Source organism: Marmota flaviventris, chromosome 3 (assembly GCF_047511675.1).
Source record: "Marmota flaviventris isolate mMarFla1 chromosome 3, mMarFla1.hap1, whole genome shotgun sequence".
In the NCBI taxonomy this organism is placed as follows: domain Eukaryota; kingdom Metazoa; phylum Chordata; class Mammalia; order Rodentia; family Sciuridae; genus Marmota; species Marmota flaviventris.
Window position 1 is genome coordinate 166,424,454 of NC_092500.1, and position 71,547 is coordinate 166,496,000.

General features: G+C 44.7%; 2 protein-coding genes and 1 non-coding gene across 4 annotated transcripts; 1 reads left to right on the plus strand and 2 right to left on the minus strand.

Moving 5' to 3' along the window:
• Window positions 1-11,911: 11,911 nt before the first annotated feature.
• Nkx3-1 (NK3 homeobox 1) lies at window positions 11,912-13,496 on the minus strand. Of its 2 annotated transcripts, XM_027927217.2 has the most exons (3): window positions 13,464-13,496; window positions 13,184-13,211; window positions 11,912-12,331 (listed from the first exon to the last, which is right to left on the minus strand). In XM_027927217.2, the coding sequence occupies exons 1-3, from the start codon at window positions 13,494-13,496 to the stop codon at window positions 11,913-11,915; spliced, it is 480 nt and encodes a 159-aa protein (XP_027783018.2). In that variant the 3' UTR covers window position 11,912. The 2 variants fall into 2 exon arrangements, with proteins under 2 accessions (XP_027783018.2, XP_027783017.2); XM_027927216.2 differs by having other exon boundaries at window positions 13,184-13,496.
• A 21,220-nt stretch (window positions 13,497-34,716) lies between these two features.
• LOC114085928 (small nucleolar RNA U13) lies at window positions 34,717-34,820 on the plus strand. Its single transcript, XR_003581574.1, has one exon. It is a non-coding gene; the product is annotated as a small nucleolar RNA U13 (small nucleolar RNA).
• A 2,807-nt stretch (window positions 34,821-37,627) lies between these two features.
• On the minus strand, window positions 37,628-40,871 carry Nkx2-6 (NK2 homeobox 6). The gene is made up of 2 exons (XM_027926846.2): window positions 40,604-40,871; window positions 37,628-38,235 (listed from the first exon to the last, which is right to left on the minus strand). Exons 1-2 carry the CDS (start codon window positions 40,869-40,871, stop codon window positions 37,628-37,630), a joined length of 876 nt encoding a protein of 291 aa, XP_027782647.2.
• Between the last annotated feature and the right edge of the window lie 30,676 nt (window positions 40,872-71,547).

Consider the following 71,547-nt stretch of genomic DNA (forward strand, 5'->3'; position numbering starts at 1 on the left):
TTCATTCTTTCCTCCCCCAAATCACTGGCAACCACTGATTTATTTTTATTTTATTTTTTTTATTTGTTTGTTTTTAACTGCTACTTTAGTTATGACTTTTCCAGAATATTGTGTAGCTGAAATCACACAGTATGTGCCCTTTGCATTCTGGTTTCTTCACTTAGCGATATGCATTTAGGTTGTATCTATGTCTTTTCAAGGATTGCTAGCTCATTTCTTTTACTTTTAAATAATACTGAAGACCCTGGCCAAGCCAGCATCTGCAACACCCTAGTAAGGACACCCCTATAGTCACCTAGTTATTCTGACAGCATTGTTTCCTTTGATTCTAACAGTCACGTGAAACAAACCCTTTGTTTAGATTATACAAATTAACTCAACCTACACTGGGCTGGACGTTGTCACAAATTACTGGGCATCTGCTTGAACGATGACTTCCATGCAAATGTTGTTCTTAAATTTTAATGGTTTTGAATTTGGACAGCTACGGAAAGGGTCTGACAGCTCCAAAAACAGACATTGTTAAATATAGACTGGTAGGAGCCGGAAGAGACCCTAGAGATGACTTTATAGACGAGGAAACAAAGACATAGAAAAATGGATCATTTCCCAAGGTTATCAGACCTTTGGACAATAGTCTCATTGAATCAACTATTAGGGGAGGTCTTCTCCTCTGACTTCTCCCTCCGTCCCTCCTAACTCAAGGATCTAACCTGGCCATGAAAAGTCTCTAGTCTTTGGATCCTTTCCTTTCTTTTATAAAGAATGTTGGAATTTGGGTATAGGGGCACACCCCTTAATCCCAGCTATGCTGGAGACTGAGGCAGGAGGATCACAAGGTTGAAGCCTACCTCAGCAACTTAATGAGACCTTGTCTCAAGATAGATTTTAAAAATAGCTGAAGGTGTAACTTAATGGTATAGCATTTGTCTAACATGTTCAAGGCCCTGGGTTCAAATCCTAGTACTGAAAAAATAAAGTTGGGGAAAAAGATATGGTCCATGTGGTCATAAGACACTGAACTTCAGCTTCTGAATTCCTCCCTCTAGTCCAACTTAAGTGGATGAGGCAGTGGCCAAGTGTAAACTGCTTAGGCAGGCTTTTTCCTGCTCCATACCTCTCCCAGGGCTGGGAGAGTCAATGAAAAACCAATCAATATATGTTTCATTTTTGTTTTCTGTGTAAATAGTTGTCTTATCTGAAATGACCTTTCTCCAAGAACTAATGGTCATAAATATTTGCGGCTGGGCATGTTTAGAAATGCCTCTTAGCTATTTTTGTTGATTTATTTTCTTTGTATTTGTGCAATCCAGTTTTGGGCAGGGAAGCAAGCAGCCCTGTTCTGTGGTCTAGCTCTAAAGATTTAATTCAGAGGACATAGTCCTTCCCCTATAGGAAGCATCTCATATGTATTCTGTGGGGTTATAGCTCAGCCCAGGAGAAATTACCGTATCTTGAAGACATAAGTCTTTAATTCTCTTTGTAGTAAGTTTTTCTGCACTTCTCTGTGAGTCTGTTTTCAATCTATTTACCTACTTTAAACTTTTGTGTCCAGTAATATGGTGGTTTATATTATGGAATATTAACCTACTGGCATATTAAGTGGTCACAAAAATGCTAATGCAAATACCGCTTGTGATGTTGCTTCATGGAAAAGCATGTATATATTGAGTGAGTGTTCTGAATATGTATATATTTAATTATAGTTTGCAATTTTATGCATACGTTTGGATAAAGTTTAGACAGTTTCTCAAAAAGAGTAAAGTGAACTGGAAATTCTTGATGACCTATTATGGGCTAGATTTATCTCATTTGATTCTTAGAACAACTCTGTAAATAAGGCCTTAATTCAAAGATTATGAATTTGAGTCTCAGTTTTGTCAAATAACTTGTCTAAGATCTCACAGAACCAACCTGAAGGGACATTCAGGATAACACGTTGCACCTGAAGCTAGAATCCATCCTCTTCATCATTGATATCATGCTGCGTTTAGAGAATCCTGTGTGATTATTGACTTAGGAGGCAAAGGGCTTAGAACTATGGCATTTTTCAGTTAACAATAAAAATAAGCATGAAGACCTTTTTGTCACCTTCCATATTCCCTAATTTCTGAGTTGAAGGAAAAGAGGCATAAATAATGCACTAGAGAGAAGTCATCAGATATTTATTTCAGGCAATGATGTGCATGTTCTGAGATCTAAAGTTGAAAGGGCTCCAAGAGAAGAATGTAATAGCTTAGAATATACAACTAAGCAATAAGACAATCAAAATTATTTGGCTTATAGGCAGGACTAAACTCAAATGATATTTAGCAATAGAAATGTATTTATTTTTCTTCTCAAGCTCCAGCCTTCTTTTGTGTATGTGTGTGTTGGGGGGAGGTGGGGGTGTTCATGCACGCTTCACCCTGATCCATTTTCTGTCTCTATTGAAATCAATAAACTTACTCATATCAGGGATAAATTATTCATTATACTTAGTTCATTACTTCTCCCAGGAATATTCAACTGGAGAGGAATTCTTAAGATTCAAGAATGAATCTCTAAGGATGGAATTTCAGATATCAGTCATCAAATATCAATCAATCAATCAAAAGGTCTCCTTTTTTTCCCTTTACACAATGGTTTCCCTTAGGAGTCAGAGACAGGACCTATAGGAATGATTTGATTCCATTTACCACCTAAAGGATTAATTTCCTCATTTAACAAAGAAGTAGCTGAAACTCAGGTGAGCTGGGGTGATTTGCTCCCATCTCACAATTAGCAGGTGTTAGCCCGGTCAGAGCCCGATACTTCTCTTTTGAATGGTAGGACCGGAGGGCTGGCAAGGATCTTGGAGTTGAACCATGCACCTCCACCTTCTTCTGACCTCTTTACCAAAGAGTTGTCTGTTTCAAGGAACCTTCCCCATGGCAGAGAACCCGCATCAGAACCCTCCCAATTATGATGCTTAGAACTGAGCCTAGTACTTCTGGTGCAGCCTGGATTCGTTCATTTGTTTGTTTATTCATCATTCACCAGACACAGAGCTGCTCAGTGCCCAACTTCTGTCTGCTCAGTGCAGAGGAAGGAGGGGCTGCTTAGCTCTGCTGCTCAGGACATCATACCCTTCTGGTTGCTGCCCAAGGTCAAATCATATCTGGGTATTAGGATTCATGATTAACTGTGTCTTCTGAGTCCTTTCTCTCGGCCTCCTGGAGTAAACGGCACCTTGTTCTCCAACACGGCTGCTTCTCTGTGTGTGAAGTGTCCTATCTGTGCAAACCCATCCTGCTCCTCTGGGATGTGTGCCTGAACAGGATCTTATAAAAACTATTTGGGTTGTAATGTGAACACCTTTCCTCAGATCCTGGTCCAGCTTTTGTTCCTTCCTGAAGCCAAAGTTGACATGCCCCCAGTCTGTCTCTCTAATAAAACTTAATTTCCAGGATATTGAGCCATCTCTCCACTCAGGCGTCAATCGGAAGCCATTGAGGGGAGTCGTGAGCTCACGTGCACACAAGGATGCCTCCACAGCCCCTGGGAAACCATCTATCCAGAGTTCTTCCCCTTGAAACTCGTCGTTCCTCCTCTCCCTCTCTCTCTCTCTCCTTTGTTCTTCCTTTGCAGGTGAACTATCTCCCAGGAAACATCATGACCCTGTGACCGAGAACTCAACTGAGATCCAGGCCTGAAAAGCATTTCTGGAGTCAGAATTCTGGAGCTACAAGGGTGCAGAACTCTGAACTCTACACTATTGCTGTCTTTAATGCGTCTTCCTTGCCAGTGCCACTGGCTCTCACTCCATTCCCCCCCCCCCCACTCTCTCTTTTTTCCTGTTTAAAAACTCTTGGGACTGGGCTTGTGGCTCAGTGGTGGAATTCTTGCTTAGCATGCACGAGGCACTGGGTTGGATCCTCAGCACCACATAAAAATAACTAAACAAAACAAAAAAACTCCTTCCAATCCTGGCATGGTGGTGCATGTTCGTAATCCCAGTGACTCGGGAGGCTGAGGCAGGGGGATGGCAGTCCAAGGCCAGCCTCAGTAATGTAGTGAGGCTCTAAGCAATTTAGCAAGACACTGTCTCAAAATAAAAAATTAAAAAAGGCTGGGGATGTGGCTTAGTGGTGAAGCACCCCTGGGTTCCATCCCCAGTATCATAAATAAACAACTCCTTCCACCAGAATTTCTTGATGCAATTTGCACATTTATGTAGGATCTTGTCTATTCATTTAGCAGATAAGGAAAATGAAAAACCCAGAGTGGTTTTAATTTGCAGGAATCACACTGAGGACTCTGGAACCTTGTCCAATCTTCCATCCTTAATTCACCCTGCCAGTTTGTGCATTTCACTAAAGGGCAACCGGAGAGAATTCTGCAGGCTCTGGAAGTGTCTCACTTCTCTAGTGCAATTCAAAAGTCTGTCCTACTGATGTCTCCATTATTTGTTATGTTATCGCAGGAAGGAGATGTAGGCAGTCTAGCCAGAGCTCTGCTAAAGCTAAATAAGTACCTTGCCTGCATCTTTACCCATGGCAATCCTTGGAATACATGCCACACTCACCACTGTCCATCTTGGCAAGACATGAGAACCTGCAGGAATGGCCTTTGGTGCTTTGGATCTTCCTCAGAGGGGGAAATACCATGAAAGACCTAAGTAGTAGCAAGTTCCCAGCATGGAGTGGGGGAGAGATTCCAAACTTTTCCATGAGAGAATCCCATCCCTTCCTGCCCCCAGGTTCCTGCTGTGACATTCCTCTCCATGGAAGAACTGGGCAGAGGGAACTCCCTTCCATCACCCCATTTCCAAATATTGATTGGGTCACATGGAAGCTTTTCGGTCATTGGAGTTCTAATGCCAACTCTGAATTTACTGCATGCAAATTTTAGTCAAAAACCTTGTTGCCACAAGGCATATTCTTTCCCCTCCTTGAATGACTTCCACTCTTATCCATCACTCCACCCAAGTTTAAAAAAAAAAAAAGTTTAATATAGCGATTTGGCAGAAGGAAGTGTAAATGTTATGTCAGCGGTAAGACACCATTTAATCCTGACGGATGGTTTGTCAGGGAAGCGTGACGCTAGCCGACAGACGTTAAATAGCACCAGCTGTTCCTAGCGATGCGCAAACAGGACTCTGTGGTTCCAGGCAGGTGAATATCTTCGGCAACTCTAGGATGCCATTTTATTTCCTTTCTTCGTGGGACAGAATATATTGCCAGCCCTGGGGGGTATGGGTTGGAGATGGGTAGTGATTGCTTCTGGATTACCAGGTAAGCAGAACACCTATGCAGGTTGGGTTCCGTAAGCATTGAGTGAGGGATTTGCTGGGATAGGCTGGGTTTTCCCCGATTACAGAGGGCCTTTTGGTGGTGTCAGAAATTCCAAAAGGGGGATGCTTGGGAAGAAAGTAAGAAACGATCGGAAGAGCAAACCAAAGGAGGGGGATGATGGGAAATTCCCAATGCCTCGCTTCCTGGCTGGCACCTCCAGGTGACTTTCTCCTGTCCTGACACCATTGAGGCTGAGATACTAAGGAGGACAACCCCTTGTAAAGAGGCTTAGTGAGTGAATTGCAACCTTGGACATTAGCATTAAAAAATACTGATGTCGGGCTGGGGTTGTGGCTCAGCGGTAGAGCGCTCACCTACCACATGCTAGGCCCTGGGTTCGATCCTCAGCACCACATAAACATATATAAGTAAAATAAAGGTATTGTATCCAACTACAACTAAAAAAATTAAATATTAAAAAAATATATATGCTGATGTCTGAGATTCCCAAGATCTTCATCCAAGGAAATGTTAATGTGTTAAAGTAGACTCAGGGTCATCTTGCAGGTGCTCCTGAGAATGTGGGCACTACTGGTATTTGAGACTAAATGCTGCTGGAATTTCACCTTTAAGAAAGCAAAATCAACATTTTTTTTTGTTATTGTTGTTTTTTTCTCCCATGCATCACCACACATTCTAGGCTTTTAAAAAATATATCATGGTTTTAGTCTATATATATATAGACTAAATATATATATATATATATATATATATATATATATATAGACTAAATATATATATAGAGAGACTAAATATATATATATATACTAATATATATACTAATATATATATATATATATATATATATATATATATATATATATGTATATATATAAAACAAAGTACCTGTGGCTGGGTATTTTTATTTTGTCTTATGGTTTTGAAGGCCTAAGAGTATGGCACCAATCTTGGCTGCTGGTGAGGGACTCATGGTAGATGGTATCGCATCGCATGGGAGGAGCACATGTAAGATGTCACATGGCAAAACAGAAAGGAAGAGACTACGGAGGGACGGGGCTTGCTCTTCAATAACAACCCGTGAGACACATTAATTGAGTCATGAGAGGGAAGCCCCCGAGACTTAATGACTTCCACCAGGTCCCACTTTTTAATGGCTCCACCACCGTGACACTGCAACACAAAGAAACAGATTTCTAGCACGCTAGCCTTTGGGGGACAAACCTCTTCCAAATGACAGCAGTCATTCCAGTGAGAAAATGGGACTAGTCCCTGTCACTCCTTTCTCTGTCCCCCATCGCCTCCGGTATGGGCTCTCCTGTGACTGAACAGGCTGGCAACTGGAGACTGCCCCGTTAAAGGAGGCTACGTCTCTGTCCTAAACCCAAATCTGACCCAGTGACGCTCAGGAAATAAGTCCAGGCCACATCTGGAGGCCCTGCAGAGGTGAGGGAAGGACACTCATGCAAGCTGGGATTCTTTCGCTCTCCCTGCAGACTTAGAGCTGCCTTTTCACAGGCTGCTCTGCCTGGGAAAGTCTGCAGGGGAGGCCAAGTCCACGGTTAAACTAGGAGCCCTTCGTGTTCCAGGCCTCTCGTTCCTGCCCTTTCTCTTGAGCAGTAAATAACTCAGCTTTGAAAAACATGCCTTGGTGACACGTTCATGATGGCCAAGGGAACGGCAGAGCCTGGATGCCTGAGAGTAGAGCTCAGAGCTCCAGCCCTGGTCTCACTGGCTCACACAGATTTCCTCAGTGCAGAAAATGGTGGTGACCATGGCCCCGAGGGCCACCAAGGAAGGGGTCCTATGTCTTATAGTGGTGTCCACCAAGTCCCCCTGAACAGAGTGGACATAATCCCACCAGCTGGTGGCAATACTGGTGCAAAGACTTGTCACTGTATTCCTTGATGGCCACAGCCCTACACCCAAAGAAACTGCAATTCCCAAGTTTCCTTCCACTTTCAAGAGGCAGTTAATGCTGGAATTAAATGCCCATCTCACTTCTCTCAGTGTGGGATATCTTGGTTTTGCAGCTTCAAGTACTGGGTGAGGCCTCAGTCACAGCTGTGTTATTGGTCGATTATGCCCTCTCCTCAAACCTGCCTTCCTCACGGCCTTCCAGGTGTGTTTCTCTCAAAAAGGTTTTGCATGCCGCTCTTCATCACATGGTCTATTTCCAGGACACCTAAGTTATGTGACTTTCTCTTCATGGTCACTGTTCCCTCTGAGGGCAGTTTCAAGATGCATGATATTAACATCATCCTAGAAAAATGATTTGCTAAAATTACACTAAGATTTAATCTCACTCTGGTTAGAATGGCAGTCATGAAGAACACAAATAATAATAAATTCTGGTAAGAATGTAGGGGGGGGAAGTATACTTACACACCATTGGTGAGAATGTGAATTAGTACAAACGCTATGGAAATCAGACTGGAGGTTTCTCAAAAGACTAGAAACGGATCCACCATAAGACCCAGCTATACTGTTCCTCAGTATTTCTCCCAAAAAAATTAAAGTCAGAATACTGTTGTGCTACCTGCATACCTATTTATAGACTTAATAGTCAGGTTATGAAACCAGACTAAGTGTCCACCAACAGATAACTGGATAAAGAAAATGTGGTATATATACACACCGGAGTTTGTTATAAAGCACAAAAAAATTATGTCATTGCAGGAAAAGTGGATGGAACTGGAGAACATCGTGCCAAATGAAATAAGCCAGACTCCGAAGTCAGGGGTCATGTGTTTTCTTTCATATGTAGAAATTAGAGAGAAAAGGTTGGGCCCTTCATGAAAATAGAAGGGAGACCAGAGGGGATAAAGGAGGGGAGGGAAGGGGACAGTACGAAGCGGGTGGGGGACAAATTAGACCAAATTATGCTGTGTGCAGATACAAATACATCACATTGGAGCCTGCTGTTGTGTATAATTATAATTTACCAATAAAAATATTTTTTTAAAGGAAAATGATTTGCTTCGTGGTTAGAAGAAAAACATTTTTGTTAGGTGTAAATCCCTGACATTTACTTCCCCTCTGATGGCTATCGGCTTGCTAAGGAGGCCTGGGGAAAACCGGCAGGACCAGAAGTGACAAAACTCTGGCTCTAGAGACTTACAGGGGAAGTCACTGAAAGGCAGACTGAAAAGCAGTTCCAAAGTGCAGGGACATGGGACATGCCAAGGGGAGCTGCTGAAAGGAGCCGGGTCTGAGATTAGAAGAGATAGCAGGGAAAGTTGGAAAGGGGACAGAAAAGAAGAGGCAGAGAGGACTACTTGAAAGATAAGATACTTTTGTTTAATTTCCTGGATTAGTTGCTTTTAAATGGTTTACCAGAAAGGAAAAAAAACTGCTCTGTTAATTTACTGCAGGAGCTTTGTAATTGGAGAGCTAATGGCCTTCCAGGGGAAGGGAGGAAGGCAGGATGGCTGTAGATTTGTGCAGAGTTAACGCTCAGAGGTGAGCATGCTACAAGAAGCCCCACCTGTGTGTACAATGTACTTAAGGGATTAGAGCATACTTTGAAATTATGATATGTTTTACCTAAAGTAAGCACCTCACTTTTTAAGCTTCTATTTCCTTGAAGGAGGAGGGAAGAAAACCATCCATTCTCCCAGGTAATCAGGTGCATAAGACTTTCTGCTTGTGGGATTTAATAAAGTTTAGTGCAGGGGGATGAAGGGTGTGTTATTAATCTTTTAGCATGATAAAACTTATTGTCAACACTTGTGATTCCGATTCAAAGGTCTGGCTTGCAAGAGGTCCATCAGCTCTGGTTACAGGTGAAATTTTTAGGAAGACTCAGGAGTGAGAGGGCCAGGGAAGCTGTAGTATGAGGGGTGAGGGGAGATGAAAAAAGACTTTTTAAAGCAGAATTGCTGTGGTCTCCATGTTTCCTTCAGGGTCTTCCGGAAATGCAAGTAAATACTTGATGGTCTTTATTTAAATATAAAGTGTCCTGGGGCTGAAGTGGGGTGATTATTAAAGACAGAAACTTCATCTCCCTTTCCTCTGTTTACCAGGAAGGGAGGCAGGGCCCGTTTATAAATGAATAATGCTCGTCCACTACCAACTAAGCTGCTGTTTTGGATGATTTTGTAGCAAAAGGTTTGTCAGCAAGGCAGAGGGCCAGAGGATATGGTAACCAGAAATACCTACATTAAACAGCATGCAGTTTTTAGGGGACTGAGAATCACACACAGATATGTCTAATAAAGACATAGAGACTTTATTTTTAAAACACTCATGTTGCAAAAAAAAATACATAGAAAAATAAAGTTCAACTGGGGTACTTTACTAAACTTCAAGTCACAGACCTTTATGTTACATATTGAAGCAGTGTTCGTGAACTAATTTATTAAACAGGATAGAAACAGACTGTCCTGGTCACCTGTCAGGCTCAGAAACTATTTCTTCAAATATTTTTCTACCAGTTCAGGTGTGGGTGAATGACTAGTTCCAATGGGGATTGATAAACAAAATAATTTGAAACAAACTTTCTTTTTGCAACACAATACACATCACAGGTAAATGTTTAATCCTCATAGAACTGCAGGTTGAAAGAATTCAGAGAGGGAAGAAAGAGTACGGAGTGGAGAAGCAGCACTAAATGCTTAAGAGACTGTCCAAAGCAGACAGCAATTGGGGCTCCTCTGCATTTGGAGCCATCTAGTAGTACTGTGGAGGAGGGGGGCGGCAGCACGTGGCACTGGACATTTCAACTTGGAGCACAAGCCTTGGAAAAATGGGATGAAACTGGCTAACTTTCTATCAACTCACTTTAGGAGTTTGGCCACCAACAGTAAACTGGCCCTTTTAATAGGAGGAAATTGAAACGTTTCTCACTGCACAGAATTAAGTAGTGGGAGCAAGAGACTTCCCAGCCTCAGGGTACCTCATGGGCAATGTTTTTGGGTTATTCCCCCCGAATGGCTCCTCTAGTACAACAGAAACAGGAAGGCAGCCAACCTTCTTTTTTTGCTTGTTGCTAGTTTTCGCTGAAGTCATTCTGGGGATCTGATATAGTACTGAGCACAGGTCCTAAGCATGTGGATAGTTTATTTGGTGATGGAAGCCACGACCATGTTGTTTTGAACATGGTTTCCTTTTTCTTAGCCTCTTCCTGCAAAGGATATCACCTCCTTCTCCTGCTCAATGGATGGGGCTACCTACAGCCCAGGTACGTTTCTTCCCTGCTCTCTCTGGGAGCCCTTCATTTCTACTGGATGGACCCTTCAATGATATTGGACCCTGGGCACTACATTCTTGTTTCCATACAAAAATGCATTAGCCCTCACCTTCTCTGCCTACAGGGATTTCCAAAGAGGGTCAGACTCTGAAGTGTAACAACGGAGCCACAGTGTCCTATAAATGTAGCAGTGACCTTCTCAAGCTGTCAGGTCTTTAAATAGGATTTGGGATTTAATGCTGTATATTTTTAAAGGAAAGAAATAAGCATTGCTACTTTAGAAAATGTATGTCTTTTGGCCGGCTCAGAATCTGTCCCCCTCCCCCTTTTTTTCCAAGGCTGGGTGTGATAAGAGAAAAAGAAAGACCAGATCTCGGGCTAAATAAGAAAGGCCTATTAGGTGTAGCCAAACTAAAAGCCTGGACTAAAAAGAAGGCCCTTCAGTGGGTAATTGCTGCAGAAAAGAAAAGAAAAAATAAAATAAAATAAAAGGAGGGAAGAAAGGACCTTACCCTAAAAAAAAAAAAAAAAAAAAAAAAAAAAAAAAAAGGTGTCACCTCTGTTACAATGGAGAAAAAATTCTACCCTGAAAACCCCAGGAACCTCTCATTCTAAATTTTCCAGCTAGGGCAGATGGGGTTGGCAGACGCCTGTCCACTTTTTGCCAATAAAACAGGCAACAGGACCCTCCTCAGGCCCCTGCTTGGACACGCGGAGGTTCTTCTGGCACAGTCCCACTCCTTCTGGTCCAGTTCTGTTTATACAGCTTGTCTTAAAAACCACAGCGAGTGCATCTTGTTCCACTCAGGCCACCCTGTAAATACTTAAATTGGCATACTACTGAAAAAAGGAATAAGAAGCTCAGATTTTCACCTCCCCACCCCTGTCCCATGCCAACCTGCCCAGAGCATGAGGGCTTTTCATTGAGGCCTTCCTCACTTTTACAGGAATAGAGAGAAACCTTGGCCATATTCCAAGGCCAATAGGAGTTTTTTGAACCTAAGTTTACTTCGGTAGGTGACATCCTCATCTTGGCTATCTTTCTCTCCTTAGGTTGGCTCTTTCAGAGTTGATATCAATTACCCCAGGAGGATGGAGCCACAGCAACAGAATCCTCAGGAGCAAGGCACACAGCTCATCCAAAGTCAAGCAAAGTGCTGGAAACAGCACTTGGTTTTTCTCTTCCTCTCCTCAAACAGTAAGCTAAAAGCAACAGTGATCTATGGCAGGCAATGGGGGAACTATTTAGATAGTGAAATAGTTGCTGCCCTGGGTCTTTCATTGGCCCACCAGTGAAGAATCTGGGATTTCCACAGAAACCTCCAACAGTTTTGGTCTGCACACCTCCTGGGCCCCAGCCCTTCCTGACCTCAGCCCCTTCAGTTTTCCACAGAGACTCTCCGGGGAAAGCAGTTTCTGATGGCACATAGTTGTCCTCTGAGCTGGCGTTACCAGAGAGCAGGGCTCCAGCTGCCCAGGCAATAAAGGTAGGGGTAGTAAGGGTAGCTGTTATACATGGAGATCAGGGAGGCCCTGGAGAAGCCCCCCTCCTTCAGGACTGGTAAGGAGGAGGGCTTCTCTAAGTCGCCCATATCTGAAGACAGCTGCTTTCGTTTAGTCTTATAGCGTCTGTTCTGGAACCATATTTTCACTTGGGTCTCAGTGAGTTTGAGGTTCTTGGCCAGGTGAGCCCTTTCGGGGGCAGACAGGTACTTCTGATGGCTGAACTTCCTCTCTAACTCAATGACCTGAGTGTGGGAGAAGGCAGCTCGGGAGCGCTTCTGAGGCTGCTTGGGGGTCTGGGAAAGGCTTGGTAAGGCGCCTGAAGTGTGCTCACAGTCCAAAAGATAAGTCTCAAAGTGACTATCTGGAAAAGAGAGGAGGAGGAGGATTAGAAGAAAAAAGTTACATGTTAGCACAGAATTCAATCCACCCTTATCTCGTCCCTGAGTGAACAAAACAGCCCACTGTTATCTTGGAAACATTTCACTTTTTTCGCATGATTAAGGAACTCTCTGGAAAGGAGAATGAGTAAATTTGTATATTATGTATTAGTTTTCTAATAATCAGCAAGAATCCGAAGTTACAGGCGCTTAGTGGTTGCACTTTCTGCCATATTGTTGAGTACAATTAAATGGGGGATTCTGGATATGTTTGTTAAAGATATGTGGGAGCAGGCAGGCAGGAAAACACCCCAGAAGTAAGACACCCGGTAAAGGGAGACCAAACGGTATCCGGAGTTAGCATCCGGGTGGGCAAGAGAGGGCTTGTGTGATGGGAGAGGCGGCAAGGGCTAATGGCAAGTTCATTCTCGGGCTTTAATCCTCTTTACCCTAAATGAGGCGTTAGGTTGGTGCAGAAGAAGTGATGGGAAAGAAAATGAGTCTACTCTATAAATATTCCAACGGTGTTATTTCTCCTTAAGACCAAAAGGAACAGTCCAAAGTACTGTGTTACGGCCCACGAGACTGAGAAGCAAAGGGACTTCTGCTGATCAAACAATAATTAATATTAATACATTCTTATTAGTTCTAATCGCCAGAGCAGGTGCCACTGACTTTTGCGGGTCAATAGGGCACCACCCTGCACAGGGGCTCAGGTTTTAACCTCGAGGCTCGTCCGTGGCCAGGGGATAGCGAGGACAGTGATGCCGCACCCCAGCATCCCGAGCTCCGGGAGGTCCTCCTGGGACCAGGCCTCCCCGGTCTCGCCGTCTTACCTGGCTCGGACTCCGCCAGCGTCTCGGCCTCCCCCGGAGCGGCGCAGGGCCCGGCGCACAGCGGCTCCGCAGGCGCCCGGGCGCGGCCTCCTTCTCCTCCAGCCTCGGGCTCAGGCTCAGGGTCGCGCCTTGGGTCCGGCCCGGACGGTGGCTGCGGGTGACCGGTTTGGCCGCGGCGCCGCTCGGGGCAGTCCCGCAGGATGTCCTGGATGAGGAAGGAGGTTAGCGGCTTGGACTGCGTGGGCGGCGCGGCCCGCGGACTGCAGCCGGCCGCCTCCGCCTCGCCCGGCCGCGGCTCGGGAGCCCGGAGCATCCCCGCGGCTGGCTGGGGCCCGGCCCACTGCGCTCCACCACTTTCGCTTTCCGCCGCCCCGCGCGCACTTATAGCCCCGGGGGAGCGCGCCGCGCCGCCTTCCCATTGGCCGCGGGGGCACGGGCCGCGCCGCGGATTGGCTGCCCGGCGCGCCAGGTGACCCGGAGGTGGTGGGGGTCCTTCGCACGGTCGCGCTCCGCTCTTCCCAGATCTCTTCCCCGACTCGCCTCCCTCCGCTCCAACCCGTTTCCCAGGCTGGGCGCGAAAACCAAAGCGGTCTCCCTTGCCGCCAGCCACTCGCAGACGTCTTCCCGGGATAACGATGCCCAAGAGTCACTCCGTTTAGCTCTTACAGACCGTCGCCTTTGCTCACAGGGATAAGGCGGTCAGTCGCGACGACTCTGCTTTACCAATGAGAATCCTGGGTACCCCGTGACGGGGAGGGGTGGGGTGGGGGGATTGGTGGTAAAGCCAGATCTTCTGAATCTCAGGTTCTCCAAGTGGTGTTGTATGACCACTGTGCAGTGCCTGACCTCGGGCTGGATTCCGTACCAGGCGTTATTTCACAACAGTGAAACAGGAAAGATGAAAGTATTATCAGCATTAAATTTACTGAAGTTGAGCGCTGTGCTTTAATTGTATAAGAGAGTATTCTTAGGAAATAAAGCGTGAAGTTGTAGGGACAGAGGCACTCAATGTAACTTACGCTGGAATGGTTCAGAAACAATGATGTATATTGATCAATAAATCCAACGTCAGAAAACAAATGGCTTAGAATATCCACAATTGATGAATCTGGATAACTGCATGCTGGTATTCTTTTTAACCATAACCACTTTTATGTGGTTAAACACACTCTTTTTGTGTGTGTTTGTCTTGGTTTAAGTCGCCCTCCATTCAACTGGAATCTTTTCAAAAGGGTACCTTGTGTGTCTGGGAGAAGGGAAGGGGAATAGGTTATTGAGGATCCAACATCCGCCAAACAGAACTATCCTGTGAAACGGGAAGGCCTTAGAAAAACTGAATTTCTTCTTTCATAAATTTTAGGCCTCCTGTCCTTTAAATTTTTGTAAATGTTTCCTTTTGAAATAGTTATAGATTCACAGGAAATTGCAAAGTAATACCTGCAGTGTTGGCCATAATGGCATCTTAAAAAACAGAAAGTGGACTTTAGTACATTGCTTTTGACTGGATTACAGATTTCATTTTATTTTTGCCATTTAAAAATCTGCATTAATTTGAGTGTGTGTGTATGTGTGTGTGTATGTGTGTGTATTTTTCTGTACAATTGTGTTACAGTTTTAGGTTCATGTAATCATCAATCACAATCAAGATAGAGAATTCTTTGCTCACTGCAAAAGAACTCTGCAGTACTGCCTGTTTGTGTCCCTGGCCCCTTATCTCCTGCCCAACCCCTGACAACCACTACCCTGTGCTGCATATCAACAATTTTACCATTCAGAGAATGATGTATAAACCCTACCCTGTAGGGTTTGTAGCCTTTAGAGATTGGCTTTTTTCACAAGACTACAGTACTCCTGAAGTCCACTTTGATTATTGCATGTATTAATGGTTCATTCTTTTTCATTGATGAATGATACTGTGTTGTATGGATCTATTTAACTGTTCTTATCAAAAGACACTAGAGTTGTTTACAGTTTTTTGCTATGATGAACAAAAGTGCTGTGAGCACTCATGCAAAGCATTTTTTTGTGGTTTGGGTGGGTGTTCCCCCAAAGGCCCACAGAATGGCACTTCTGGGAGATGCATGGATCTTTAAGAGGTGGGACCTAATTGGGAGGTCCTTATGCCATTGAGGATGTACACTATTTTTATTTTAGCCATTAATAGGTATAGACTGCTATCTTGTTTATTCTAGCTTTAGTTTTGATTTGCACTTGACAAATGGCTAATGATGTTGAACATGTTTTCATATGGTTGGCCTATTTGCCAACCCTCTCTCTTCTATGGCAAAATATCTGTTCAAGTCTTTTGCCCATGTTATCATTGTATTTTCTGAGTTTTAAAAATTTACTATTGAGTTTTTTAAGATTCTTTTTTATACCTTTATTTTATTTATTTAATTTTATGTGGTGCTGAGGATCTACCACTGAACTACAACTCCAGCCCCTACTATTGAGTTTTGATAGTTTTCTATACATTATATAAACAAGCCATTGTTGGATGCGTGGGTTTGACGATATTTGCTCCAATTTGTAGCTGTGTTTTCATCCCCTTAATAGAATTGTTTACAGAGCAAATGTGTTTGGTGAGGTCCAGTTGATTAATTTTTTTTTATCTTACAGATTGTGATTTTTGTGTCATGCTCAAGACCTTTGCCTAGCCCTAGTACTAAAGAAGGCCTCCTATAATCTCCTCTAAGTTTCATACTTTACTCTTAAATCTATGCTCCATTCTGAATTAATTTTGTGTATGGTGTGAGGTTTAGATTGAAGTGGACTCTTTTCATTTTTAAAATTTAGAACTGGTGGTATTTCAAATCGGTGGGGAAATGTGAATAATTTAATAAGCCAGTGCCACTCTATGGAACTTATAACACTATTTGTTATAAGTCCTATTCTTATAACAAAATAAATCCCAGATGACTTAAAGGTGTAAAACAAAATGGCACATTGGGGAAACACCACACTCATCATTTGAGAAACACAAATCAAAACCACATTGACACACCCCTTTCCACCTCTCAAAATGGCAAAGGTTTTATAAAAAATGAATGCTGTCTGGCAGTGGTGGGCCTATGGAAGAATAGCTGCTCATAGCAAGTTTGGTGGAGAGTAAACCAGTTTTGCATCTTGGATGCCAACTTGACAATGTCTATCAACATTAAAACTAGGCATATCCTTTGACCAGCTATTCCATGCTTAAGAGATTTGCCCCTGAAACTCATGAATGGACCTACTTAGGAGTATCTTCAACTTGGCCTGAGACTAGTTCAAGTTGCAAAATGTATAGAAAATGAAATTATTGTACTAAAAGGTGGCAACAAATTATCTATATGCTATTCTGAATATTTGGAAGAATATATAAATATACATTTCTTTTTTCAATAGAGACGTTGTCTCAGTTCAGTAAGATGAAGATAGGTTGGGAGAAGGAAGGAGAGTGGAACAGGATGCTTATCCTGTACTCATTTCTAATTGCCATAAATTACAAATCCAGAGCTAGAATTGAGCTGGGCCACCTCCTTCCCCATGACCTCCTCAGGTCTCAGATCTCCCTTTAGAATGGGGACACTGTTCATGACACTTGACCTCACTTGCTTTACGTCTCCTCCCCTTCGTGCTTTGCACTTGGTTTATATGACCAGGTCATTTCCTTTATCAGACTACAAGCTTCATGGGAAGGGACTCGGTACACGGCAGACACTTAATAAATGTTTGCTAGCTGAATGTCTTACTAAGAGGCATCTCACTGACTAGCAGAATTATCCATATGTTACCACAGGGTCCCAAGGCAAGTCACAGAGGAAGACAGGTGGCCCTGTCTCCTTGCTGTGTTTATGCAGCTTAAGCTGGATGCAAATGACCAAGGGTCATCAGGAGGATACACAGTGCTGTGGAGGCAGAATAACAATCCCTCAAAGATGCCCACTCCCTAACCCCCAGAATCAGCGAGTATGTTCTGCAGATGGCAAGGGATAGTTCAGGTTTCAGTTGTAATTAAAGTTGCTCACGAGCTGACCTTGAGGTGGGAAGATTGTTCTGGATTATTTAGGTGGCCAGAGATCCAGAGTGAGAGGAACTGGTATCTGAGGAAATCTTGGGAATGGCATGTGAGAAAGACTCAGCTGGCCACGGCTAGCTTTGAGGCTCAACGGAAGCCATGAGCCAAGGACTGCAGGTGGCCCCTAGGAGCAGGAAAAGGAACGATTGATTCCCTGTGGGTCTCCAGGAGGAATTCCGCTCTGCCTGCACTCCACATTATCCCAAAGGGGCACAATTTGAACTTCTGACCTCCAAAACTGTAGGGTAATGGATTTGTGTTATTTAAAACCACCATTTTTGTGATAATTTGTCACAGTAGCTTTAAGAAGCTAATATAGTGGCCTAATAAAAGTAGCAGAGTGATGAGGGAGAACCAACCAGCTCTGCATTGATTGCACAAATGGGAACCTTGGGTCCTTTTTTTTTAAGTTATTTTTTATTAAATTTTATTTTATTTTTTACACAATGGAGCACAACTTTTCATTTCTCTGGTTGTACATGATGTAGAATCACACCATTCATGCAATCATACCCGTACATAGGGTCATAATTTCATCTCATTGCACCATCTCCCCCCACACTTCCTTCTCTCCCCTTCCCCCATACAAAATTTCTCCATTTTTCCTTGCCGCCCCACCCCCCATTATGGATCAGCATCCACTTATCAGATAAAACATTTGGCTCTTGGTTTTTTGGGATTGGCTTACTTTGCTTAGCATGATAGTCTGCAACTCCATCCATTTACCTGTAAATGTTGGGTCCTTTTTTTTTAAAGTTGAATTTTACATTTAGACACATGATCCCATCTCTTCTCTAAAACTGTCTCCTTTGTATATTTCCTTCCAGACTTTCACCATATTAATTGTTGGAGAAGTGCAATATGGTATGCTTATCTTTTTCTGAACTTCACATTATAAATAAGCATTTATACTACATTCCATCATTCCAGAAAACATCTAAGTCCAAAGACATTTAGAGCTACGAGGGACCCAGGATCACCTAATAAAATATCTTGCTTTTCTGAGACAGAACCTCAGGTTCTCAGAGACTGCTGAAGTAGAGTGGGAAGCCGAGTCTCCTAGCCCTAGCCCAATGCACTTCTCCCCTTCCACCCCTTCTCTCACCCTCCCCTGTGGACCCCAGTGCTGCCCTCCACTGGAAGAAGCAGGAGCAGAGCTGACAGAATTGTCCAGTGGACATTTGTTATAAATGTACCCTGTGCTGGTTTTTATCAGGTATGGCAAGACACGAAGACACAGGAAAGAATTTATGTGCTCACAGACGTAGAACCTGGAGGCAGCACACACACCGTCCAGGGCCACATGGGGAAGCACCAGGCTGGGGAGCAGGCATCGGGGTGAGGGGCAGCATGAGTCACAGACCTTAATGTGGAAAGGAAGGGGCAGGACATATAAGAAGCTGGGCACACACTTAGGGCTGAAGAGTTGGGATCATTTTGGTGTGGCCTGGGCTAAAGGCTCTGGGTGACTTGAGGTAGGGGGAATGTTGGCGTAGTGGGTCAGAGTTAAAGAAAGGATGTGTCTGGGAGCATGGACCCCAGGTTGGTTGGCTTGCTCTCTCTGGGGTTTGACTAACCCTAGGAGAGCCCGTTCCTTCTCAACTCCATAGGCCCCCAGATGTCGAACCATCATAAAATGCAGAAAATGTCAAAGTTGCTTCATCAGCATACATCTCTTTCCTTCTTTTAAAGTATGTTTTCCAAGGCCTTCTGGGGTAGCCACCCCAAATTGTACCTGACCTGCTCACACCACGATTCTCTCTTCCGCGGAGGCCCGTTGCGTTGCCTTCACTAATGCAGATAGGCAAAAAGAAAAAGAAAGGAGAGGAATTGATGAGCACCCCCACCCCAACAAGAGGCCACATGCAATATGCAACACGGGTTGCTAGGACTTCCCAGAGGTGGGGGGTCCCAGTTAAGAGTGTCCGGATGGAAGCAGGAGAGGAGGGGGAGCAACCCCAAGGTCCCCCCTCACTCAAGGCAGAGCTGCAGGATAAATATCCAGGTGCCGTCTGAGTGCCCTGGAGGCTCCTGTGAAACACTTCTCCTTGGCGCTGTGCCAGGCCTCCGGGACTCTGAGCTTTGGCGTTGGGGTGGGAGGACATTGTCCTAGTGTTCTTGGAAGTTCAGTGATATTGGAGTTCAGACTTGTCCCTTCCTTATCTTTTGGAGCTGGACTGGAACATTCAAGTTCATGGTTTGCACCTTGTAGAAAAGGTCCCGTTTGTTTTCCCATCCTCCCTCCCTCCAGTGAAGCTGAAGACATTGTAGTCATGTGGAGACAAGAATCACTTGGAAGGAGCTTCTGGGAGTTCACCGTGTCTCGGAATCCCCAGGGACCTTGTGAAGAGACAAGACAAAGAGAGCCCTGAACCCAGGAGTCCCTGATACAGCCAGAGTACAGAGTGCGCTGCGGCCACCAGCCTGCCTGGGCCCCACGTGGGGGTGCTGCACCACACTCTCCACTCCGTGGAAACTCAGCCTCTCAGGGTGCTCCAGGCCCTCCCACCTGAAGGCCGCAGTTTCTCGCCTCCCCTTCCTTCCCTGCTGATGTTCCCCTGCCTCTACGGCCTGGTCATCGTTTCCTGCTCCATCCTAACCTCGAGCCCTTGGGCGGGCTGTGTGTGCATCTGCAGTCTCTTGTGTGTCTTCATGGGTTCAATTTCCACCCAAGAGACTTTGTGGGCCTCTCCAGTCTTCTCTTCTCATTGGCCCTTGGTCTCAGTTGCCAGAAGGCCTTGGAAAAACACACTTTAAAAGAAGGAAACATGGTTCATCATCTCAGCTCACTAGTTGTCATAGTACATTTTGTGCTGCTATAAGAAGATATTATAGACTGGCTATTTGTAAAGAACAGAAATTTCTTTTCCTCACAGTTCTGAAGACTGTAAAGTCCAAGATCAAGGTGCTGGCAGGATTGGTGTCTGGAGAGGGGTGCTCTCCCCTTCCGAGATGGTGCCTCGTGGCTGTGTCCTCCAGAGAGAAGGAGTGCTGTGTTCTCTCACATGGCAGAAGGCGGACAGCCAAGCCTGTAAGCCAAGCCTGCGTAAGACTTCAGGGCTGTGACTCAGCTTCTCCTTTTCTGCACAACACCAGGAAAGGGGAGAGGAGACTGACACAGATCAAAAGTCCCATGCTAGGCTCACTACCATGAGTCTATAGCTCACTATAGACATTTGATCCACTCTACAACCCATTGGGGATCATTCTATACAGACAAAGAGACTGAGTCTTGGAGATTGAAGGCAACATGCTCAAGTTTGCACAGCTAAGAGGTGGTTCTGCCTCCAAAGCCCATGCTGGCCCCACTGAGTCATGCACTAGGCACGTCAGGTGTTCAATGAGCACCTACCTATTTGGCTTTTCAGAGATGGCTTTGGAAGCAAATCAGGCTCATTAAGCCCTGGGTTCAGTTGATTCGGTTGACACAGGGGAGAAAGAAAATAGAGTTGCCTGGTTGTGGAGGGCAGGCAGGACTATGGACCTCCCTTAGGATCACAGCTGTTTCCCACTGCTTTCCAGAATTCCTTGCTTAGCCAACCTATTTTCCCTCCTCCCATTTCCTCTCCCAAGGGAGCATGACAGCAGAACCATCAAAAGCAGGGACAAGGGCTGAATAAAACCACCTTCTACAAGATTAGCCCAGATCATAGGCAACTGCCCACCTGGAGTGGTTCAAGGGCATTGTTTCCCCACCGATCTCACTCTGTGTCCTGTATTTTTTCCATGTGGCATTTGGGTTATTGTCATGTGTTAATATGAAATGCTGTATAGGCCTGGGGAATGTCACATTTCCCTCAGTCATTTATCCAGTGGCATGAATTAGTGTGACCTTTATTTTCCATCTGGAGGCTGACAGAGTTCAGGGCCACAGGACACAGAGATGTGGTACAAGGGGGGAGAGGGGACATAGAGCAACCCAGAGCACAGGAAAACTAGCCTGGTGTCTGTGTGCATTTTCAGTTGCTGTACCAGAATACCACCGACCAGCTAAACTACAACCAGTAGAAGTTTATTTGGCTCATGGTATAGAGGTCAGGAAGCGCAAGATTGGGGGAATGTATCTGCTGGAACTTCTTGGTTACTCATAACAAGGCAAGGGGCATCAGGTGGCGAGGGGGGTGGAATATGAATGAATCAGCCCAAGCTCATTCTTTTCTCAGGAACCTGCTCCTGCAATACCAGCATTAATCCATTCCTCTGAAGAGTTTCACTACCGAGCATGTTTCAATGGTAATTAAATTTGAACTTGAGTTTTGGAGGGACATTCAGACCAGAGCACCTGGGGAGAGGAGGTGGGGGCAAGGGGACAGGACTCTGGCAGGCTGCAGCAGCTCTTCTCAGACCTTGAGGACCTTGCTAGAATGCAGATTCTGCTTCTGTGGGTCTGGGTGAGCCCTAAGATTCTGCACGGCTTGCAAACTCCCAAGGGATCCCAATACTACTGGTTTGGGGACACCTACCTTTGAGAGCGGGGAGCTGAGTGAGGGCACTGTGTGGCTCAGTGAGTGACAGGAGGACATGACATGGAGGGGATGGAGGCCTCAGTGTGCTCGTGACAGGTTCCTTTCTTAGGAGGTCCAGACCTTCTGTGTTCCTGAGCCCTGAATCTCACTCTGAAACCGTTCATGCTTCATATCCCAAACCTGTCCAAAGGCCTCTCTCCCTGCGTCCTAAGACCCTTGAAGACAACAAGGTCTGATTCTCCAGCTCTGGGGCTGGGTATAGCCCAGCTTTCCCTTCCCTGAAGGCCACTCTGTAGGTCCCAGGGGATTGGCAAACTTTGGCAGCAGAAAATACCTTGGGCTCATGATGTCCCTCATCTGTGCTTATTGCCTGAGAAAAGCCATCAGGAAGATTTATGGGGCAATAGGAGCCCCAAACTATTTTGCTAACGGTGCCCCTGGTCACTTCACTCACTCCCCTCCACAGCTGCAGGGCCACGTCTGCAGAAGAGTCCCTGCCCTCTAACTGGGTGGCCGCAGTCCTTCCTTGCCTGGTCTGCTCAACAGCTTAGCAGAGGCCCTCACCTGGGAGACACATTGGGGATGTTTGTCTAGAGGAGGGGGCTCTGACCTTCCCCCTGCACTGGCCGCCACTGGCAATTTGAGACCTTTCTCTCCCCAATCCCTCTGGCTCTCAATGCCCCCATGAAACTGAGAAGGTTGTCATAGTCTTGTGGTGCCCCCCAAATGATGGTGTCCAGGGTGGATGAGCATCTGAGAGGATGCAGAGCTGGTTTCTGGCATGGGATGGGTGCAGATCCCTTCCAGGGGCCAGGGCAGGGACTGGGACGCTGTTTGGCTCCCCAGGGAGATCTGCTGACTGTTCAGCTAGCCAGGGTCGGGGACCCAAAGAGGTTGTTCCAAAAGAAAACTGCTTTCTTCCAGGGCTGCTGGCTCAGGCCTCTCTGGCAGACATATTTCTGAAAACCATTTCAGCAGCACAGCCTGGGTAGGTCTGAGTTGCTGGGCCAGGGGTTTGTTTGGCCAGAGGCAGGTCCTGCCCCTGAAGTTCCCAGGGATGAGGGTGAGGCGGGCCAGGTCCTGCTGGTGTTTTCACAGTTCACAGGGAACCTGGTCACCCCAGGTGCAGGGGGAAGGAAGGAAGGGCCAGTCCTCCAGACCACCCAGCAGCACGCCTGATGCCTGAATGCTGGAGGCATGGGAAAGGCCTCTGTCCCCTGCAGGTATCTACCCAGGCCTCTGTCCCCTCTGATGGGAGAGGAAAGAAAGGAGATGGGATAGTCCAGCAGGAATGAAAATGGTGTGCAGGAGAGAAGGACGTCAGAAACAGGCAGGGCAGGGTGTCTACTTAAAAACACAGGATTACACAGGGCCTGTGGCTCCATCCCTAGCACCACAGCAGACAAGGAACCCCCAGAATAAGATACTGAGGAACCTTAGGCGTCAAAAGGTCAGGGCCTCGAAATGACTCACCAAGACTTACGCATCAGGGGCCAAGTGGGAACTTCGATCTACGTCTCACAATGTGGAGGCCAGGTTCATTCTTATCTCCTGAAACGTGATTTATTTTTTTTGTTTTGTTTTACTATGAAATGTTTTAAACAGAAAAAGCAAAGTAAAATGCAGAGATAATTGCTATCACCTGATTTGTTTCATGTATTTTGTGAGAAGAAGTGAAATGTCATGGTCACAGCCAAAGCTCCCTGCCAGGGCTGTAGTTCCACGGCAAGCAGCCATCATTAGGATCTGGTCCAGGGTTGTCCCCTGAGGTTTCATAAGTTGGAAGCTTGTGGGAGGTGGTGGACCTTTAAGAGGTGGGCCATTTAGTAGTGGTTAGGTCACTGGGCTGGGCCTTCAGAAGGAGCTGGAGAGGAGCTTGCTATGGAAGAGCACTCAGCCCCTCTCTGGCTTCCTGTCCTGCTATGTGAGCTCTCCCTCTTGCACAGACTCCCACCACAATGCCATCAGCCATTGTGACCACTGTCAATATTGTCAACGTTGTTGTCAACTTTGTGAACATTGTCAGCCATGGTCAATGTAACCAATGGGACTCTCACCAGAGTCTGCACAAATGGGGCATCCCTGATTTTGGACTTTTCCTCTTCAAAACTGTGAACTTTTCTTTATACAGTTTATAGCCTCAGGCATCTTGTTAACAGCAATGGAAAATAGACGAATACACATGTCAACAGAAAGAAAAGGCCTTTCAATAAGAACCCATTGCTGGTTCTCATGTCAAAGCTAGCAAGTAGCTGATCGATAAACAGGAACACTGACAGACCAGATCATGCAGACACCTCCCTCAGAGGCCTCTGGAGAGAGTCAAGGCCAACTAAAGGAAGCATGGGGGAAGCAGAGGGCAAGATAAGGTGGCTGGGAGGGTCCAATTACTGAGAAAATCTTGGACACCCTGATTAGTGAGCTCTGCTGAAGAACTCAAGAAACATGGCTCATGGGCATGGAGGGCCAGCCCTTCCCGATGGCCATCTCCCTCAAGAAGAGGTAAAAACTGTTTGGTGCCATCTGAGGTCTGAACTGGAGGAAAAGTGTTGGGAGAGTTCTGTGGATGCAGAAGCCTAGAATGCAAGAAAGGAGAAGGCCAGATAGGCACTTGCTCCTGAGGGACAGACTTACCCACCGCTGCCATGAGAATTCAGTGCGAGGCCAGGAAGCTGGTCCATTTCACAGGCAGGGAACCTAGCTTTGCACGAAGAATGCAAGAAAAAGCATTCCTTTTTTTTTTTAAATTTTATTTATTTTTTATTTATATATGACAGTGGAATGCATCACAATTCTTATTACACATATAGAGCACAATTTTTCATATCTCTGGTTGTATACACAGTATATTCATACCAATTTGTGTCTTTTTTTCCCTTTAATTTTTATTGTTGGTTGTTCAAAACATTACATAGTTCTTGACATATCATATTTCACACTTTGATTCAAGTGGGTTATGAACTCCCATTTTTACCCCGTATACAGATTGCAGAATCACATCAGTTACACATCCATTGATTTACATATTGCTATACTAGTGTCTGTTGTATTCTGCTGCCTTTCCTATCCTCTACTATCCCCCCTCCCCTCCCCTCCCATCTTCTCTCTCTACCCCCTCTACTGTCATTCATTTCTCCCCCTTGTATTATTTTTCCCTTTCCCCTCACTTCCTCTTGTATGTAATTTTGTATAACCATGAGGGTCTCCTTCCATTTCCATGCAATTTCCCTTCTCTTTCCTTTTCCCTCCCACCTCTCACCCCTGTTTAATGTTAATCTTCTTCTCATGCTCTTCGTCCCTACTCTGTTCTTAGTTACTCTCCTTATATCAAAGAAAACATTAGGCATTTGTTTTTTAGGGATTGGCTAGCTTCACTTAGCATAATCTGCTCTAATGCCATCCATTTCCCTGCAAATTCTATGATTTTGTCATTTTTTAATGCAGAGTAATACTCCATTGTGTATAAATGCCACATTTTTTTTTTTATCCATTCGTCTATTGAATGGCATCTAGGTTGGTTCCACAGTCTTGCTATTGTGAATTGTGCTGCTATGAACATCGATGTAGCAGTGTCCCTGTAGCATGCTCTTTTTAGGTCTTTAGGGAATAGACCGAGAAGGGGAATAGCTGGGTCAAATGGTGGTTCCATTCCCAGCTTTCCAAGAAATCTCCATACTGCTTTCCAAATTGGCTGCACCAATTTGCAGTCCCACCAGCAATGTACAAGTGTACCCTTTTCCCCACATCCTCGCCTGCACTTGTTGTTGTTTGACTTCATAATGGCTGCCAATCTTACTGGAGTGAGATGGTATCTTAGGGTGGTTTTGATTTGCATTTCTCTGACTGCTAGAGATGGTGAGCATTTTTTCATGTACTTACTGATTGATTGTATGTCCTCCTCTGAGAAGTGTCTGTTCAGGTCCTTGGCCCATTTGTTGATTGGGTTATTTGTTTTCTTATTGTTTAATTTTTTGAGTTCTTTGTATACTCTGGATATTAGGGCTCTATCTGAAGTGTGAGGAGTAAAGATTTGTTCCCAGGATGTAGGCTCCCTATTTACCTCTCTTATTGTTTCTTTTGCTGAGAAAAAACTTTTTAGTTTGAGTAAGTCCCATTTGTTGATTCTAGTTATTAACTCTTGTGCTATGGGTGTCCTATTGAGGAATTTGGAGCCTGACCCCACAGTATGTAGATCGTAGCCAACTTTTTCTTCTATCAGACGGCGTGTCTCTGATTTGATATCAAGCTCCTTGATCCATTTTGAGTTAACTTTTGTGCATGGTGAGAGAAAGGGATTCAGTTTCATTTTGTTGCATATGGATTTCCATTTTCCCAGCACCATTTGTTGAAGATGCTATCCTTCCTCCATTTCATGCTTTTAACCCCTTTATCAAATATAAGATAGTTGTAGTTTTGTGGATTGGTTTCTGTGTCATCTATTCTGTACCATTGGTCCACCCGCCTGTTTTGGTACCAGTACCATGCTGTTTTTGTTACTATTGCTCTGTAGTATAGTTTGAAATCTGGTATCGCTATACCTCCTGATTCACACTTCCTGCTTAGAGTTGTTTTTGCTATTCTGGGTCTTTTATTTTTCCATATGAATTTCATAATTGCGTTATCTATTTCTACAAGAAATGTCGTTGGGATTTTGATTGGCATTGCATAAAACCTATAGAGGACTTTTGGTAATATCGCCATTTTGATGATGTTAATTCTGCCTATCCATGAACAGGGTATATTTTTCCATCTTCTAAGATCTTCTTCTATTTCTCTCTTTAGGGTTCTGTAGTTTTCATTGTATAAGTCTTTCACCTCTTTTGTTAGGTTGATTCCCAAGTATTTTATTTTTATTTTTTTGAGGGTATTGTGAATGGAGTGGTTGTCCTCATTTCCATTTCAGAGGATTTGTCGCTGATATACAGGAATGCCTTTGATTTATGCGTGTTGATTTTATATCCTGCCACTTTGCTGAATTCATTTATTAGCTCTAATAGTTTCTTTGTAGACCCTTTTGGGTCTGCTAGGTATAGAATCATGTCACCTGCAAATAGTGATAATTTAAGTTCTTCTTTTCCTATTTTTATGCCTTTAATTTCTTTCATCTGTCTAATTGCTCTGGCCAGTGTTTCAAGAACTATGCTGAACAGAAGTGGTGAGAGAGGGCATCCCTGTCTTGTTCCAGATTTTAGAGGGAATGCCTTCAATTTTTCTCCATTCAGAATGATGCTAGCCTGAGGCTTAGCATAGATTGCTTTTACAATATTGAGGTATATTCCTGTTATCCCTAGTTTTTCTAGAGTTTTGAACATAAAGGGATGCTGTACTTTGTCAAATGCTTTTTCTGCATCTATCGAGATGATCATATGGTTCTTATTTTTAAGTCTATTGATGTGGTGAATAACATTTATTGATTTCCATATATTGAACCAGGCTTGCATCCCAGGGATGAATCCTACTTGATCATGGTGCACAATTTTTTTGATATGTTTTTGTATCTGATTCGCCAGAATTTTATTGAGGATTTTTGCATCTAGGTTCATTAGAGATATTGGTCTGTAGTTTTCTTTCTTTGAAGTGTCTTTGTCTGGTTTAGGAATCAGGGTGATGTTGGCCTCGTAGAATGAATTTGGAAGTTCTTCCTCTTTGAAAAAGCATTTTCTAAACCTTTTCTAAACTAGTGAAATTCAGCAATACAGAAATCTTTGGCTTGTCACTAAAACAATGGTTGCAATTCTTTTTTTTTTAATATCTTTAGTTGTAGATGGCCACAATACCTTTATTTCATTCATTTATTTTTACGTGGTGCTGGGGATCGAACCCAGTGCCTCATGTGTGCACTTTACCACTGAGCCACAACCCCAGCCCACAATTCTTAACTAATGCTTAGAACATGCTGTTCAAAGCCCTGTGCTTATATTGACTCAGTCCTGTAGCAGCCCCAGGCCTGAGCACCATTACAGCCCCATCCACAGAAAAGGAGACAAAGGCAGGAAGAAGCTGACTGACTTCTTGTGGCACTCAGCTAGCAAATGGCAAAGCCCAGACAAACACCCTCTGGCCCTGGATTTAGCAGGTTTGACCACCAGGCAGTGGCCATGACCCTAGAGGAGGAAATGTCACATATTTAAGGAATGAGTAGAAATGAGGGGAATTATCCCTAGACTCAGCACGTAACTTAAATTTGGGAAGCCGGATGTCAGGATAATACATGCTGTCTGCCCTCAAGGAGCTTGCGGTCCAAACGGGATACAAGATAGTTATGGAAGAGCAGCATTTGTCCCATGTCTCCAAGGTCACTCAAGCTGCAGAAGGATGAGTGTGCTATCCCAGACACAAAGCAATAATCTGCACAGCATGAGAATGCACTGGTGTGACATCACGAGGGGCCTTATGCCATCGGGCTGATCCCGCTGCCCATTCTCCACTTGTTGCCTCAGAGATGATGTGAATCCCAGACAGGAAGAGAGGATGCGTGGTGACATCTGTCCCAAGGGAATCAATTGCTGGCTCACTTCCTTTCGATTTATGGACTGTTGGACACAGGGAGGCACTGCTTCCTCTTAGGAAGGCATGCTGTGCCCACGTTGCGCTGCAGCCCCCGGCCCCTCCCTCACCGTAAGCCTCTGTAAGCCTCCGGGAAGGCCATGCATTTGAGATTTGCAAGTGAGCGCATTGCCCTGGGTCAGCATATCCCCAGGGAAGAAGGTAAGGAGGTTTGCAGCCTCGGAGGCTGACTTTCCAAAAACACTCTCACCTTCCTTTGTTATTTTGCCCCCAGGATGGAGGGGAGCCTTCCACCCTGGTGTTGGCAGGGGACTGGAGCTGTAAGGTGCAGCTCTGAGCTGACAGTAGCTGTGTGTCTGGCAGTCGGTTCAGCCAGCCTGTGATGCTGAAGCTGCCCGTGCAGAGAGTGGAGGCGAGGGGTGGGTGGGGAGCCACTCTAGGACTTGGGTCTGGTGCTAGGCACCCCTAGGTCCAGCTCAACCTTCTTTGCCATTCAGCTATGTGGAACAACTAATTGCCTTGATTTTTTTACTCATGTAAGTGTGAATTGGGTCTCTGTCACTTAAATAGTCTCCTTGGTCTCAGCTCTTTTAATGTTATTCTGTTTTACCCAAGAGGAAAACTAGAGTGGTGAAGTACCTCACCAGCCAACACCAAGCTGGTTAGCACAGAGCTAAGCCAGAGCCCACAAGGTTCAGTGACATCAGTTCTCCAAGCTGTCCTCAATTCAGGAAAATTAGGGACCTCTGCTCTGAGTCAAGGACAGTTCAAGGACCATCTAGATCATATTCCCTGCAAGGTCTTAGAACCTGGGCAGCAGGAGAAATGGAAGGCAGTTGTAGGAGAATCTATTGGCAATATTTGCTTTGCAAACCCTTTAGAGTTCGTGTCTGAACACAGTTGAATTTTAGATACACAAGGTTAACCTTGGACAGAGGACCTGTGAACAAGAATAATGGCTTTTATATTCTGACTGATTTACAAGTTGGGTGACCTCGGATAGATCCCTCACTTTCCTCAATTTTACCAATGGTCTGAGAACGGGAACTTCTCATGTGGCAATTAAATGAGCTGGTGCTATGGAGGACGTTTGAGCACTGTAAAGCCCCCCACGGATTGCATAGCCACCTGCACCTCCACATTGAAACCATTGCCAGCAATAGCTAGTGTCTGCGGAGCCCTTATCCACAGGCTCATTGTCTCCTGTTCATGCCCAACTGTCAGTATCCAGAAAGGAAGGCAAAGGGCTTGACCTGAGATAGAAACCTGAAACATTACCCAGAGGCAAATGCAGAGGTGTTGGATGGAGGCCCAAGGAACGAGGGGAATTCCCTTTCTCAAGGAAACCGGAGGTGATGGCGTCCCCTGGTGGGAAGTTTAGGTTTTGCAAGCAGTGTCTTTAGTCTCCCCCAGAAAGGCAAAGTGTACCAGACTGATTTCTTAGAGTCCCACGGACATCTTGAGATCTTATTATACATCTCAAACATCTGAAGGGGTTCCTTTCACTCTGATCTACTCTCTGTGAACTTGGGATGAAAACTTCAAGATCAAAAAGCACCACTTTTAGTTAGAATACAGGTGTTGGGTGCAAATTGGCAAGGACCACTGTGTGTCTTGTTAGTTAAATAACAGTAAGAAGCAGTACCTTGGAACAATTATCAAAGGTGACAAAATATAATAGAAATAGACTTTGGAGGCTCAACTTCTATCTCTTAGTGGTGTTGATTTGGGCTAAATTTTTTAAAAAAATTTTTAGTTGTAGATGGACACAATATCTATTTATTTTTATGTGCTGCTGAGGGTCAAACCCAGTGCCTCACACATGCTAGGCAGGCGCTCGACCACTGAGCTACAGCCGCAGCCTGATGAGATAAATTTTTTAATCACATGGAGCCTCCATCTGCTAATTTGGGAGCTAAGGCTGCCTCCCCAAAGTCTTTGGTTCCCATGCACCTTGTGCTCTTTGTTCTCCTCTGCATCTCTTTATGTAGACTTCCTGTCCTTCTCCTGCACCCATCCAAAGTATATTCCTTCCAAGGGGCTTGTCTCAAGTCCCTTTTCTTTGATGGCGCTCTCTGGACCACTCTGACTTGCTGGATCTCTCTTGTAAACATCTACTGTTGCTCTTCTAACTACCCATCTATCTTCTTTGTTAGTTGAGATACATGTTTAGCTACTGTAACAAAGGCTAAGAAGTCAGTGGCTTTAAAACAGACAAAAGTTAACTTTTCCCTCATCTTAAAGTTGGACTATAAGCAGAACAAAGTTGATGTTCTGGTGTCAGAAGCTGAGAATCTAGGCTTCTTCCATCTTGTTTCCTTTATCATCTAAAACAGCTGCTGCTGCTCCACCATTTCACCTGCAGGAAGAGAGAGGAGGGAGAAAGCCCCTCCCACTGAGCGCTACGCCTAACATCGTTACTTGACCACTCCCAACTGCAAAGGCGTTTGGGAAACACAATCTTCTGCCAAGAAGCTTTGTGCTTAGCTGAAACTTGGGGTTGAATTACTAAGGAAGGAAGGGGTTAAGGATTGTGAGGTGACAGTTGGACGTCTTCAGATAGGAGCCACAGCATAGGTGTTCCACTTACTCCATTCAGAACTGGGGCTCCCTGGGGGTGCTCCTGTGTGGGGCAATGATGCCCTCTTTCTCCTGGCCACGTTATGCCAACGAGTCTCTCAGTGAAGGGGAAACGGCTTTACACTTAGTAGAAGTTCCCTTGTGATGAGACTGGTCTTGTATTCTCCTGAAATGCTCAGTCAAATGTTCCTGAGACTTGTTAATCAAAGTTGAAAAGCACGGGGATTTCTTTCTCCTTTTCTTTATGCTTTGATTGGAAATACATAAGGACCTTCGTAGTCACCCCACTTGTGGGAACCTGAACAGGACCAGGGCCATGGTCCCTGTTATGGAGGCTCAGACACCCCTGCCAGGAGCCAAGGCCTCTCCACACAGGGAAGGGGCTTCTTCTGGAGGATTCTGGCTGCCAAGGGGAGAGCCTGGGTCTTCACCTCAGACACTGTGGAGCTGTGCCAGGGAATCAAACAGCGACATTCTCTTGTTTGATCATGTGATCAGTCAGCAAATGGTACCAGCCCCTTCTCTGGGACCTGCGCAGGTCTGTTGGAAGCACACAGACACAAGGCTGGTTGTTTAGAGAGGGCAGCAGGCCTGAGGGGTCAGTGCACTGAGATGGGGACCACCAAGGTGCTCCAGCACCAGGGGACTCAGTCCAATTTGGGCACTAAGACAGGCTTCCCACGGAGAGTGACCAGGACCTGCGGAGGAAGGCGAGACAGCAGCCATGAAAGGAAAGGTCCCTCTGGCCCACTCAGGTCTCCGCTGAGGATCCCAATTTCCTGGGCCCATGGGCTTCAGGGGATTAGGCTGGGCTGGTGACAGGAGGGGGCAGGAGTCAAGGAGACAGGTTTGACTGAAGCCAGCTTATGAGCCGGGCCCCAAGGGGACTTAGAAAGCGCTCTGAGATTTGTGGTGGGGGCCGCAGGCATGTCTTTGCTTTTCCTATGGCAGAGTCTGGACTGTGTCACTGAGACCACATCTCTCTCAGGGTGAAATGGGGGTGGGGTTTGGAGGAGCCTAAACAGTCTGAGAGGAAGGCGGAGTGTTTCTAGGAAGCTCTGTCCCGCTGCATGGGGGGGCTGGGGGGCGGGGGCTGGAGCTGAGGAAGAGAAACAGCTCAGGGCTGAATGTGCCCCCCCAAGGGCTGGCCACCCTGATACATGAGTCGGTGTCCCTGGAGGTTCCACGTGAAGCAGAAAACGTGCACAGAAATGGGAACAGGAACGCAGAGCCAGAGCCCACAGGCACAGTGTGCCCAGGGCACAGGGGTGCAGTGCACCTTCACCCCTCCCACCCTCCTGCTCTTGCTCTCTATTTACCAACCCCCCCTTTTCTTTGTTTGGTGCTGGGGAGGGAACCCAGGGCCTCTCCCATGCTAAGCATACGCTCTACCACCCAGCTGCACCCCCAGCCCCAATTTATCTCTTTTAATCTTTCCAAAAAGACTTCTACTCCATTTATGGAGCTTTCGCTGAAGACATAAAGAAAATGGAGGTACTTCATAGTAACCTGATCTGTCTAAGAACCTAAACTCTCTGCCAAGTATTTGGGGGTGGAAACCCAGGGCCAGAGGACAGAAGAGGCTCAGGGGTTGGTTCCAATTCCACCACTAACTCACAGTGTGGCTGTCATTGTTTTGGCCCTTGGAGGCTTCCTCTGTGGATGGGAGGCATCTTGCTGGGTCCCCGGTATCCTCAGGGGATTGGTTGCAGGACATCCTCCCACTTTGGATACCAGGATCCTCTGATGCTCAAGTCCCAGGGGCTGGAGGGCTTGACCTGTACACACCTCCCATGTGCTTTAACTCACCTCGGACTTGACACACTTCATGCCCACACATCCTTCATTCTCATGGGTTCAACAGAGGACTCAAGGTGAGGGATATTCAAGTTTTGCTTTTTGGTACTTTCTGAATCAAAAAATAGACACACACACACACACACAAAGTTGACTGGATCAGAGGGCCAACTACTCTGCTCCGATGGAGGTGGTGAGTCCCGAGTGAAACTGTGCAGCGGTTGCCAGGGTCCGGGATACCGCTGGAAGGCTGCAGAAATAGCAGAAGAGCCCAGGACAAATTCCAGCTGTGGCACAGCTGCCCTCTGAGAAAGGTCACTGACCACATTTTTCAGTTAACACATACATCGACGTACATGCATTTCATGCCATAGAATCGGCAATGGAAACCAGCTCACAATGAAAGCTACACACAACGGTATGGAGAAATCACACAAAGATCGATTGAACCAAGGAAGCAAATCACAAAAGAATGTGTGCAGGATGATTCTATCAGGGTAACATTTGAAACCAGGAGAAATGGAACCATGTTGCTAAGGGGTGTGTCTGTATGAGTACATCTATAAAGAGAAGCCTGAAAATGATCATCTCAGAAGTCAGAACAGCTGATACCTCCTCTGGGAAAGGAGAGGGAAAGGGGGTTGCAATCTGGGGGTGTGTGTGGAGAAGGCAGCTGGGAAGATGGAAGCCCATTTCTTGCTTTGCATGGAAATCCCATCTGTGTTCACTTTACAGCTGTTCTCTAGACTGTAGACCAATGCTTTGTGTACTCTATTGAATATATGATTAGGGCATGTGACATCAAGAGCGAGCCACCTCAAGTCAGAGTACTAGCCTCAAAGATCCTCAATTTTATAGATGTGGAGGCAAGCCCAGAGAGGTTAGGAGGCTGATTCAAGGTCACAGAGCATGTTTCTGGTTGAACTGAGAAAACTCTGAAACTGCCACCACTATCTCTTTTGTAAGACTGCTTCTTCAGGGGAAGAGGAGGAAGGAACACAGCCTTTACTCCTGGGAGTTCTCTTGTTTTGTAAAAAAGAAAAGGGGCTAGTTGGGGAGCTGATAATAACAGAGTTGGCATAAACACTGAGCATCACAGCAATAAGAGAATAAAATTATGGCATTTGCAGGTAAATGGATGGAGTTGCAGAATATCATGCTAAAAGTCAGACAATTCCCCCAAATCAAAGGCTGATTGTTTACTCTGATAAGTGGATGCCAATCTATAATGGGGGTGGGGCATGGGATGAGTGGAGGAATTTTGGATTGGGTAAAGGGGAGGGAGGGGAAGGGAGGAGGCATGTGGATAGGAAAAAATATATAGCGAGCATCATAAATTATTTTCAAATGGAATTTCCAAAAGATTTGAGTATGCTCCCTAAATCATATGCTTAATCATAATAATGATAACATTATGAAAGAAATACCCACAGCCCAGGCAACTCTGTGAGCTGGGTAGACTCGTGCTCCGCCCGATTTGCAGATGGGATCAGAGGAGCTGGTTTGCAGGGGGGCTGGGACCAGAGAGGAAGGACAGGGAGCCAGGAAGTCTGCAGATTTATTGACTTATCCACCTGGCCTAGGTGAGAACCCCTAGCCCTGGGACAGCCAGGAAAGGAACCTCTGCTATCTCTCTGAGAGCTTTTTTGTTTTGTTTAGAGGTCAATTACTTCCCATTTGGGGAACTTGTGAACATTAAGAGGTGGCTGGAGTGATGGGACTGAAGGCAGCCGCAGATAAGAGGCTGATTGCTTACAGAGCGCTCCCCGGTAAAAGCCCCGGGAGGATAAGCAGTCGTCGGTAGGAGGCACACAAAAAGGGGCAGCTTTCAGTGCGGAGGAGAGATTACAGAGATGGAAGGCTGGCAGCTGGGGGTGGAGGAGCTGGGCCCGGGGAGGGACGTGTTTTAAAGCGCTCCTGCTGGGCAGAGAGTGAGAGATGGGAGAAGAGAGTTTTTCTTCACTCTCCTTTAGGAATCTCTGGTGACGCTCAAACTTCCTTGTCTGAAAGGAAAGCCACATGGACTGCACGAGGAGTAGGTTTTGCTGTTATCCTTTTGTTTGTTTTTAAGGCCAGCCAAATATAGATGCGACAGCAATGGGGGTGGGGTGGAACACAGATGTGGGCTCCTGCTGTGGTCCTCGAGCCTGAGGATTGGGTCCTCCTGCTATTGGGGGAGATGGACCTCTCTGGAGCCTGGTTGTGACTTTGGCCCATTGCCCCTCTGGTGTGAAAACAAACAAACAAACAAAAAAACCCTGAGGCCAGCCAGTGGATCTAAGGTAAGGATCCTAGGTACAGATGTAAGCAGCCCCCTCACCCCATACCCCTTTCTCACCTGAATGCAGTTCCCCAATTCCCCCATACTAACTTTGATTTGTAAAATATGACTCTGGCCCTAGATATGCTCCTTTGTTTCTCTGCATTCCAAAGTCCCAGGCCTCTCCTGAAACCTCCCGCAGTGAACAGTGGAGCTGGGGTGACCCACACTGGCCAGGCTCAGTCCCCTCTTCTGCAGAGCCTGGCCCAAGCCCACCAGCTCCCACCCTGTTTTCTTTCTCTAGAGAAGGCTTATCCTCTCTGTCCTATTTGGCATTCAGAATATACTACCTTGTGTTTTTGAATACCTCTCTCTCATTGGTCTTTACTACCCCACTCAGGGAATAAATTCCGTAAAGCCGGCAGCAGAATCTTATTTTCTCTCGTGTCCCTGGCAGGAATGTGCAGCGGTGGGGTTACTGGCGAATGGCCTGCGCCTTCTTCTTCACTCAGACCCTTGCCCAGGGCTTTTATTCTCATGCTTTCCCCAGGTAGGATGCAAAGGCGAGGAGAGGGCTTGGGCATCTTTCTAATTCACAAGCAAGGCCTATTCAGAACAGGTCTGTGAACTGCTTCTGTTACTTATCTACGTTGGAAGGAGGCACAGAAGATGAAGAGGATTAATCTGTTAATTTCCTGCTCCGTGTCAAGGATCCACACCCTGGGGGACTGGACCTTACCCAAAGGATTTTTTTTTTTTTTAATGAACACAGATTTTTCAAATCTGATCTTGGAAAAATTAAATACAATTCATACAGCAACTGAGGACCAAACAGATTGCAACTCAGAGGCAACACTGGCCTGAGACTCACCTGTCATGAATCTAAGGCTGGTGTCCAAGATTAACTTCTCTTCTGAGGAATAGCCCCAAAGTGAAAGAGGAAGGGGTAACAGGGTAAGGCGATTTTCACATTTTGGAGATTTTTTGTAATCTCTTTTTTTTTTTCTCTTAGTTTTCTTAGTTTCCTTGATATGTGAAGATACATCCTGCACTCTTTAATCCCAGGGACACGATACTCATTGAAAGCCATCATGATGTGTTTCTAAATATACTTTTATTAGCGGTGAAAGTGGAGAAAATAAGAGCAAGGAGTGATGAAAACAGAAAGGAAAGACAATGTAATGAAGTAGTAGAAAGAAAAATAAGGAACAATTAATTACTTTTTGTTTCATTGGTTTAAGCATGTAACCTTTAAGGGCTATAAGCCATTGATAGCCAGGTACCATTTTCACAGAACCAAGCAGTCTCAGTTTCATATTCAGGAAAACATGCAGGGCTGGTACATTTTAATGAAACACAATTATTTATTAAATAATAGAATTTAAACTTTGATGAGTTAGTGAACCAGGGGAATAGAGAACTAGAACTTTCTTTTTTTTTTTATATATATTTATTTATTAGTTTTCCGTGGACACAACATCTTTGTTTGTATGTGGTGCTGAGGATCGAACCCGGGCCGCACGCATGCCAGGCGAGCACGCTACCGCTTGAGCCACATCCCCAGCCCCGAGAACTAGAACTTTCATTGTCTAAAAATGTAATCCGAGTTAGATTCTTTCTACTAAATTTCCTTCTAAATTGGTCCTGCCAAAGACAACTTCTCATTTGTGGTTCCGGTGACTGAACTGGGGCCTCATGCATGCTGGGCCCTGCCACTGAGCTACATCGAAGCCCAACAATTTCCTATTTAATACCGTGTTCTCCTTCACAAATGGAATTTCTTTTCAATCTTCAGTTGTATGACCTCAGAATATGCAGGGGGGGTGGGGTGGGAAGGGGATGTCAAGAATTCATCATTTTAGGAAGCCTAAATTTAGGCTTTCCTCTTTTTAGGGTGTAGGTCCACCTGTGGGGCCTTCCTGTTCAGAATCAGAATTTAGGAACTGATTACATTTCAAAAGAAAACCTGTGAGGAGGGAAAAGGGGGACTGTAAGAGAAGAATCAGAACTACTTTGATTCCCTGTTGTTCAGAGGTGACCAAGACAATGGGTTCTCATGGTCTACAAACAATCATGCAAACACACCAAGTATACGTGGGAGAGTCACTCGAGTTGCTGTGCTGTACATATGACACAAAATGTAGTGACTGCAAGGCGAGACCTAGAAATGTAGAGGCTCCTTCTGGGGCACAAAAGTGGCCAGAGAGGGCTCTCCACTGGATTACCTGCGTCCCAGAGCATGGCTTAGGCCGGATATTTAAACCTGCAGGAGGACTTGACTTGTGGCAATAGTCTCTCTTCTGGAACCTCCTGGACCCTCCTCTTACGCGATCTTCATTCCCTTGACGCACTCCTCTTCTCAGTCCCCCCACCCACACCACAACACACCCGTTCCTTTAATTGGAGGATAGAGTCCTCCACGTCTCCCATGCCTCCAGGCTGTCTACACAACATACAAGACCATCTTGGATCCCCCAGGATTGAGGCCCTTAAAAGCCACCTGCCTAGGGACTGCTCCAAAGCCCGAAACTGCGGCGGTCCTTGGTTTTCTGAGCTCTGGGTGCAGCTTCAAGGGCGGCTGAAGAAAGCCTGGCGTTACGTCTCCTTTCCAGCGCCCCAGCGCAGTGGCTCGTCACCAGTTCGCAGTACCAGAGATCGATCCCAGCAGAAGGGCCCCTTCCCTCCTCCACTGTGGCCCTCAATCCGGCGCGACCTTCAGCCCGGAGAGGAGGGGACCCAGCACCTGGCCCTGGTGGGCATAGCGGAGCAGAGGAGCCTCACCAGGCCCTGACGCCCTGCATCGTGGAGGGCAGATGGCCCTGCGGCGTGGCGCTCGGGCCGCCAGGGCTGAAACCCGAGTTGGCCAGCGGCGTGGGTGGCGCGGGTCCTTCACCGGCATAGCCGACGTTGTAGCCTGCGCTATAGGGGGCGCTCGCGTAACCACCATAGCAGGAAAAGGGCGTCGCGGCAGCAGCGTACGGGCCCCCGGTGAAGGGTGGCTGGCCCAGGCCCAGACAGGGCTTGCCATCACGCACCAGCACCGGTACTGCCACTCGGCGAGGCGCTAGTGGGTGGCCAGCCAGTTCCAGTGACTTGTCCTGGCGCTGCCTCTTGCACTTGTAGCGGCGGTTCTGGAACCAGATCTTGACCTGTGTGGACGTGAGCTGCAGCGCGTTGGCCAGGTGGTCGCGTTCAGGCGCCGACAGGTACCGCTGCTGCTTGAAGCGCCGCTCCAGGGCCAGCACCTGTGCCTGTGAGAACAGAACACGTGGCTTCCGCCGCTGTCGCGTCTTGGGCTGTTGCGTGCTGCCACCGCTGTTCCCAACGCTGCGCTCCAGCACCCTTTTCCCACCTCGGAGGAGCGAGGCGGCACCCAGGCCCGGCTCTAAAAAGCACAGGAAGGAATACCATCAACTCAGGTCCCTGAGCACTTCTTACATTGTCTTCTAGAGAGGTCCCCCTCCCTAGTAGCCCTCTCTAATGCGGCCCTTCCCCGCCATCCCCGTTCTGAGCCAGTCCAAGTGTTCCTTTTCTCTAAAGTCTATCACTTTTGAACCCTCCAGGACATAAATTATGTCAGCCTTTGGTCCCCGGTATACATGTCACTTTCCAGAAGATAAACTCGATTAAATGTGATCATTTTCTTAAGATGTGTACGATGGTCGGGTTTGAGGAGACATTCGCTTGGAGGATCAAGTGTGAGTGTGCGGTGCCTCTCAAATTGGCGCTGGCTTCAGGCTTCATCAAGCATTTGGCGGTCGCCAGAGGAGAGTCCCATGAATGCGTTGCTCTAATTCGAACTGACAAAATGAAACCAAATATTTCTTAGAACCTACTACCCCTTAACTTTGAAACAGAAGCTTCCTTTGCGGGAAATATGCTGCTGAGATCCACATTTGACTTCTTTCAGAAGCATCAGATTCCTCCTTTGGGGTTTTTCTGGCAGGCGGGTGGCACTGGCCTTACCCCAAATTTTCTTTCCTGGAGACTCCCCACTGTGCCACTGTGCCCGAACTCCGCCACAATGCAGCCCTTTCTTCCTTCTTCCCACCTTTCTCCCGTCTTGGTTTAAGCCCCGTCTTACCCCAGGGTGGGTGCAAGCTCACCCACAGAAACTCATCCAGGAGAAATCAGGGCTCATGAAGGGGGTACAAGTTTGTGGGAGGCTGGCAGGACATGCCTAATTAGAGCCAGGCGGGTTGGAACTGGGCCCTCAATCCTGCAATACCCTGGATCTTGTGGGGGATAAGGTTGTTTGGTATTTAAAAGTTGGAGGAAAGAAAAACTTTCTTCATATGCCTGGCTCTCAGAAAAACTAAGCACATGGAAAAGAAGAATACCCGGGAATTTTTTTTTTCCCTTAACAAATCAAAATGCAATTGACCTTCAGCGATGCTGTACATCAAACAAGACCCCCTTTAATAGTCGCAGACTATACAGGCCGAGATGCTGCCGGCCACCCCAGGCGCCTGCCAGCACCCTCTGCCCACCTGGTCACAAACCCGAGCCTCTCCTGTCCTCTGTCTCTGGACATTAGATGACACTGGTGCAGATGCATGAGGCCATGAAGCCCATCAGCACAGTCCCTTCACTGGATCGATAGGCCACCGGGCCACAGGCTCAGTTTTTGGACCCCAGACCGTGTTTTTCAATTAAGGAACGCACCCTGTGAACCCGCAGCTGGGAGGACACAGTGGTGAACTCAGTAGCTAGATCTTTTTCCAGCAAAACGGAAGCGAAAGTCAATTTGGCAGAACAGCAGAGAGGGAGTTTAGAATTTAGAGTCTACAGCAGAAAAACCACCAGCTGCTTCTTGAACACGACAACGTTTAACAATCCTCAGGCTCCTGGAATCAGTGAATAACCAGCTTGAGAGTCTGTGGCTAGTTTGTGCCTTAACAGAAGGTGTCGGTTCACAACGTGTAGTGGGCGCTACCCAGTGTCCCAGATCTGTGAACGGGAATGCCGACCGAGGTACACAGGATTGGCGAGAGGAAGGAGGCTTTTTCACTCCTTGGAATATCGAGCCTAAGCCTCTCGGGTCGTTAAAGCCACCGCAACCCTATTCTCCGCCGGCTCCTTCCTGTCTTGCAAGCGGCTTGCAGGCGCAGGGTCCTCACTGCCAAGCGCAGCGGCACCTTCAGACACCAAAGCGCCAGGGCTGGGCAGGCAAGAGCCGTCTCCCAGGACAGTGTAAGTCTGAGCTGCTCTCAGTCTGCTCCCTGATGCGCCGGCGCCCTTGGGACCTTCCATTTCGTTGGACGCAGACACCGCTGGTCCTCACCTCCCGTTTCCCGTGTGGAGGAGTGGGGACTGGCCAGGCCATCAGCAAGCCTCTAGAAAGAACTGGGTAGGGTTGGCCCCAGAGCTGTGGGGGTCCCACTGCTTTGTTGGCTACAGGGATTTTTGTTTGTTTTTCTCAGACGATTTAGGACAGGCAGGGATTTTGCCTGGTGACCGCGCTGGAAGTTGTGGGAACTGTGGCTCTGTGAGTGATACGTGTGTGGGCACCATCGGGGCTGCTGTGGGCATCCTTAGGGTTCAGGGCCTTATTTTCATAGGGCTCCTGAAACACAGCGGGTATCCGAAAGAGGCAGGAGTGGGGACAGAGGAGCCTGTCTTTTGGACTCCCCAATTGAGGGGAAATGGGGGTGAGATTCTCGGACCCAGAAGATAGGAGATAAGTTTTCTCGGATCGATAACGAACCCCTCCCTCAATATCCCCGGGGTAGAAGACCTGAGCGCTTACTCACGTGGCTCCTCCACTTGTTCCGCGTCTTTCTCCATGACTGCCTTACAAGGTCCCCCAGAAGGTTCCCGTTCTTTATCGCAGCTGCCCCCATCACTGGCGTTGTTAACCTGTAATCCTCGCGGTTCCGAGTCCATTCCCAGGTACTGAGAGTTTTCCAGGCTCCTCCGCATCCCCCATTGTGGCAAGGCTTCATGATCGCTCTGCTCTTGCTCCAGCCGCAGGATGTCATTGACGGAGAAGGGGGTGGAGGTGACCCGGCCCAGCAGCATCCTGAAGATGGAAGAGGCGGAGTCGAAGATTTCCGGGTCCCCGCAGGGCACTGCGCCCTAAGCTTCCCGTCTGGTCTCAGCAGGCCCCAGAGACAGACCCATGCTCTGGGACTTGCACCCTGTGTCCCACACTGAGGCTTCCTCTTGGCCATCTCTGGACGCTGGGGAACCAGGACCGGGTGAGAAGACTGCGGTCCTTCATTGGTTCCCGCCGAAACCACGTGGTTAACCCTGCACCTTCCCTCCCCAAGCGCAGTGTTTCCGCGCCCTTCTAAACCTCCCCCATCCCCAGTCGCCGTCCTGGGAGGTTTAGTTCGTACGGATGGTTCTCAAAAGCAAAGAACGTGGGGGAGATGGTGCTCCGCACAGATCAGGTCTCGGTCAATATGTTACAAGCCGAAGCTTCCGAAGTCAACCCTGGGTGCGCAGGGACCTTCCTACAGGGTGCACAGATGTGGGAGGTGGCGTTCTTTTCGTGCAACCCGAGCGGGTCAGTCCGCCTTGGCTTTATCTGTATTCTCCAGTCTTCACTCTTATGGTGGTGGAAAACTGAGGTAAAGAAAGAGAGGCACCTGCGGGATTTGAGGTGCGCAATGGGGCCTTGTCCGGAGCAGGGAGGGGGTCCAGCGGCGGGTTGCTCACCCTAGAGCGTAGAGCGGGAGTGAGCCTTGACCTGTGGGCGCCTGTACTGAGCTGGGAACGTCTCGCTTAGATGTGAGTTCAGGTCTACGGAGCTCAGACACACCACTACTCCGGGAGTGTAAAAGGAGTGTGGGTTCTACAACCGAGGGAGACCCGGTCGGTCCTCTTGGAGGACTCCGCGAGTATTTGGAAGGAAGACAATAGCCTCCGCCCGCGAGAAGGCTAGGGAGAGCAGTTCACCTCGCCTTTCCTTTCGTGGCCGGGGTTCTTTTCTTCCTCCTCTTTCTCCTCCCTAAAGCTGGTTGCTCCGTGCGTGTTTTGAGCAGTATTCCATTTCCGAAAAGCTCTTTGGACACCCTGGCATTGAGTAAAGTAGACAGTGTGGGGCAGTGGTTATGAATATGGAGACAGTGCTAGTCCTTGATCTGGAACATAACTATGGGTTTCCGGGCAAAGAATTAACCTCTTTAAGCTTTGTCTCCATTAAAAATAATAATAATAATGGAGAGGATTGGGAGAATTTAGTAAGATGCCCACCTGCTGCTCTTAATCATGTTACCTGTGTCAAGTAAACGTGACGTGGGGTCAGCAATCTCAGGAATATTTATTGAAGGGCTGTGATCTTAATAGAGTGTTTTTGGGATTTTGAATCAATGTTTCTTAAACCTTCTTATGCAAAATCAGTGCTGCAAGAGCGTTCGATATTATTTCCTAAAATACAAATAAACTCTCCCCTCCAGCTAGCCACCAAAAAAAAAAATTCACTTAAAAATTCATACAGAATTTCAGCAAATTTAATCGTGTATGCAAAAATACATGATACCATGTAATATTTATCTTGAAGCTGTGCCCTGAATGTTTCCAAAACAATTAAAAAAAAAAAACAAAAACAAACAAACTTCCTTCCTTCTTTCCTCTCTCTTAATAGATTTTTATTTTTTTTGGTCCTAAGAGAGCTTCAATTTTTTTTTTTTTTTTTGACGGGGGTGGTGGTGGGAGGGGGTACCGAGGATTGAACTGAGCCACATCCCCAGCCCTATTTTGTATTTTATGTAGTTGCTTAGTTGAAAATTACTTTAGCGCCTTGCGGTTGGTGAGGCTGTCTGCGTCTTCCCGAGCGCTGGGATTACAGGCATGCGCCACCACGCCGGCGAGAGCTTGAAATGTTATGATAGTTACTTAAATCCTACTTTATGTTTCTGATTATTTCCCATCATTTTCGGCTTGTGCATGATGACCTTTATAGAGAAAAGTTGAAAATAAAATAAAATCTATGCAGAGATAACATTTAAGAACAATTTCTTCTGTACGTTTGCATATATAAGCTCACAGGGTATGTGCGAGTTTGTATATGTTTAAATTGACATCATAAGCACGTCCAGTACTTCATTCGTTTTTTCGAGTATGATTTAAAATAACAATCTAATATTCTATTTTAAGGATGGTCATAACAGACTGTGTTTATACTTTTAGGAAATACCTATAATTTTTTGCTGCTCTAAATAAGGTCTTATTCTTTGCCTTCTTGTTTGTGCCCTTTTTCTTTGTCCCTTTATGTCCCTGCATCTTTTAGATTATTTTCTCAGGATACATATGTAGAAGGAATATTAGTGAATCAAGTACTTCAATGCTCATTAAAGCATTATCTCAAGACTTCCTAGATCATTTACGCTTTCCCACCCTCCCCAAGAAAGGTGCTGGCTACTGTCTGATTGATGGGTATTTACATCCACCAACCACCCAACACCACAGAGATCCCGAGGACTTGGAAATACCCGGTTGAGTGAGGACTGTGCGCAGGCGCTCTACCCTCTCCATCCAGTGGCCGCTGGACAAGAAGGGTTAGGTCCCCGCCTTCCAAAGGCTGTGGACGGGGGCGGGGCCATTCCAGATAAAAACCTAAAACCGAAACCTGCCAGAGCCTTATCACTTGGAATTCTCTCCGCCAACGGTCACTCTCTTGAAAAAAAGGACATTCTGGGAGGGACTTGGCATCAAAAAACCGAGTTCGAATCCTAGCCTTAAGTTCCGGCTTTGCCTTCCTGGTTTACTGTGACGATCACCGAGACACAGGACATTCAAAGGCTTTCTCGCCTTCTCGAGCTGTGCAAACACAAATTCTTGTTATGGAAAGACACAGGCACACCTGGTGCTAACCTCGGGAGAAGTGTCCCTATCTCACCTGCCAAACTCTGGCGGGGAGAGAGACCGTCTTTCCGTCAAGCCTTGGGACAGGACCTTGAAACACGGGTACTGCGACTCAACTTCTGGCGCTCCCTGTTTCCCGGGTTTCGTCGTCCTCCGGGAGTCACCTCCCGCGGCCTGGGGTTCTTGGATCCAATCCTTCCTCCCTCCAGTATCAGGGCGCTTAGAGGGCATCTGGCCTCAGAGTAAAACCAAAACCTCTTTTCTCTCCCATTCTGAATCAGTTAGGGTCGCATTAGCTGTTGCCCACGCCAGTGGCCAGGAGCAAGGTCCGCAGGGCAGCTAGACCAGAAAAGCCATTGAGTTCTAGGCTCTTTAAGTTCTATGGACCTGGTGCAGCCCCAGCAATGTAGTACAGCTTGGAGTGTGTGTGTGTGTGTGTGTGTGTGTGTGTGTGTGTGTGTGTGTCCCTTGCTCATGAGTGGAGTCACACACCTCTGTCCTTAAATGTTCTTAAAATGAGAGTGATTTACCCTTTCTGCACCCAGGTCACACAATATAACGCTCAAACTCATGTTAAGGTCCATGTTTTGAGCACCTATCAAGGGCCAGCTGGGAGGCCTTCATCTGAACTTGAACTGCAGTAAAAAGACAGAATTTTGAGTTCCATACAGTGTATATCTTACACAATCATATTGGATTTGTACCTGATATTTATTGAATCCCTTATTATAACAAAAATATTTTTCTCCTATTGTGTTTAAACTTTGGGGGGCAGTGGTGCTGGGGACTGAACCCAGAGACTCACCAGAGCTAACACCTACTGTACCACTGGAGCTACATCCTTTTCAATGTACCATACTGAAGAGGAGATTGCTATTGAAGTCTGGGTAATACTCCATGGCTTTACAGGAAATAAGCGTCTGGAATGTGCAGCCATATCTGCATTGGACTAGCTAGACTTGGGCTCTGGGTCTGGTCACAGGTGTGTTTCCAGAGTCTAGAATAGCAGCTGGCTAACAATAGGATTCCAGTAAAAATTTATTAAATAAAGACACCTGTCTTGTTGAACTGGTGATAATTCCTAGGATGCCCTGGGGAGGGGCCCAGTGGGTATTTGGCAAACCCGGGTCCAGGGGAGACTATGTGTTCACAGGTATCCCTTCCTGCTTTCCTCTGCAAGGTTCCTCTGGCTGGAGTCCACTTTCTAATATTATAGTATCATGTTATTTTTGAGTTTGTGAAACATTCATATGGTTCTAAGCCAAAATTTTGCAAAAAGATGTACTTAAAGAAATGGGCTATGGGTATAACTCAGTGGTAGACACTTACCTTGCATGTGCTCTAGGTTAGATTCCCAGAAAGTGTGTGTGGGGGTGGTGGTATGTGTGTGACACTCTACTTTTATTCTTTCTGTTCTTATTGCCATTCTCCTTCTTTCCTGGTTAGTATACATTCCCAATCTTTTTACTTTATCTGTTCTGGGCTTGTTTTCTTTTAAACAAACAAATAAATGCATGTTTTTTTTAATAAACAAAATAACAGATGCATCCATCTTTTCGCACTTCTCCTTTTTTTTACATGGCGGGGTAACTCAACATGGATCTCTTGTTGTAAAGCAGTGCCGCTGCTGATGGTGGTTTTTGTATGGGTATCAAGCTTCTGGTTGAGAACACAGGATGACAGCTGTAGCAGCAATGCCAGTGCCCTCTGCACCTGCCTCTCCTTTGCAATAAGTTTCTCGTGACTCAGGACACGGAGAGATTCCCACACCTGGTGACTGTTAGTACAGATTTTCATAACCTTATGAAGCAGGAGTTCGACTGAATCCAGCTTCTTCCCTTCAGCTGGAAGGTGGGGGCTGCATAAGTGGCTGGCCTCTGAAGCCCAGAAAGCCTGTTTTGGTGTTAGCAGTTATCAGAGTGGGGGAATTGCCTGCTGGTGTCAGTGCTCAGGGTACAGCTAGAAAGCTGGATTCTTCTCCACTGCTACCTTGTGGAGTGTCGCAGCTATCAATAGCAGGCCATGCCCCCCAGTGTCGCGGCAGATCCCAGCTGCCTGCCAGTGGCTTCTTTCCATGTTCTTGTCTCATGAATTTGAAGGATTAAATCCTGGGATGAGGAAGAGTGAGAAGAAAAGAGTAGTATGTATTCAAGTGAGAAGAAAAGACACAGCTCCTGCAGGGTGAAGACGGATCCTATAGGTGTTGCCGTTTAAGTGGATTAGTCTAAGGGTTTATGTAGCTACTGGGTAGGGGCATTGATCAATGTTAATGCAGATCAGGTCTTGGAAAAGTATCAAGGCTATTGGTCAAATCTGTGCTAAACAGGTATTGGAAAAGTGTTAAGGCTATTGGTTAATCTTTGAGTCTGTAGACTTCACTCAGGTTTGCCTGACACTCCCCCACCCCCAACCCCAGGACAAAGAAGTTGGTTGGAATGTTTGGAATGTTTCTACATGTTATCTTCATAGAGTGGCCTTTGCATTAAAAACAAAAACACAAACAAACAAAACAAAACAAATCTTAATCTGGGCCCATTACCTATCCTATGTTATTTCTAGTGCATATTATAATCTATAAGTAAATCATCCTAGAACAACTTGGTGATGGCTTAGCTTACCTTGTTTTGCAGGTAAAGAACACAGAGGTTACTATGGCTCAAGATCACACAGCTACTGCTGCCTTGTGCAGGCGAGGCAAGAGCTCCAGCACTGAGCTAACATCCCAATCTTTTTACTTTATCCAGCCCTCTTTCAAAAATTTAAATGCACATTTTACATTCCATCTCCCCTAGTTCTCAAAATAACTCAGAGAGATCTGTGACTAAAAAGTGAGGAAACCAAGACAGAGAAAGGCCAAGGACACCTGGGTGGGCCACATCTGCCTCCTTATTTCCGTATGGTGCTTTCTCACAGATCAGATTAAGGCACTTGTTTAATGACCATCTTTTGTTCCTTCCTAACTTTTTGTTCAGTACCTTGTTTTAAAAAAAAAATCATTTAATATTGTTAAATTTCCATGAAACTAGCAAGTCAATGTGTTCCATATTATTCTATTCTACCCAGTAGATATTTCCTGACTCTGTCCATATGGAAAAGGTAATCCTATATAATCTAACATGCAAACTGAGACACATGCCTTCCTTTTCCCCCTTCTTTTCTTCCTTTCTTCCTCTCTTTTTCAGTGCTGGGGATCAAACCCAGGGTCTAGTGCAGATTAGGTAAATGCTCTGGTCTGGCACTGAGTTACACCACAGGCTTTTATTGTGAGACAGAGTCCCACCAACTTGCCCAGTCTGGCCTTGAATTTGCAATTCTCTTGCCTCAGCCTCATAAGAATCTGGGAATACAGGTCTGTGACAACACATCCCATGAACTGGGACACTTGCAAGATGAAAGGAAATACTAACTGGGTGGAATATTGGGCATAAACCACAACTAATCCAGACAAATGAGAATATATGACCACCCTATTTTTTTTTTTAGCACCAAATGATTTATTCCTTAGAAGAATAGTTTATATTAATTTGCAACAATAGAATTTATTGTCATATTCAGTATGAGATAGACATTGCTACACACATAGAGATTTATAATATTTTTCTTAGCCTTACTGCAATGTGTAAATTTATTTGTTTGTTTATTTATTTATTTATTTATTTGGGGGGGGTACTGGGGATTGAACTCAGGGACGCTCTACCACTGAGACCCATCCCCAGCCCTATTTTGTATTTTATTAGAGACAGCATCTCACTGAGTTGCTTAGTGCCTTGCTAAATTGCTGAGGCTGGCTTTGAACTCGCAATCCTCCTGCTTCAGCCTCCCAAGTCGCTGGGATTATAGATGTGTGTCACCACACCCCGCTAAATTAATTTTTTTAATTAAATACATTATGTTCTATTATGGTATTATAAATTTCATGTCACATTTGGTACTGAAATACTAATAGTATCCTGTTCATTAAAAAATCCTCAAATTTATATTATAGAATATAAATGTAATGGTTCTAAGTTTTAGGCAAGTAATCCTTTCTAATATAATGGCTAATGGTTATAATTCAATAGAATATCTATCTGAAGATATCTGTACAATAATCAGGGTGAAATCAATATTAAAGTGAAAATGAAGAAGACAGGGTTCTAAGTATGGAGAGATATTCATAATGATACACTTGTTATAAATTTTAAAAGACATATTTCATGTAACTGTAATGTGCTGGTTATCAATTAGTTGAATCACAAGTCCATACTCATGCCACACAGCTTACAGTGCAATAATGGAACTCAGCTCTCTGGACATTGTTTTTCCTGAGTTACTTGGCACACTGTTAAACTTTATTAATAAAAGATTTTGGAGTGTTATTAAAAAAGAGGAAAGGGCTCTTTTTTGGTGCTTCTGTTTTTTTTTCTTGCTTGCTTGTAATAACCTCCATTGCTATCAAATGTCGATTTTGCTGTTACATATAAATGTTAGCATATTAGTAAATTTGCAAATACACAATCTATGAATACTAAAGATATTTTTTAACATATACACATTACTTACTCTGTCAAATGAGAACAGTGCTTAATCTAAAACACTGATGTATCCACCTGATGGACTAGTAAGACCTTTTGGTGATTTAATTTGCATGAACATAAGAAGTTTCACATCTATTTTTGGATACCTTCATTCCTTAAAAAGGATCTGAATTAATTAGTGAAAGTTGTTCTATTTTATATATGTGTCAAGATATTTGTTACAAATTAGCTAAGTTTGGCTAATTTGCTGAAAATGTTGAATCAGTTTTCATGTGAACACCCTATATTTTAGACACTTTGCAAGGCACTCAAGACATGAAGATAAATAGCACAAATTCCAAGACTCTCCAGGGCTATCCAGTCGATGGACTTCTATTGTGACATGTTGCCAGCAAACCTTTACTCACTGGACTTGCCTAATTTCACTCATGTGATGAAGGATAATATTTATATCTGTAGTGACACTTTCATTATTAAAACCTATGATGTGAATCTGATTATCATGTGGACTGGTTGGCCACTTGTGCATCCTTTTTCTGCCCCAGGAGTTAGGTCCACCTGTCATCACTCACTCAGGTGAAATTCTGCCATTAGCACAGGCTGTACCCAGCGCCCATTCATTTGTATACATACTCTTTTATAATTTGCTTTTTAAATTTAGTACTATATCCTGAAAATCACACCATATTGCTTTAAAGAGTTTCCTTATTCTTTTCTACACTTGCCTAATAAATATTTCATTGTGTGAGTCTACCACAATATAGTCAACAACGCTCTTATGAAGGGTTTTTGTTTTGGGGGTACAAGGAGATCAAATCCAGGGCCTTGCACAGGCTAGGCAAGTGCTCTACCCCTGGGCTACATCCAGCTACACTCCTGTGAATGAGCATTTCAATTTCTCAGTATTTCAAAATTACAAACAAGGACATTGTGTGTCCCTTTGTGTTGTTAGAAGTGTATCTTCAGAGTATACTCTTAGAAGTGGGATGGTGGGTCAAAAGTAAATGCTTATATGAATTCTTTTGGGTATGTCGCCCGTAGAAAAGTTGCTCAGGTTTGTCTTCCACCAGCATTGTATGGCCTCCTGGGCAATAGGATGCACGATTGTTCCTCTTCACTCACACCAGTATGATAGGCAAGACATAATATCCCAGGGCTTTAGCTGTGAGTGAGGTGGAACATCTTTTTATATATGTTTGAGGAATATATATATATATATTTTTTTTCTATACATATACATAATATATACATAAACAGAAAGCACATAATCGTACATACATAAATACATGCACATAAATTGTATCCTTTGTCCATTATTTGATCACTAAATTTACTCCAAATCAGTGATTTTGACTATCTGAAATATAAGAGGCATATTTTCTTCCTGTTTTGCTTCTATACAGGTTTCCATCATGCAATTTTTGAAGGTAGTCACCTGCATTATTTTCTTTTATTGCACTATGATTTGAATCTTGGTGAGAAACCTTTCCCTACACCGAAGATAAAGAGGAATTCACTTATATTTTTATAGCATTTGTATGGTTTTGTTATTTACATTCTAGTGTATTCGAGCGTAAGCTGTGAATTAGGATTTAATATTATCGTTTTGTAAGTGACTTGCTGGGACCATTTTAACTGTTTGCCCAGAGGCGCACTCTGTCCACTCCTGAAAATCACCGAGAAATCTGGGATCTCGGGGAGGGACGTGGGTGGAGTGCAGCGGGAGGAGATTCTTTTATTGTTTGAAATAACGGCCCCGTTAAAAAAAAAAAATCTCGTGTTTTACCACTTGGCAAGCATCCCGATTTCCCCGCCCCACCTCCCACACCCCGCTTCCTGGCTGCCCTGCTCCGCTCGCCGAGGCTGGGGCCAGGCTCGTTCGCTGCCCTGGCGCGCAGTGCGCGGAGCCCGGCAATCTGCTCCCTAGAATACTCGATTTTTGGCGTGACAAAGGAAATCATCAGAGGCTTAGGAGCCGATTCGAAGGCAACAGGCTGGGGCGGGCTAGGACACTGCTCCGCGACGCTTATCTGCCCAGGCCCCGCAGCCCCATCTCAATTAACATTCCATCGCCCACCGTGATAGCGCCGGGCCACCAACCCGTGGCTGCAGAGTCCCAACTTCTGGAAAAATAAACCCTAGGATCGGCGTGTGTGTGTGTGTCTGTCTGTCTGTCTGTCTGGCAGAGATCAAGATCAAATGAACAGTGCGCCGCCCGGATCGCGGAGTGGGTGCAGAGGGTGGCGGCTCCTGGACCCTCTCCCATCTGGGTAAGGTGGAGTCGGGTCGCAGAAGAGCGGAATTGCGCTCCAGGGCCGCAGAACTGCGGGATTCCAGTTGCTCTTTTAATACGCTGGTCATGCCTGGTCTTGCTGAACCCCTGGGAATCCTCAAAGCCTGGAATGCGGGTCCAGTCCATCGCTGTGTCCCCAGAGCCCGTGAGAGGAGTTTCACACACACAGTCTGACCTGGAAGGTCAGACAGATCCTTTCTGGATGTTTTTAGTATCTGGTCTATCGCGCAGTGTGCACTTCCATGATCTCATCGATGTCCCAGGGAGATAAACAGGGCAGACGTCATTGTCTCCATTCTAGGATGGGGTGTGGAGGCGCAGAGGGGTCTAATAACTTGTTTCAACCATTCGCCGTCGCCTAGTGAGAGGGGGTATGACAGGTGTGGCGCTTTACTTGCAGGGATGAGTCCACCCATCCAGGTTGCACCACCTTAAGAGGTTACCAACCTGCACATTTTAGAAAAGGTGTCTCAACGTTAGTGTTACTCTCTGAGAGTGTGAAAGACATCGCCGCCCCTGTGTACACACTGAATGTATGGTCACCTCTTAAATGGGCGTATGTGTGTAGTGTGTGGGGAAGGTGGTTTTTTTTAATGACATCTTCCTCCTCCCCACACACAAAAATTACCTGAGCGAAGCACAAAAAACCCTCTTTGATTTAGTTATTTAACAGAATTACAATTGTAGAAGAATTGTTCCAGGGCTGGGGATGTGGCTCAAGCGGTGGCGCGCTCGCCTGGCATGCGTGCGGCTGGGGTTCGATCCTCAGCACCACATACAAACAAGGATGTTGTGTCCGCCGAAAACTAAAAAATAAATATTAAAATTCTCTCTCTCTCTCTTCCTCTCTCTTAAAAAAAAAAAAAAAAGAAGATTTATTCCAGGACTCACCGTCTAGGGACCATCTATTGTCTGCTAGAGAAAGTGCGGGCTTCTGAATTCGTTTTTTCTTATTAAAAACTTTAAAAATATATAGATAAATCAATTGTGCTTCATGAATTTAAATTTTTTTAAAAAAAATTTTAGCTGTAGATGGACACAATACCTCTATCTTATTTATTTTGATGTGGTGCTGAGGATCCAACCCAGTGCCTCATACTTGAGGGGCTGTGCCACTGAGCCACAATCTCAGCCCTGAGTTTAAATTTTTAAAAACAATTTAAGCATGACCCTTAGGAAAACTAGAGATATGCTAAGGTGATGTGGGTAGACTGGATCAGAAGCAGGGGTAGTAAGAGTTTGGGGCAATTTGAGCTTCCTACTTAAACATCACTTGCTCCAGATTCTGGGGCTTCCTTCAGAATGGAAGGTGAATAGGGTAGCAGGCCACCATTCAGAATGCTTTGCCTCTATACAGCCTCATTGGGTCCCTAAGACAACAACCATATCGGGGTTTGATGGATATCCATGGTTTGATGGATCCCTGAAGAGTATGCTTTGCATATAAGGAATTTAATTTGTAATACAGTCTCGGGCTTCCCTGCTTCTTAACTCTGGATGTATGCTAGGGTAAGTGGGAGGATCTTCCGAGATCCCCCCAGAAAATTTGATCACTTTCCTCAGAACACAGGGAGAAGTGCAGGTGGGTTAGTGCACTGGGGAGAGTCCAAGGCTTAGGGAGATGTGGCAACACAGTCCATTACTCTGTCCTCAGTGGCCACTTGTGGCAATGACAGGTTGGGGGTGGGCAGCCCACACTGACAAAGACAGAGTAGGCAGGCACAGCTGTTGGTATTTGGTGCCATGTAGATAAATTATCCTGATAACCAAGTACATTTCTCTTTCCACCTCCTCCCCAGACAGTCTGACGCTGGGTAGAAGTGTTGGAGTGGTTTGGCCATCTAAGAGGTAGCCAGCCCAGGGGAGGCTCATGTTTTGAGGAGGAGCACTTATTTAGCCAGGGGAGGCTCATGTTTTGAGGAGGAGCACTTATTTAGGAGAATTAGGTCCAGAGGCCCTCCCAGTGCCAGAGAGCCTGCCATCCAGCCTCTACCATAGGACATCTGTGGCCTCTCCTGTTGTTTGTTTCTCTCCAGGGCCTGGGTACACGCTTGGAGCAGGGCTGGAGTGGGCCTATGGCCAGAGAGCCCTGGGCATGCCTTGGGTAGGTTAGTGAGTTGGAGGGAAAAAATTCTACCCCAGGACAAGCTGCTAAGTGTGGGGGCGGGGGAACAAGTTCCAAAATCAAATCTCAGGCAGCCCAAATGTTAAAAGGTCAGAAATTCAGGATGCGATATTCACAAGCCAACTGGTCTAAACTCTGCAAAAAAGTCAATGTCATTTAAACAAATGTTGTGGGTTAGTTCTAGATTAAAAGGAAGCAAGGGAACACTAACCCTTAACAAATTTTTGTGAACTTGGATTGGGCGGAGGGGATTGAACTCAGAGGCACTCAACCACTGAGCCCCAGCCCCAGCCCTATTTTGTATTTTATTTAGAGACAGGGTCTCACTAAGTTGCTTAGCACCTTGCTTCTGCTGAGGCTGGCTTTGAACTCTGCAATTCTCCTGCCTCTGGAGCGCTGGTATTACAGGCCTGCTGCACCGCACTGGTGACTAATTGCCTTTAACAAAGAAGCTACAAAAGACAATTTGGAACAATTGGGGGAAATCTGAGTTTGAATGAGTGTCAGCTGACATAATAGCATTCATGTTAATTTTGTTGGATGTCTTGTTGGAAATGTTTGGGGACAAGAGGGCATGATGTGTGTGACTTGCAAATGGTTCGAGGAATGTGTATGAAGAGAGGATGCACGTGGGAAATGGCAATAGCTGCTGAGTGGCCACGTGAAGAGTAGATGGGCACTCATCACACTGTTATTTCATTGTTTTCTATTTGAAAAATTTCAAAACAGAGGGGAAAAAAAAGGTTTGGGTGAGAAAGATGGATCAATAAGAGAGATTCTAGAGAGGAGTGGAAAGACCAGAGAGGTGTTTGGAACCCAAGTGAAGGAAGCATGTGAAGCAAGAGAGAATAAAAATGTGAAATGCCACTGGTAGGTCCAGTACTGAGAACTGGTGATCTTGGCAGGGCAGTTTGGCCATCGTGGTGCCATAGTCCCTTTGCTGGCTAAACCCAGAGGATGGGCATGTTGCTCAGAGACTAACCTCCAGGACCCAGTAGTGTATGTGTGTGTGTGTGTGTGTGACTATATATGACTCTGTGTGTGTGTGTGTTTGCTCATCTCCATGTGGGATGTTTTATGGCAAGTGAACTGGGTGGCTGTACTGGAACAGGAGAGGACCAAGGAGCCAGCACTCCCAGCTCTGCAGCTGGCTGGCACACGTTGACATTGTTTCTCACAGTGCTTAGGGTGAGCCAAACAACCTGAGTACAGTAAACACCATGGGTTGTCTTTTTATCTTGCAGAGAGTGGATTTATTCAAATGGAGATGGATGAGCCAGGGGGGAAAAATTACCTAGGATGAAGAGTACATTTATTTTGTTTCTTCATTTTGACTGTTCTCAGTAACACCAATTAGGATTAGAAAATCAAATTCTGGTCTTCCCAAAGTAGGAAGCAGTAGAGATTTTCTCCCTTTTTTTCTTTCCCCCTAACCCTACACCCCTGCACCTAACGTATGTTGCTTGAATTACCCCTGTAGTTGCCTTGGCTCTGAGTTTTCTAGGGATGTGGTTGTGATCTGACAGTTGATTGCGTTGAAACCAGCCTTGCTGATAGTCCTCAACCCAATAAATGGCACGGGTTTGAGAAACATCTTGAATCAATCTCGACCCTTCTTTCTCCTTTTTTCAAAAGTAAACTAGATTCTTGGGCTGGGGATGTGGCTCAAGCGGTAGGTAACCCACTAGCCTGGCATGCGTGGGGCGCTGGGTTCGATCCTCAGCACCACATAAAATAAAATAAAAATGTTATGTCCACTGAAAACTGAAAAATAAATATTAAAAAAAAGTAAACTAGATTCTTAAAAAGCATCATACATTCATGGGGGTAGGAGAAGAATAAAGAAAAACAAAAAAATTTTAAAAGTTCTAATCCCGTCGCCTAGAGAAAATATCTTGATATCTGTTTATTTTTATGTATGTATAATTAAATCTTTGTAAAGAAACAAGCACATGGAGGCTTACTGGGGGCTGGTGGCACACACCTGTAAATCCAGCAGCTGGGGAGGTTGAGAAGGAGGATCACAAGTTCAAAGCTAACCTCAGCAATTTTTTTTTAATTTTAATATTTATTTTTTAGTTTTTGGCGGACAGAACATCTTCGTTTGTATGTGGTGCTGAGGATCGAACCTGGGCCACACGCATGCCAGGCGAGAGCGCTACCGCTTGAGCCACATCCCCAGCCCTAACCTCAGCAATTTTGCCAGGCCCTAAGCACTCAGTGAGAACCTGTCTCTAAATAAAGCAAACAAACAAAAGGGCTGGGGATGTGTCTCTGTGGTTAACAACCCTGGGTTCAATCCCTGAAACAACAAACAAACAAAAAACAAACCATTCCTCCCTAAGGTTTTATTTTGAATTTTTATTTTTATTTTTTGCATATTATCATTCTTGTAACACTACTTTGAGTAACTGTACATACTTTTTTTGGTAGTGCTAGAGCACCCTGGGCCTCACCGCAAGCTAGGAAAGGTTCTACCACTGAGCCACGCCCCTTCCCCAGTCTGGACGTATTTTCTCCTATTCATAGGTATCTTTTCTAGTTTTCCATTTGGGGATGGAGCCTGCGCTCTACCACTGGGCTACATCCTCAGCCCCGCATATGTACTATTGAAGTTACTTTCTTTTGAGTGATCTTTAGATCTCTTCCCAATTTTCATTTGTATGTGTAACACTGCTGTTCACTTTCCTATAAGTGATATTTTCCTTGCTTCTCAGATTGTTTCCTCGAAGGGTGGAGGGAGAAGAGAGGGAGAAGGGCATTCGTTTTTTGCAGAAAGGTGTGCTGGCAGAACTGGCTAGGAAAAAAAAAAAAAAAAAGCAGCAAGAAAGAAAGAAAAAAGGAAAAGAGAAAAGAAAGAAAAGAAATCACCCGCAGATTCTCAGGCAGACACCTAGGGGTGCGCCCTGGGCATAAGGCCTAGCAGAGAGGGCCATCCAAAGCCGCCCCTTCCCTCCAGGGGTCTGTCCTTATCCCCTAGGAGATCTGCCGGAAGAAACAAAGGCCACCAGACGCGGTTCTTGGTTGCTAGAGCATTCGTTCCCTGGACAAGGGATGGCTCAGCGAGGCACGGCCCGCAGCTGCAGCATGAACTCTCGCGCACCGCAGCCGGCTTCTTCCCTTTTGCGAATTGCTTTGGGGACATCAGAGGCAAATCAGGAGCTGGGCGGCGCCTTCTGGCTTTGAGAGCAGAGCTCGGCTTAGTTGCACTGGGAGCAGCTCAGAAAAGGAACTGGCTGCGTGGGGCTTCCTCTGTGCCGGCTGCCTCTGGCTTAATCTAGAGAAATTACTCTAGAGAAAGCGGCAGTTACGGAGGCCACACCCGAAATCTCGAGAGCATTTGCTTTGCACAGCAGAACATCTCCCGGTGGAGACTCAGAGCCTCCCTGTTATCCCTAAATGCGAAGAGCAAACTGTTAACATAAAAATAGATGCATATTTTCATGAACTGGGGACAAGGAGGGATTTCTCACACTAAGTACAATCTATAAAGGAAAGGATCCGTTACCCGGCTGTATTTTGGTCATCAAAAGCATGGCTGATATCAATTAATTGAATTTTTCAAGATTGCTGGAAGAGAGGATTTGGAATGTTTCCAACACAAATGATAAATGTTTGAGATGATAGACGTGCTGCTTGCCCTCATCGGATCATTACACATGGTCACAATGTATGTACAATTGCTATGTGTCAGTTAAATAAAAATATGTTTTTTTTTTTTTTTAAAGTTAAAGGTAATCTATTGAGCAAAGAGGCTGGCCAGAGTGGGAGACTTTTTTTTGCAGCACATCATGGCTAAAGCCTGGTATCCAAAACATAGGCCAAACTTTCCCAAATCAATATAAACACAGAAAAATGGGCAAATTATCTTCTTTTTACAGAGAAGAAATTTAAATGGACAATAAGCATAAGAAAGGATGCCCCCCAGTAGTCACACTGAAATTTTGAAGCTTAACAACAGGAGTGAGGGCTAGGATGCTGGAAGTGGGGAATCTTGATACATTGCTCCTGGGAGTGAAAATTGGAAATCTGTATGGCCATATCTACTACTGCTGAAGATCCAATTATTCTGTGGCCTAGCAGTCCCACATGTACCCTAAACACCACTGAAGTGTGTGGGCAGGTGCTCTAGGCACATATACAGTGTAACATTCAGAGCAGCATTATTCATAATAGCTCAGAAGCAGAAACAATTCAAATGTTCACCAACAGTAAAATAGAATGGAATAAATTGTGTTATAGTCAATAGTGTGAAATGGTATAGAAGAGAGATATGCATGGCACAGTAATTAAATGAGAAGTACAAAATACTATATAACAGCAAAAAAAAAAAAATGAACTATAGGTATATACAGCAAAGATGAATTTTAAAGGTACAATGTCAAGCAAATTAAGCCCGTACAGCAGAGCACGTACAAAATGATTTCTTTTGTATGAAGTTTTAAAGCAGGCAAAATTAAACTACTGTATATATTTTTAGGGGTGCCTAAGTAATGTAACTATTAAATAACAACAACAACAACAACAAGAAAATCATCAGAGAAATGAATACCATAAAAGTAAAAGTAATGGTTACTATTTAGTATTGAGGAAGAAGGAGAGGGAACTTCATATTCTTAAAGTGGTTTGTGAGAGTTTCTGGAATGTCCTGACCTGGTTGGGTGTTATCTCAATGTTAGTTTTAAGATAAGTTCAAACAGTTCAACTGTTTGGCATTTAGGCATTATAATATTTTATACATTTGGGGGGGAGTTTGCTGTATTTGATACCCCTGCCCAATTAAATAAAGTGGTAGAGATGATCTGGGTCAGGGGTTCTGAGAACCCTCACTGTTTTCTGATGAAAGGATGGAGACATAGAAGAATAAAGTTTTGCTGTTTTCCGTTTTCAACTATGCACAATAAAATGGACTATGCTAAGAATTGTGGACATTGTATTTATTTCCTAGTGGAGATTATTCACTTCTGTAGCAGAAGGGATGAATTTTGATTTACTTGTCTGTAATGGAAGTATCAAGACTTAGCCTGAAATATTGCTTTGATTTATGACAGTTGCTTCACTGATTAAAAAAGCTAATCAGTCCCTTTGCATGGACTTCACAGGTTAATCGCTGCTGGTGATACATTATCTAGGTCCTTATTTTCTTTTGTTTGTTTTCGTAGGAAAACTTTTCTCAACTCAGTAAAAGACACTTCAAATGAGTCCCTCTCCCAAATCAGGCTTCCACCTTTGACCTTGTAGAACCCTGTGGAACCCTGAGGTGGAAGGTCCCAATCCACCTTCTTCCCCTTTCCTCTCCCAGAAGAGAGCTGCTGGCTGCTATACATATTACTGGGAATGTACAGACCAGCAGGGGAAATAATTCTGTAGCAAAATTAGGGAGGCACAGAAAATTAGAAAATGTAGGAGTTGGGCTCACAGGGAAGGCAGAACTTGCTGGGTGATTGGCATTTTGAAGTGTAAAGTGATAGGCAGTGGCTAGTTGGCTGTTCCAGCAAAAGTATGTGTGCAAAATTCATAGTTTGCATTTTCACATGTTATAGATTCGTTATTTTAATATCAAGGCATACATTTAAATCTACATTTTGAAATAAACACCTTGAATTTCACATTGAAAAATGCACAAATACTTCGTATAAAAGCAACCTTTCCCCTTTCTAAATCTTAGCGAACTTTGTCCTTGAACCCCAGTAGTGTCTATGCAGTGCCAGGCGCTATTCTGAGAATGTTGGGAACATTCCAAGCTGAGAACCTCACTACAGAGCGCAAACTAAGACCTGGGGACCCCAAGTGCCTTGTGGATTCTAAGGCGGGCGGGAGGCCAGTTTCTGAGGCTTCCTTGACAGCACAGGACATCGCTTCCTAATGGCCAAGATCCTGATCCCCGCTGAATCTGCGACGCCTCAGATTTCTAGAAGTGAGAGACGCTGAAAATTTGGGGTGGCTCAGGTGTGGGCCTTATAATTAATCACGGAGGGGCGGGTGCTCATTGCATGATGTCATGGGGCGAGCAATAAGGCCACTATCTGCAATGATGCATACAACAAATCTTGAAATCTTGGCCACCTCGCTCGGCGGGCGTTTCTTACAAGGGCGAGGCTGTGGCACCCGCTTTTCCCGCTGACTTTGGGACCCGCCGGGTCGGGTCCGGCTCCCTGCCTGCGCAGGGCCTCTGCTGCCACTCACTGGGCTCCGCGTCCCGTGGCGCCGCAGGGGGTGGGGTTGTTTTCTTTTGGCTTGGGGCCGTCATTGTCCTGCACTGGGCCTCCCAGTGTGGCCCAAACAACCGGCGCAACCCGACACCTCGCGCTGTTGACGGAGCCGGGCCGCCGGCGCCAGGGAGGTCGCTGAGGCTGCGCGGGCCAGAGGGGACCCGTGGGGAGCGGGGAGGGCGCTGGCCTCGGGCCAGGCAGGGGCCACGCATGGAGCCCACGGGGAGCTTCCCGGAGGACATCACCTCTCGGAGTGGAGACTCCGCCACCAGACAGCCTGGGCGCCCTCGGCCACCTTCCCGACTCGGGAGGGAGCCAAGGTGGCGTTTATGGCTCGACCTCCCTGGACACTTGAGGGGCGCGCCTCTGGGTCAGGGCTTTCTTCCCGGATCGCGCTCCTCCGCCCCACTTCCCCCCGTGGATTTGACTCACTTTCCGAAAAGGTGAATCACTGGCGTCTGGATCCCCAGCGTGTCTGCGGCACGGCTTGAGGGTTGTTCTACCCACTCCCCACGTGGTGCCCCGGGCACCCGTCACACTGCAATTGAAAGAAATGTCCGTCCGTCCTTTCTCACCGTCTTCCACACCACCTAAGATCTGACCAAGGCCACGACCCCGGCTGGAGGTCCTGCTCCACCTTCTTTCAAGGGCGCCCTGTCCGTCCCCATTTCACAGACGAGGAAGGTGAGGTTTCCTAGGGCTGGCAACCGCGCGCCTGCCCCACCCCAGGCTCCCAATGCGTTTCCGCTTCCGTCTGTGACGCTGGGCTAGTCTGATCCTGGAGTGACAGGAGAAGTTTGTCCCATTGGCGCTCTGGAAGCACCTCTGCTCCACCAGCCTGGGAAAGGAGAGGAGAGGAAGGGATTCTTCGCCTCCCACATCCTGCACGAGCTAGGCCACGTGTAAAGTTTTGCAGATAAATTTAGGAGGCCCCTGTCTGCTGACAGTCACCCTTGGGCTACCCTCCCATCCAGGGGCTTCCCCACTTTGTGTTCCCTAAAGCCACCCTGCTGGCTTCGTGTACTCAAACTTACCTCCCCACTGAGACGCTTTACAAAGCAGCCTAACAAGCAAATGAGATGGCGTTGGCCATCTGGCTCAACGTGCTTCTCAATTTCCCTCCATGAAGGGCCATTCTTGAGGAGGGGCAGTTCTGTCTTACTCCGAAGGGCTGAGCGTGTACACCAGTACTCCAGATTTTTGTTTTTTAAATATTTATTTTTTTAGTTGTAGTTGAGCACAATACCTTTGCTTTATTTATTTATTTTTATGGTGCTGAGGATGGTACCCAGGGCCTCTTCCGTCCTACCATCTACTGCTGAGCCACAACCCCAGCCCATTCCCAGATTTTAATGTGCCTACAAATTACACTTGACCTTATCAAATGCACATTCTGATTTAGTAGTGCAGGCCTGAGAGTCTGCATTTCCCACAGGCTGCTGGTCCTCAGGCCTCACATTGAGTAAGGAGGATGGAAAAAATTCAGAGTTTTGGTCTGGCTCAAGGGACAGAAAACTTGAGGCAGTTGCTCTTCATCACACACTCTGTTTGTATGACCTCCATTTTGCTCAGAAATGACTGGAAAGGCAAGGGGCATGTGATGAAGAGCAGAAGACTCGAAGACCAAGTTTTGTTTTATATTAGAACTGCATGAATTTTATCTAAGTTACACATCTTCTCTGACTTTGTTTTCTCACCTGTAAAATGGGCATAGTAATTTTTATCACTGGGTTTATGGGAAGACTATGGGGAAAACCCCACATAAATGTGATGAATGTGTTTTTCAAGGTATAAAGAATTAACCATGGTATTACTTTGTTGTTGTCACTATAACAAAACACCAGGAGCTGGGTAACTTTATAAAGACAAGATATTAATTTAGCTCCCAGTAACATTCAAGGATATTCAAGGATATCAGTGTGGCTTTGGTGAGAACCTCCTGGCAGATGGTGTACAATGGTGAGAGTCAATGCAGGAGGGAGAGATGACATTACCAGACAGGAGCCAGAGAGAGATTTAGAGGTTGCACTCTTAACAACTGGTTCTACAGAACACTAACTCAGGGCCCCAAGAGAACTACCTTAATCCCTTCCAAAGGCAAGCCCCCAGGGACCTCTGGACAGCCTACTAAGCCCCACCTCTTAAAAGGCCACACCGCATCCTAACATTGACACACTGTTAATTTCTAGCACACAAACCCTTGGGGACAAACAGCATCCAAATCACAATAGTCACATACAAAGGATTAATATTCTGTTCTCCATAGGTTTGCAGTAAGTTTTCGAAAGATATATTGAGGTGATAAGCCACCTAAGTAAAAGGAGCATTAAAAACATTCACATTCACACAAAGCTATTTTATTCAAAAGCTAGAGTTATAACTTCTCTGCAAGAACTTTCAGATTAGGGTTTATTTTTATGAGTTGTACCAAGATTCTTAAGGAAAAGCATAAGAGGAAAATGACAGCTCATGTGGGCACTGCGTGCTGCATCTGTTTTCAGGGGGTCTGTGCACTAGGGTGCCAGCTCCAGGCAGAGGGTACTTGGTGGGTCTGGCCATTGCGAGGCCTTCTGATTGGATGCCACTGCATTTGATACTTTATTAAGACTTGTACCAGCTTGTTTTAAGTGATGACTATTTTTTTTTATTCAGTGGACTTTCCCCCTGTATTAACATTCAGCTCACTCCGAACAGAGACATGTTTGATCTGAGCCTATTCTTATATAGGTTGACAGGTTAGGTAGGTTGACTTTAGGTGAGGACCCCAAAGTCACAGAAGACTCATCAACAAGAACTTGGAATTGGGTGGGAAACCTACATTCTAGTCTTGACTCATCCATTACTAACTGCCAGAGTCAGCCACTCAGTACATTTGTTTCTTTTTCTGAAAACACTTCTGGCGTATATGGTGATGATTATTTCCTTTCTCTTAAGAAGGGGTTGGTCCTGCAGAGAGGGTAGGTTTTTTTTTTTTTTTTTTTTTTTTTTTTTTTTTTTTAGTGCTGTTGTAGATTTTCAGAAAAATTAAGCTGGAAGTACAGACAGGTCTTGACAGGTCTCCTATGAACTCTTTTCCTTGTCAACATCTTACACATTAGTGTGGCACACTTGTTATAATGACAAACCCATGCTGACACCTTATTAAGGTTCATGCTTGGAGCTATACGTTCTATGGGTTTTGACAAATGCATGATGACATGTCTTCACATTTACAGTATCATATGGAATATGATTTTACTGTTCTAAAAATCCTCAGTGCCACACATTTGCTTCCTTCTAGAACTAGGTAAATTCCCCTGAATTTCTGGAGACCATTGATTTTTGTTGTTGTTGTTCTTGTTTGTTTGTTTTCTGTCTCTAGTTTTGCACATGGCTGGTTCATGGTAGGCAGCCTTTTCAGATTAGCTTCATTCACTTAGCAATATGCATTTTAGGTTCTTCCATATCTTTTCATGACTTGATAGTTCATTTTTTAAAAAAAATTACTAAATAATACCATTGCACCACAGTTTGTCTACTCACCAATTGAAGGTCATCCTATTTGCTTCTAGTCTTTGAAAATTATGAATAAACTGATTATAAATATGAGCATGCAGGTTTTGTGTGCAAACAAGTTTTCAATGCATCTGGATAAATGCCTAGGAGTGTGATTACTGGCTTGTATGGAGAGAGGTTTCATCTTTTTTAAGACACTGCTAAGCGGTCTTCCAGAGTGACCATAGGATTTTGCATTCCCACCAGCAGCGAGAGAGAGAGTTCCTGTTGCTCCACAACCTCGTCAGCACTTGGTGGTGTTGGTGTTCTGGATTTTGGCCATTCTAGTGGTAAGTCATTATCAGTTTAATTTGTGATTCACTAATGGCAAATGACTTGAGCACCTTTGTTTGCTTGTTTGTCACTTGTATAACTTCTTTAGTGATGTGTTGTTCATCTAGATCTTTTCCTCATTTTAAAATTAGGTTTTATTTTCTTACTGAGAATGAACAGTTCTTTGAATAATTTGGATACAGTTTTTTTAATCTGATATGTATTTTGCAAGTATTTTCTTCCAGCCTGTAGCTTGTCTTTTCCTTTTCTCAACAATAACTTTCACAGAGCAGTTTTTAATTTTAATGAAATTCCTCTTAGTTTTTATTCCATGGATTGTGTTTTGGGTGTTGTATCTAAAAAGTCTTTGTCTGGTCTACATTTTAAAATGCTGGCATTGGAGCTGATATTTTAAAAAGTGGAAATTAGAAAAACAAAACATCTACAAAGCTGACATTGGACAAATACAAATTGAGGGATATTTTGTAAAATAACAGAGTTTGTTTTGGTTACTGTGGCTGTGTAACAAATAACCCCAACATCTAGAGACATAAAATAATCACTTGTTACTCATGGCTCTGTGGTCTGGGAATTCAGATGGTACATGGAAGGGTGGTTTTTCTCTGTTTCTCGGAGTCTGGGTCTCACTGGAAGGCTGAGGGCCTGGACCTGGAACTCTCTGGGGGCTCCTTCCTCATGTGCCTGGTGGTTGAGGTGGCTGTCAGCTGGGACCTTAGTTGGGGCTGTTGGCAAAACCCACCCAAATGTGGTTTTTCTCTGTGGCCTGCTGGGTTCATCACACATGGGACTGGGTCCCGTGTAAGTGGAAAGAGAGATAAAAAGAGGAAGGCAGAGAAAGATGGAGAACCAGGTGAAGTCGTATCCTTTCTTCTGGCCTCAGAAGCCGCAGAGCATCACACCTGCTGTCCCACTCAGGTTCCAGGGGAGGGGAACAGATTCCACTGCTTTAAGGGAGTGGCAAGAGGTTCCAGAAGATCATGTGGGGCTAGAAATAGGGCTGTGATCATTTTTGGAAAATGAAATCTACTGTGAGCTCATGACCATCAAAACTGTCAAGATCATGGAAATCAAGGCAAATATGAATGCTGTTTTGGAATCAAGGAGGCTAAAGGGACATGAAAACAGAAAGCAAATCATGATTGAAGACTTTTTTTTTGCAATAAAGGGCATTGTTATTATGAGAAAGGGTGAAAAAAAACAAACAAGAACAGGAAAAAAAACCCTTGAATCTCAATTTTTGGTGTTTTTTGAAAACTGGAAATACTGGCAACACTGGTGTATGTTTCTATCAGGAAAAAAAAATGGGGCTGAATAATGTCCCATCGTTAAACAATGTTTCCACTTATTTCAAATTAAAAAAAAATCAATTTGAAAATTTGAAATCAGTTGCTCAAAAATGTGCAAATTATACAGTAAAAAAATTTGTTTCCTCAAAAATCTAAACACCAAAAAAACAAATAACCCAATCAATAAATGGGCCAAGGACCTGAACAGACACTTCTCAGAAGAGGATATACAATCAATCAACAAATACATGAAAAAAATGCTCATCATCTCTAGCAATTAAAGAAGTACAAATCAAAACTACTTTAACATTTCATCTCACTCCAGTCAGAATGGCAACTTTTAAGAGTACAAACAACAATAAGTGTTGGTGAGAATGTGGGGAGAAAGGCACACTCATACATTGCTGGTGGGACTGCAAATTGTGCAGCTTATATGGAAAGCAGTGTGGAGATTCCTTGGAAATCTGGGAATGGAACCACCATTTGACCTTGCTGTCCCTTTCCTCGGTCTATACCCAAAGGTCTTAAAAACAGCATACTACAGGGACACAGCCACATCAATGTTTAAGGCAGCACAATTCACAATAGCTAAACTGTGGAACCAACCTAGATGCCCTTCAGTAGATGAATGGATAAAAAAAATGTGGCATATATACACAATGGGATTTTACTCAGCAATAAAAGAGAATAAAATCATGGCATTTGCAGGTAAATGGATGGAGTTAGAGAAGATAATGCTAAGTGAAGGTAGCCAATCCCAAAACAACAAATGCTGAATGTTTTCTCTGATATAAGGAGGCTGACTCATAGTGGGGTAGGGAGCAGGATCATGGGAGGAATAGATGAACTCTAGATAGGGCAGAGGGGTGGGAGGGGAGGGGAGGGGGCATGGGAGTTAGAAATGATGGTGGAATGTGATGATCATTATTATCCAAAGTACATGTATGAAGACACAAATTGGTGTGAACATACTATGTATACAACCAGAGATATGAAAAATTGTGCTCTAAATGGATAATAAGAATTGTAATGCATTCTGCTGTCATACATAAATGAAAAAGTTTTGTTGGCCATTCCCAGTTCTTAGACCCTCCTTTCCGTCACCTTCTTTAATGTGTGGTCCTGTGTTGATTTCTTGGGCAGATTCAGCGTAAGTTTCCTTATAGGAGCACAAGATACTCTGACTCCCTGGTCCTGCAACCCCCTTTACACAGAAGGAAGACTCTTGCACATGTAGTCACACTCTTCACATGACATCAGCCAGGTATTTATTCCCAATTTTGCCCCAATGCAAACATCTATCTGCATTTGTTCAGGAGCTTGAAAGATTTCATGGGCCCCGCACTTGTCATTCTTAGGACTTAAGGAAGAAAATAGAGTGGAATAATGTTGGCTTTGAACTAAAACACATTTCACGTTAGCCTAGTCCCACATGGGAATATAAATGAAGGTTTTATCTTGCATTTCTGAGACTAATTTCTCTCTCATGGAAGGAGTTTATTTTTTGTTTGCTTGTTTTGTTTTTGGTGCTAGGGATGGAACCCAGGGTCTTGTGCATGCAAGGCAAGCAGTCTACTAACTGAGCTATCCTCAGCCCCGGAAGGACCTTATTTTATAATTCTGGATTAACTATGTACTGGTTGTCTGTGAGAAAGATGTGTAATTCTCAGAAGTAAACTGTCATGAGCTGTATGTGGGTTGCAAGTGTGTTACCGCACATGGAAGCCTCATGGATAGAGACATCTGGTATCTGGGAATAACCAGTGGACATTTCCTCTGGTCAGTTACCCAGGTACAATGTGAATCTCTTTCCAGCTCTGCTGTGGCACACACAGCACCTGAAATGGGTGTGACCTGCCAAGATGCCAATCAACCTGCTGACTGCAAGACATCAGGAAGCAAGACTCCGCCCTTGAAACCTTATCCCTGACTTTGATGTACCCCCTTACATAAACCACCGGAGCCATTTTTCATTTGTCTAGTTCCAGAACCCATGTGGACTAGATCTATCAGGGGCTTCATTTCCTGTAAATATATTTCTGAGTATCTGTGCTTTGTTATTTGCTAATTATCTGAGATTGTAAGTTTCAGGGTGTCTTGGATTCCTAGCAGAAAGAAGGGCCTCTTATTGAGACGCTGTCCGTTGTCCTTTTCCCCAAAAACTGGTTGTCTGTGAGAAAAAAGATATGTAATTCTCAGAAGTAAACAAACGAAACAAAGCCCATCAAAAAGTAACTAAAAAAGCAAAAGTAGGAACCCAGAGAGGAAAGTATAGCTTAGAGGTGGGTTTCACCCAGAAGTCATGGCAAAACCCTGGTGAACCAGAATTTCAGTTTTTATGGCACCAGAGACAGGAAATAAAACCTACTGCTCATTGAGGAAAAGTGAGACTTTCTACATGAAGCTGGGGGCCCCATGCAGTGGCATTCTGTATGCAAGGGTGAGATGCAAAGGAGACACAAAGAGGTAACTCTCCTCCCAAGTCACAGAGTAAAAGACACATGACCTGAAAACTCATTAGCGCTTGCATTCACATGGGTTTGCAGCCCCTGTTCACACGGTTCAGATGATCTCAGTCAACTAATAATTAATTTAGTTTGGCTAAGCTTGCACATAGACTGGTGGTACCTTCAGAGTCCTGGGGGAAGCCAATGTAGATGCTAACCAGGGAGCCCACCCATTCACACAGGTAGCCCTCCAAGGAGATGAACCCAAAGGCAGAAGTTGACACACACACACACACACACACACACTCCACAATATGCTAAATCAGTGGAAATAATACATAAGTAGAATTAGGTCCACAGAAATTCAGATATTGAAATGATCAGACTTGGAATGTAAAGTAAATATATTTAATGTGCATAACGAAATAAAAATGTATGCACAAGGCTCTGTGTCTAATCACTGACATTGCAAAAAAGAAAGTAAAAAAGAAAAGAAAATTAAAGGAGTGAGAGTCTATTGGGGATGTGAAAAGCGGCTCCCAACATCTGAAAGCTGGCCTGACACTCACCGAGAGGCCATGTTGTTCTTCAGTTTAGCATCAACACTTTCATAGAACATCAGCATCAGCTAAGGCCACTCTGTGACCATTCCAGATTCAGGCAAACACAAGACTGACCAGTCCATGGTTGTGTACAAAAAAACCGTGAATCAGTGGAAATAATACATAATAATACATACTGTCCTAATAGCAACAATGGCCAAACGTCTTCCTGTCTTGGCTAATATGAGTGACTGCAGTGTGGCTGTAGTCTTGGTCACGTCTTTCTTCCTTTGGGGTTAGATTTATTGAAACCCAGACATGGAATCATCCCTGCTTCCTGAAACCATCCAAACACAGAGGAAAGCCCTTCTTCCTTAAACCCTCTCCCAAATCACCCAGCCAAAGTTCAAATCTTACAGGAGATCTTTCCCTTCACTGCAATGAGTAGCAAACGCAACTTGTGCAACCACAGGTGTGTTCTCGGTGGTCTTTGCTTGGAGAGTAGAGATAATGTAAAAATCGAGCCAATTTGAAAAATAACCAAGTAATACTTATGCAAGTAAAAACACAAAGTTAGAAACTTGGTGGTCTTGTTTTTATAGCAGCTGGGAGGTACAGTTGCACAATGGCATGACACAGAGAGAGAAAATATGGAAGAGGGGATAGAGCCAAAGACCTAACATATATCTATCTCATCTCAGTTCCAGAAGTTCTCAAAGGTGAGGAGAGAGAGAATGAGATCAACACAATATTGAGGAGATAGGGCTGAGAATGTTCCTGAATGATGAAGATGTCAACTCCCAGATTCAATGTTTCAAAAAATCCCAATCATAAGTGTAGAAACCTGTGCCTACATACGTCAGGAGCAGAGAAAGAGAGCAAAATTCAGAGAAAATATTAAGGCAGACATGAGAGAAATGCGAGTTATCTAAAAAGGAAGAACAATGGAACGGATGGCTAATTTGTTGATAAAATTCTAACGATGAGAACTGAAGCCAGAAGATGGAACAATACCCTGACAACTTAGGACTGTGTATCTCAGAAAAAGATGTTCTCAGACTAACAAAGAGAATATTCTGAATCAGTGAACTTTGGACACAGCTAAGTAATCCCAGAAAGTAAGCTTGAGATACACAAAAGGATGATAAAGAAGGTGGTGAAATTGGTAGCTGTAATTAAAAAAAATCATGGACACATATGACAACCATAAATATGTTTTATGAGTTTTGAGGAAATATTAAAATAGAAAAGAGCAAAGGTGGTATGTTAAACAAGACTGGCATAGTTTCACGCACTTGAAATCCCAGCAATTCTGGAGGCTGAAGCAGGAGGAGGTTTGAGGCTAGCCTCAGGAACTTACAGAGACCCTATGTCAAAATAAAAAATAAAAAGATGTAGCCCAGTGGTGAAGTGCTCTTTGGTTTAATCCCTATTACTGAAAAAAAAAAGTGTGTTAAGAGGAATGACAGCCATAGTTAAGATCATGCTTATGTTGTTCAGAAGGATGATAATAAAAAAGTATCAGGCTGGGTCTGTGGCTCAGTGGTAGAGTACTTGCCTAGCATGCATGAGGCACTGGGTTCAATCCCCAGAACAACACAAACAAACAAACAAACACTAAATAAACAACATAAAGGTATTGTGTCCATTTACAACTAAAAATATTAAAAAAAATACTGACTTGGATAAACTTGATATGCATGTTATAATTTCTTGGGAAGTGTTTTAGTTACCTAAGACTGCTCTCACAAAACACTAAAAACTGGGTGGCTTAAAACAATAGAAATTTATTTTCTCAGAATTCTGGAGAGTAGCAATCTAAACTTAAGGTGCTATCCTTCTTAGGGCAAGCCTCTTTCCTATCCTATTGCCAGGTGATACCTGGGATTTTTGGGGTATTTTTTTGGTGGGTATACAATGCAAGCCATTAGAGATGGCTGCTTAAAGAATAGAAATAGTAGAGGGCAAAAGTTGGAGTAAGAGAAAAAGAAAATTTTCATTATAAGAGTAAAAGAAAGCAAACAAACAAAAGGTAGGATTGAACAAATAAGAAATATAAAGCAAGATGATAAAAATAAATGCAAATATATGAGCAATTACAATACATGTAAATGAACTAAATTCTGTAAAAGATGGTGTTTTAAACTTTCTAGAAAGAGTCCATTTTCTTTCTCTTGAATATATTTTTTTGTATAAGAAATGTATTTAAAACATATGCACTTGAAAATACTTGAAATTAAAAAGGTAGAAAAAGGTAAAGTAAGCACTTAACTCACAACTATAGTTTACTTACAACCATACATTTTCTACAGAGAAAATAGAAAAAGAAGCATTTTTAGAAAAAAAAAAGAGAGTTGTCATATAATTGTAGAACAGTAAGTTTTCCAGGAAGAGATAATTTTATAAATTTGTGTATACCTAACAACACAATTTTAAAACACGTAGAACAAAAGTTATCATTTCTATAAGGGGAACTGGATAAATAGATGTTCAGAGTGAAAATATTTTAACATATTTTAGTAATTGATTTCTTTAAGTAAACCTGTATCAAAGTTTTTATTTAATTCATTTATTAATTCAAAAGGCCATTAAATTATTTGAAAGACAATTGAGGAAACAGCACCCACAAAGATAAGAAATGCTAAGATAAATTAAAAATAGATGCAAAATGGATTGATAATCAATTGCATTCAACTTAACCAAAGTAATCTGCATTTCAGTGGACAAAATCATTTGCATCCTTATTAAATTTCTTCAATCTATAGAGTCATAAAACAAACCAAATATAATGGGAAGAAGATAAAACCTGGAAAGATGTCTTAGATAGAACACTCAGTATTTTTTGTGTACATTTCAAAATCATTCAAAATTGTTTGTGATGTTATTCTCCCTTATGAATAATAATCTCAAAGAAAGATAACTTTTCCTTACAAAGTAAGGCTGCTCCAATTAGATTTGACTTGACAAAGTGCAGCCAAATCACTAATTCATCATGTAGTTTGCTTTCCAATTTGGAGCTATCCAGTGTTAAGCTAAGTCCACAGTTGTATTTCACTGTCACTATTGTTCTTAAAGTAGTATTAGTCACATATATTCCTTATAGCTTATAAATGATAGCATAATTTATAGACTTATAAGTCAAAGAATAATTCAAGTCAAGTAAAAATTAGAAAATATTTCTGATTGAACTGTCATGAAAATATTACATATTAGAGTTTGCATAACACAGAAGAAAATTTATAGCCCTAAATGTTTATAATGGAAAAGAAGAAAGGCTGAGAACTAATGAGCTGAGTATTTATCTTAAGGAGTTGGATGTTTGCATGCAGCTGTAGTCCCAGTTACTCAGCAGGCTGGGGTGGGAGCCTGGCTCGAGTTCAGAAGTTCGAGACCAGCCTGGGCAACATAGTAAGGCTTTGTCTCAAGAAAAATAAAGCTAAGAAAAAGAGAATTCTAAATAAAGTGGAAAGGCAATAGAGGCAGGGAACTTAATGAAATAAAAACCGAACATACAAACATATAAAAGAAAAAAAAAAAACTACAGGAAAGCAAAAATGTGTGTATAAAAGGCAAATGCAATTGAGCAATCTATGGCAGGAAATGGACCGAGACTCAGGGTGGAAGCCAAGAGTTCTTATTGACAGTTGTTGGAGAAGCTCAGAGCCTCAGGTGTGCCTGGCGTGAACTCTGCCTCTGTGCGCGTCAGAGCTGGGTTTTCTCTCACTTTTGAACTCCCTCTAGCTGCAGCCCAGTGGTGAAGGTGGCATCAGCTGCTGCAGGCCCCATCACTGTCCTGGGCCTCGCTGGGCAGGCAGTTCTGTGTTGGTGGTAAGGAGTGTCAACCAGAGAGTCACACCCACCATGTGACTTCCCTTTGTGGGCAGCTCTCACAAACTGTGTGCACAGGACCTTTAGCCCCTTCAAGTGTGAATTTTTTTTTTAAATTTTTTAATTTGTTTTAATTAGTTACACATGACAGTACACATGACTTTGATATATCATACATTTGAATCAGATGGGATATAATTTCTCATTTTTCTGAGTGTACAGGTTGCAGAATCATATTGGTCATGCAGTCACATATATACACACTCAAGTGTGAAATTTAAGGATGTATTTACACCAAGTTTTTGCCATTTTGTATCTTAAAAACTCACCGTTATTTAGTATGAGTTTCCACACAGTTTTCGGTAAGTGTGCTGGTGTTCTGCCGAACTAAATGGAATGCTCATTTGCCTTTGGGATGAATTCACTTTGGGTGAAGAAAATCCAACTATTGTGTCTTTTCTGCTCAAAAAATATCCCATCTAGCCAGGTGCCGTGGCACATGCCTGTAATCCCAGTGGCTTGGGAGGCTGAGGCAGGAGGATTGCAAATTCAAAGCCAGCCTCAGCAACAGCGAGGCGCTAAGCAACTCAGTGAGACCCTGTCTCTAAACAAAATAGGGCTGGGGTGTGGCTCAGTGGTCGAGTGCTCCTGAGTTCAATTCCCGGTAATCGGACCCCCCCCCCCCCCCCCCCCCCGCCAAATACTGTCTATCTGCAGATTATATCATGTATTTTCACTCTTTGCCATCTCAGGGATTCCTCCATTTTTTTTTTTGCAGGGAAGAAGTCTGTGGAGTTGCTTGAAAAAC

Coding starts and splice junctions, on each gene's coding strand:
- Nkx3-1 (XM_027927216.2), bottom strand. CDS start 13,496: ATGCTCCGGGCTCCCGAGCCGCGGCCGGGCGAGGCGGAGGCGGCCGGC. Junction 12,332..13,183: donor GCTGGCGGAGTCCGAGCCAG/GTAAGACGGCGA, acceptor TCTCTTTTCCAG/ATAGTCACTTTGAGACTTAT.
- Nkx2-6 (XM_027926846.2), bottom strand. CDS start 40,871: ATGCTGCTGGGCCGGGTCACCTCCACCCCCTTCTCCGTCAATGACATC. Junction 38,236..40,603: donor GGAACAAGTGGAGGAGCCAC/GTGAGTAAGCGC, acceptor TGTGCTTTTTAG/AGCCGGGCCTGGGTGCCGCC.